Raw genomic sequence first — 71,833 nt, 5'->3', positions numbered from 1 at the left:
ATGTGGAAGAAGGTGCTTTGCTCAGACGAGATCAAAATTTAACTTTTAGGCCGTGCTGTGTGGCTGAGAACTAACACTGAACATAACTCTGAACACATCATCCCCACTGTCAAATATGGTGGTGGCAGCATCATGCTCTGGGGGAGCTTCTCTTCAGCAGGGACAGGGAAGGTGGTCAGAGTTGATGAGAAGATGGATGGAGCCAAATACAGGAAAATCTTGGAAGAAGACCTGTTGAAGTCTGCAAAGACCTGAGACTGGGTCAGAGTTTCACTTTCCAGCAGGACAACGACCCTAAACATAAAACCAGGGCTACAATGGAATGGTTTAAAACAAAACTTATTCATGTGTTAGAATGGCCCAGTCAAAGTCCAGACCTAAACCCAATCGAGAATCTGTGGCAAGATCTGAAAACTGCTGTTCACAAACGCTCTCCATCTAATCTGACTAAGCTTGAGCTGTTTTGCAAAGAAGAATGGGCAAAAATTTCAGTCACTAGATGCAAAGCTGGTAGAGACACACCCTAAAAGACTTGCAGCTGGGATTGCAGCAAAAGGTAGTTCCACAAAGTACTGACTCAGGGGGGCTGAATACTTTTGCACAATGCCCTTTTCAGTTTTTTATTTGTAAAAAATGTTTTAAATCATGTATAATTTTCTTTCCACTTCACACTTGTATACTACTTTGTGTTGGTCTTTCACATATAATTCCAATAAAATATATTTATGATTGTTTTTTTGTAATGTGACAATATGTGGAAAAGTTCAAGGGGTATGAATACTTTTACAAGCCACTGTATACCTAAACATGCATTTCTTTTTCACCAACTCACAGATGAAGATTTAGGAAATTTGCAGCTAAAAGTGATTTACCTATGAAGGCGTACGGGCAGGACAGGACTGGTATAAGACTGGTTGACAGCCAATCACCTAGAACGGTGCAGAATGAATGATTCATTCTCAGATGATGAACAGGTCAACTTGATTGTGATATGATCACAAAACTCGCATTTTAATCGCATGAGAGACAACCACACCTTTAGACAAAAATCAGTGGTAGAGGAGAGAAAGAAATATGAAGTCCAGGTCACTATTAGATTTAAATGTAGTTGATTTTTAGTTTGATTTATGGCCAGGCCTGTTGGGTTTGTAACAGTTTTTAAAATGTGGATTAAGGAAGTCTGCTTCTTGAGCCTAAAATTACTACTATTGCCTGAGATCTACAAAACATGTTGCTGTGCAAAACAAGCGTGGGCTGTTGTTCCCTTTCATCACTGATGCAGCTTTCCAGGTGTCCTGGAGACGACTCAAGTTTCAGAATGTGTGCATCTAAGAGATGTTAGACATGTGTTTTTGTTTTCTTCATATTTCATTCAGAGATCAGCTTCTGGTATTGTTCTAATGGAAACAAAATCACTGTTTTATTGTTCTACTTGAAACATGAGCTCATTTTAAAATAGTAGAGAGGATTAGGTGAATTGTTTAAGTGTGCCATTGAGCCTTTTATAGTCAACACAATCCAGCCAGATTCCAAACAGTTGGCCTTATGTTTGACTCTATAATACTTTAACATACAGAGGAGTTTATGGTTGGCTCAGTAACAGTAAACAGCCCAGGTCCTGCTGAACAAGTTAAGATTATCAGCACATCTTCACCCTCAAGATGAAGGTGTTTGATATGCTCTGTTTGACTTATATCGAACACAATGCTCAGCCTTATCTTCAAACATCTCCACTTCCTACATAAAAAACATTGGTCCATAAGTATTGCCAGTTGTTTAAATTTGTAAATTTGTTGTTAATTTTCTATGCTGCAATGTGTTCTTTCAAAGGAGAAAGATCTCTCCAGGAACCTCATCAAAACAAGCCACCCTTGTTCTTCATTTTTATAATGTAAATGTAATCTGCTTGATATTTAAAATGCAATCTGGGGTCGGAAGTGTCAGAGAGGGACGGAGGGTCTTTATTTTTGTTTGCAGTTTAACAAAATGCTGCCAGTGACCTCAGGGTGAACCAGGATGGCATTCAGAGAACACTATGGAGGACTGCCAGCTGTTTTGAATGCTCATTTATATTCCTGAATTTATTTTTTTATTATTAGTATTGTTTATGTTTTATAGCCAATGGCAGGTCAGCTCTTTACAGCTGTGATCAATTTAAGGAGAAATCGTTCATACCAAGATAATAATAGGGACCACAGACCTAAAAAAAAATAGAAGCAGTTAGGAATAATTCACAGGATTATAGCATTTGGGCCTTTTGAGTCTTCGTGCTGTTGTCTTTCAAACTCTCCTCCTATGTCAGCACGCAGGAGGAAGTGATTAAAGTTTTGAGCCACTGGGTCTGTGGGAGTTGGTGTTCTGGACTGATGCAGCTCTGTAGCCATCTGTGCATAAAAGGTATTCTTGGTATGACTGTAGGAAATGTACTGGTTGGTACAAGTGCAGGAAAGAGTCAAAGTAGCTTTTTTTCATGGATCACCTCTGAGAACTGGAGTCACAGAGGAGCACAATGTAAAGATCTTGGTTTTATAAGGGGCTGATAAAATCCTAATTTATTCTGCCACACTCAAACACATACGTACATCTCACAAACTTCTTCTGACACAGCCCCTCCTTGTCATGGTGTGACATTTTGGACTTTGGTTTTGGTGTCTTGTGATGGTTTATTTTGTGTAGATGTTTCAATCATGTTTATTAGTTTATTTTCCTCCCTCTACCATCTCCTTGTGTGTATTGTGTTCCTCTGACTCTTAGTTCCTTTTGTTGTTGCTTCCTTATATTTTGTTTGTATTATTATTTTTATTATTATTACTATTATTATTATTCACCCTTGGATTCTTATTTAGAATCTCTGTGTTTAGTTATGGTTAGGTATTTGTTCTTATTGCAGCTTTAGTTATTGTTTATGTTTGGTTTGTTTATTTTGTAATTTAGATTCTTCTTATGGGCTCTTTGTTTATTTTATAGGTTATTGTTTTTGTTTCTATGTTTCCATCTAGTTTCTCTGTTTACTTTAGTTCATAGTTATTCTAGTTCTTTATTTCCTCCTCTGATTTATTCTCTTGCTAAGTTTGTGTTTTCTGTTTATTGTTTATTCCTTTCACTCTTCCTCAGCCTTTATATTTGTTTCACCTGTTCCTTTTGCTTCCCTGCCTCCTTGTCGCACCTGTTCTCAGTTCCCTTGATTACCTGTCTTTGTCTTTCCCCAATATATTAGTTGGTTTGGTGTCTGTGTTCGTGGGTGGTTTCTTGTGTTCGTCACATCTTGTTCTCGTCCTTGATTATGCTATGTTTTTGCATTACCTTGCTTTGGGAATCTTTTGCCACGCCTTGCCTCGGGAAACCTGCAGTGGTTTTTGTAAGCTCTGTATCTAGGCTCTGGTTCATTTCCTACAGTGTTTTTGCTACGTTTTTGGACCTTGTAAATAAATCTTTGAATTACAAAGATGATCCTGCCGAGCTCTTGTCTGCACTTTGGTCCGATCCTAAACCCCAACGTGACACTCATACTGATACAAATAAAAACGCCATGCATCTACAGTGCCTTGCTTAAATTTTCAGTACTTTTTCACATTTTGTCACATTACAAACTTCAATTCATTTTACTGGGATTTGATTATTAAATTATACAGTGTTAAATTTTCATTCATTCATCTTCTATACTGCTTTTTCCATAGTGGGTCACAGGGAGCTGGTGCCTATCTCCAGCAGTCTATGGGCGAGAGGCGGGTACATCCTGGACAGGTCGCCAGTCCATCACAGGGCAACACAGAGACATACAGGAGAAACAACCATGCACACACTCATTCACATCTAAGGGCAATTTAAAGAGACCAATTTACCTAACAGTCATGTTTTTGGACTTTGGGAGGAAGCTGGAGAACCAGGAGAGAACATGCAAACTCCATACAGATAGATCCCCAGCTGGGAATCAAACCCAGAACCTTCTTGCTGCAAGGCAACAGTGCTACCAACTGCGCCGCCATGCAGCCATTTAAAATTGTATTTCACTAATTAAATACTACAGGTGTGGTGTGCATTTGTGTTCAGCCCCTTCTGAGTCGATACTTACAGCCTTAGCAATTGCAGTCTATTGGGTGAATGCCTCTCCTAGCTTTGCATGTCTTGAGCTTCAATTCTTCACCCATTCTTCTTCAAAAAGTAGCTCCTGTTCAGTCTTATTGGATGCACAGCATCTGTAAACTTTACTTTATTAAGTCTTGCCAGAGAGTTTCAGTTGGATTTAGGTCTGGTCTTTGACTGAGTCATTCTAAAACATGAATATGCTTAAATCTAAACCATACCATTGTAGCTCTGGTTGTTTGTTTAGGGTAATTATCATGCTGTAAATGTGAACCTTCAACACAGTCTCAAGTATTTCGCATTTTTTCTTCTAGGATTGTCTTCTATTCAGCTCCATCCATCTTCCCTTCAACTTTGACCTTTCAAAATAAAGTATATTTTAAGGTTTCATGATATTTAAATTTCAAACTCTCTTAATTATAGGTAGTATAAGTACGTAAATGAAAATTAACATAACAGCGCAAATATATATATAAAACTTTATTCTCCCCAAAAATGTCATTCACAGATAAAATGCACAAATCTTTACTAATCCATGACAGCTTCTAAACTTGTTTTGACTGTTGTGGGTAGAGTGGTTAAATCTTGAAGAAAGACCGCCTGTGTAGAGGCTGCTTATCAGCTACAAAACAAGATGGAATCAATTGTTTCCCTTTTTCTGTTCTTGGTTTAGTTTGTGTTTACATTTGAAGTTTATTTTTCTGGGAAGTGCAGGGTTCTTTCCATGCACCCAAAGATAAACTGAATAACTACAGTTTTGTGGTATTTTCAAGTTCCATATTTATCTTGACATTTGACAAAATTTGACATAGCACTGACTTATCGCATCCTGTGGCTGATGCAGCAAATTAGCCCCAGAACACAACCAAGCCCCCTCCATGTTTCACTCTTGGTATGGTGTCTTTTACTTTGTATGCATCATTTGGGTCTGTGCACAAAAAACTGATGTGGCTTGCCAAACATTTCCCATTTTGTCTGCCAGAACCATTGTAGCTGGTTAAAACCAGGCATAAGCGAACTAAGCCACTGCTTAGGATCCCCAGGCCAACAGGGGACCCCCAAGAGCCTTTCAGTAGTTTACATCTCAGAACTTGTTTTATTATTACTAGTCTCATCCAGGTACAATCACCATACCTGACTAATGACAAATACCTGATTAATAACAAATAACTGTTTGCTTGTTCTCTCTCTGTGTTGATATGCCCTCTATATGCCGCAGTATCAATGTTACTGTCTATTACACTTGTGCATTCACTAAATTATGTATTGCATTTTATTGAGTACATTATGCTAATTTTATAGTGGGCTTTTATGGGACATGGAGAAAGGTCTTGCCCCATTTTTTCACTTTATTACATCACTGACTATGCAGTATATGAAAGTGCTCAATGAAATTTCATTGTTATGTTTATTATGACAATGATGATAAAGGATGCAATTGAATTGAATGTTAAAAATAGTGGGCCAACTTTTACATTATCTGCAATGTTTTGAAAGTAGACTGTTTTATATGGGTTAGCTATTGATTAATTTAAAGGAATTAATGCAGAATTTAATACATTTATGATTTAAATAAAGAGAAAATGTCACATTGTGTGGGTGTGAAGTAGTGTTGGCTGAACATTATTTAATAATAATAGAATCAGAACTAACAAGGAATTACAAGGAACACAGGACAAGGATAACAGGAAGAATAACCAGTGCATTGTAGGGGAGTGAAACGGGAGGACCCACCAGGGAGCAATGACAATAGGTGAGTTTAAATACTGAGGAATAAGTGGAGAAATGACGTAGAATGCAGGTGTAGGTAATCAGGAGAATGTGTGGATCAATTAGGACAGAAGGCAAACGCAGGGATTGGGAAGGGAGACAAATAAACATGCATAGGAATCAGCTGGGACTCAAAGAGATAATAAATCATGGGAAAAGGTAAACAAAGATGTAGCAGAATAAATGCTAATAATTGTCTTGGATCCCCAACAGGCAGATTTAAGACACTCTACAAATGTTCATGAAAACAAAAACCTGAACCAGAGGGGCAGATTGGACCTTGGCAAGGGGGCAAGAAACAAAAAACAAAACACTAGAGTTCTAGCAGGCGACCCAAAGGTATTTTCAGGGAGCCACAGAGTCCAAATTACTTGGACATTTGGAGGACCTTCGGAGAACCTTGTGAAGACTGGGACCCATTGAGTAGCTCTGAAGACAGGGATCAACAAAGGTGCTCTGGAGTCTGAAACCCACAGAGGAGCCCTGGAGTCTGGTCCACGGTATGCTGGAACCCTTGGGGGAGCTCTGGAGAACATTGGTGTAACCACTAGAAACCTCGGATTAACCTTGGAGAACAGCAGTGGAAGTGCTGAAACCCTCTGAGCAACCTTGGAGACTGACGGTGGAACAGCTGGAACCCTCGGAGGAGCACTGGAGAATGATGCTGAGGGCAACTGGAACCCTTGAAGGAGCACTGGAGAGTGGCTTACCAGCAGCTCACCGAGAGCAGCAAAAGGGGAGCGTGTGAATGTTTTGACTTCGCTGGCTGATCCAAAGTTGAGTACAATCTGAGGTATGTGTACCCATCTACCGTAAACCAGCCAAGTCAAGTTATGATCTGGTGTTTGTGCATCCAGCTTTCATATCACGGGGGTAATTAAGACAAGCTGTTTTAAACATTTCTCTCCGAGCTTCTGCAGAAAAGAATCTGAATCAGATATTTCCTCAGAAGAAACGGTCTCAAATCACATCGAATGACGCAGCCTTCCCTTCCACTGCCCTAAGAGAGGACAGCATGGGAACTGCCAGCATCGCATGCCTTCCTACATGCCAAGCAGAAGCTACCCCAAGCTGCTAGCAAGAGCAATCTCCTTTGTTCATCACCGCCATGCAACTCATCGCCTCATTAGACTTCCTGTCCTCCTGTTCTTCAGAACAGTTCAGGAGGTGGTGTCTGGGCAGAGCATATTAGTTTGGGATGAAACAATCTAAATTTCATTGTTTTGCTAAGTTGCTGCTAAGCTAATGCTAATAGTCATTGAGTTTGAGTGCTAATAAGCCTCTAAACCTTGAGGCCTAGTTTTATTGGTCTTGGGTTGTGCTGAAACTTATTACTAATTTTACTTTAATAAGTACTTTTAAATACAGATTGGCTGTAATATGCCACCAAAGTATGTGGAGCTAAAAGGGTTGCTAAATAAGAAAATTTTATCTTTGAAAACTGAGTTGTGACATCATCTCGTCTGTCTGTTTGTTCGACAACTAACTTTTTCTTAAATATTTATTTTTTGTAAATAATGATGTCTGTTTGAAGCAGCATTAAGAACTAACTGTCCAAAAAGTTATTGATTTCTAATTTGGTAAATAATAAACTTTCAAAATATTATTTTATTGAAATAATATTTTATTTAACCTTCTGGTTTGCATTGTGAACTGGTTGTTTGAACACATACATTTAGTTGTTCCTAATTAGTTAAAATTAATAATCATTCAATTATTTTATTGGTTAAGGTTTTCTTCTCTGTTTCTTATTTTAATAGTTCATTAGTTTTCCTTATTGTTTTATTTTTGCTTAGTGGTTTTAGTTGCGTGTTACTAGCCATGTTAAAGAGTTTGTTGACTGAAATATTTTAAGTTGGAGTTGGATTATTTTTGTTAAAAAATTTCTTATAGGACTTGCTGTTACTGGACGACAGCGCTCAAATTATCTCGATTGTTCTATACTGGGCTGGTATTCACAGGGCAATCCCTGACACACTGAAAGTTGTCTGGCTAATGATATGTTAGTCGGACTAAATATTTTAAATTCTAACAGTATAATGCACTTAATAATGTTTTTTGTGTCAATCATGTTGTTAATAATTGTTCATTATTAATTGAATTATTATTAGTTGCCAATAGCCAACCCAAACCTTTTCCTGCACAATGAAGATGCTGATTTAATTTTCTATTTGGCATTTTCCCACACTGCTCAAGGTACCGATACCTGGTCTACTGACCATGGTAGCACTGTGGTTGGCTGGCCATAGCAACCTGGCCTTACCTAAACCCCACAGATAATCTGATTATGAAGTATTGTCAAGAGAAAGATGAGAGGCATGCAGACAAGCTGAAGGTCCCTACTCAAGCAACTTGGGCTTCTTGAACACATCAGGAGAGCTACAGGCTGATATGTGCATATGTGTATACAACTATAGATACATATATATATATATATATATATACATATACATATATAAATATATATATATACATATACATATATATATATATATATATATATATATATATATATATATGTCATATGTACATATTTATCTTAAGTATTTTTATTTTGGTTTATTTTTGTACAGTGATTATCTTTTTGATGCTATAAAGCATTATATGAATACATATTGATTGATTAATCTTTTTGAATTGAATTACTGAAATAAATTAACTTTTAACTGACACTAATGAATTACCATGTTTCAAGTTTGGAATAGAGTATAGGCTGCAATTGCAAGATCGACAAGATGCAGCGCTGTATTAAAATACAAAAAGCCCTCATGAAACTATGCCCATCTGTTGCCAATGATTTATACAAAGGTTACACAAAAGAACTACAATAATCCAGAGGTTTCGTTCCACAGTGAGAATAATGTAGGCGTATTTGTTTTTAAAGCGCAGTCCTTTGACCCAGCTTCAACGAAAAAAATGGGGGATTCTGGATGATGAAAGTACTAAGCGCCTTCTTTCATCCAATGCAGTTTCTCACCTGTTTATGATAAATAGTGTGAGAAACTGCATAGGATGAAAGAAGGCGCTTAGTACTGTCATTTACAACCTATGGGCGGAGTGTCCGCACCTGTTGACACATTCAAACACTCCTTTTCCACCGTTCGAGGCGCACAAGCAGACAGTCTACCTGAGTCATGGCTGCAAAGGAGAAAGCCCTCGAGAACCAGGGAATGCAACTAGATAGCTCCAGTTCTCCCAGAACAGAGTGCAAAGATGCGGAGGAAGAGGAGGGGACCGTCCAGCTGGAGAAGCCGCCGTTTTCATACGTGGCTCTCATTGCCATGGCCATCAAGGAGAGCCAAGACAAGAGGGAAACACTGAGCGGGATTTATAAGTACATCATATCAAAGTTCCCCTACTATGAGAAGAACAAGAAAGGATGGCAGAACAGCATACGGCACAATTTGTCTCTTAATGAGTGTTTCATCAAGGTCCCGAGGGACAGCGGAGGGGACAGGAAGGGCAACTACTGGATGCTGGACCCGGCGTTTGAAGACATGTTCGAGAAAGGGAATTACCGGCGCCGGAGACGGGTGCGGGGACCCTACAGACCCTCCCGCCCGCCTCACCTGGCAGGAAACCCAGCGGAGTATCCAGAGTCGCTCTACCTTCAGCCGTATGTGAGCGGTTCCTGGGGGCTGCCCCAGCCAAGTGGGTACCGTGCACCACAGGTCGTCTTCGGTTCCGCCCACGTAGTGGCCACCAGCGGCTCCTACTGCCCGCCCCCACATTTCCACAACCCCGTGTACGGGGCCTACCAAAACCGCCACCCGCCTGTGCTGGTTCCGCACAACGGATACCCTTACGGAGGAGTGACCCAGCCGTTGAGCCCGGACGGAGGCACCGTCTCTGTGGCTTGCAGCTACCCACAGTTCACCACATACCAACGGCAAACTGAGGCGCCACTGGTTTATTTCCCTGACCAGTAAGGACTTTAGTTATTCTGACCAGTTCACAGACTCACGGTTGATGTTGTTCACCTTTTCTGGCTGTCAGTCGTTTATCAAGTTCTGATCAAGTTATCAAGTTTATACAAGTTGCTGTTTATTGTTGGATGGTTGAATTCATGATATCTCACTGTTTGAAATTTTATTAGCTCATGAATATTTGTAACATTTCTCTGTTTTGGGACCCATCGGCTATTCTCTCAAAGATTTATTTGAAGTCATTAAAAATTAAACCGACCAAGCCACCAGAACTGTTGACATGATCTAAATTTACAGTTCTGTTGGGTCCCCCCCCCTGTTGACTTCGGAAATTTGTTGTAGAGCTACGTGAGCCTAAATATTTTATGTCATATTTTTTTGCATTTACAAATGCTGAACACAGATTGTAAATGTTTCTATACGTTATTTATTAATTTCTTATTTTTATAATTCTTAAGCTGCTACATCAGTTAATAACACTAAGGCACAGACTCGTTTATATTCTGTTGTAAATGTTTCATTCTGTAAAAAACATGATGCTTGTTTAAATAAAAATATTTTTGCACAGGATACTGTCATTCATTGTCTCAGTCCCATCATTATTTATTTATACCTTAGCAAAAAAAAAAAAAAAAAAGAAAAAGGCCTAATTAAATAATGTATGCATGCATTCTGTATCTTAATTGGACTCGCTGGGAAGCATCTCTGATTTTAAAGAGCAAATGTTTTTAATGATGCGACTGTGAATATTTCCTCAAAGATTAAAAAAAAAAAAAAATACGGAAATAACTAAGGTTTTCTCTGAATTTCTGGAAAGTTATTGATTCAAAATTTTTCCACAGCAGGAATCTAAGAGGAAAGGGTTATTTAATTATGTACAACGTGTAATAAAATGTATCACAAAGGAGACATTTTTTTTTCACTTAACATTGGTGAACGGTTATGTTGCTTACATATGTACTGAAACAGACGTGGTTCAAATGTGCTAATTACTTTGAAAGTAAACAAGAATTGGGCAATGCAAGAGTACGTTTACTTTTATTGCGTTCGTTAATGTAAATAAGGTAAAGCAAATCATTTCCAGTAAGTTAGACACTTGAAGTTATACACCATTTACTAAAAAACGCAAGAACTACTTCTAGCATTTAGTTGATCGTTTTTTCTTTACATTTGAATTCTCATTTGCTATTAAATGCAGCGTTTAACAAGGCGAGGGATGTGTTTAATAAATATATAGATCTTGTACTGACATTATTTTTTTTAAATCGATAAAAATCCTGTGTTTTATTAAGTGGAACACGGGAGTAAAGCGAATAAACTGAACGGAACGCATCCGAGCGATTACGCACTTCCGCTTCCGTTACAGGGGCGTGAACAAAAGGAATTGCTTTACCGCGTGCGCCCTCGCGCCGTGTTTTGCTTCACAGTTTAAACACTACGATACAATTTTAGCTTAGAAATGGAGAAATTTAACATGCTGCTATTTGAATACCCACAATTAATGTACGGCGGAGTTGGAGCTACGGCGTTTGTAGCGGGCGGAGCGCTGATCTACAAAATTGCCACCAGGTAACCGCTCCGTCTTTTCCCCAACTAAACCGAACTGTCCTATGTTTGCTAGCACAGTTAGCAAAATGTTTTAAGTTGGGGGTTAGGTCTGATTTAGTTTGGAAGGAACTGTTGCAACCTATACAACACATAGTCCTTGGTCAGGTCAATATAAGTGCATTTTGTGTGTGAGTGTGTGTGTGTGTGTGTGTGGTTTTCTTTTTAGAAATTGTCTGCTAACATGCTAGCCTATGTGTTAATGATGCTAACAGCTGTACTAACTAATCGTAAACACTTTCATGAAGTTATCATTTCTCCATGTTTCTGTAATATGGTGCTGCCCAGTGCTGGAAGCGGTATAATAATGCATCGTCTAATTACCATAAATCTTTGGCACCTCCCTATTATAAACTCCTTTTGTGACAATTTCAACTGATGCTAATTCCCTATAAGTTTAATAAATGGCATTAAATCTCACAGATGCTGACAACAGTCAGTTTTTTGTTTGCTGAAAAAAAAAAACTTCAAGTAACCAGTTTGATCGTGTTATATGCTTTGATTGATGCCTAATTTTAAATAGAGATACACAGAGCAAGCTTTTTTAGGACCATACCAACCCATTTTGAGGTCTGAGCTGCCAGTTCTGATATTGACTGTTCATATTTTTTGTTTATTTTGGTCCAAGTAATGCAACATGTAAAAAAGGGGAAAAAAGTGCTACAGGTTTCTTGATCTAGGTGGAAGTTTTTAATTCCCCCAAATATAATAAATGAATTACAAGATTACCTCAGTTTATGGATTACAACATGTATCCTTCAGCTTTGTCTGATTTTTTTTTTATTAAACTAAAAACACTGCCTTACATGTTACGCTTGTATGTAATTATCAATTAAAAATGGTGAGAGTTCTTAGCTTTAATACATTAAATTACAAAACAATCTTAATTTCCAAAGTTTGACCTGCTGATTACCGATCAGAGATAACAAGAGAAGAATTGTTCCACTCCAGCTTCTGTCCAATTGATTGGTGCATGTCTAAGTTTAACTCTGTGATCTAAATAAGAGTGTCATCTACAGTTTCTTTAGCTTACTCGCCATGACTATTTTTTTCACAACTGTAAATTTTCCCAAATTGCTACATTTGTCTTTTTTTAAGCATGGGAGCCTTCTTTCAGCCAGCTGACCAGCACTGCACAGCAACAGGTGGAGAAACGTGTGTTACTCTATGCTCAGTCTAGAAGGGGAAAACTCCAGTTGTTCTGGCACTTTTCTCTGGCGCATCATTCAAGTTACTTGTATAACAAAAATTTAAACTTTTTTAAAACCTCGATATACTGTAATAACCTAGACTTACGAGTTTCTAACTCTTCCATACTTTCCACTTTTAACATGCTGCCCCTGGGGCTTAAAGTGGGGGACTGTGCATCAAAATGTTTGATAAACACTGGAATCAAATAAAACTCACTTCTTTATTGCAGGAAGAAGCCTGCTCATGCAAATGTAAACTGCTGGTTCTGCAATCAGAACACAGTAGTGCCTTATGGAAACAGGAACTGCTGGGATTGTCCCAACTGTGACCAATACAATGGCTTCCAAGAGGTACTTTCCAAACTGATTTTCATAGTAGTGGAGTCTTATTTTTTTGTCATCTTAAAACTGTTTTTATATAATTCCTCTGTTTCTGTTTATCTTTATAAGAATGGGGATTACAACAAACCCATCCCAGCTCAGTACATGGAGCATCTTAATCATGGCGTATCTGGAAGCCTTCCTTCATCTGAGACACCCGCGACTCTGCAGTGGGTTAACTGTCAAATGCTGCTGTGCAGGAAGTGCAATAATAATCAGACTGCAAAAATCAAGCAGTTGGCTTCATATGTTCCCAGGGATGATGTAAGCACTTTGTTTAAATTCAATTAAATCACAGAATGTTCAAGAGGGGCTGAATTACAAATCTGTTTCTCGTTTGCTCTTGTAGGACAAATATGACGAGGAAATTGAAGCCTACAAGCATCACCTGGAGCAGACGTATAAGTTATGCAGACCTTGTCAGGCAGCGGTGGAATATTACATAAAATATCAAAACCGTCAGCTTCGTACAAGGCTCCTAAACCATCCGCTGCGGTGCTCGCGAGAATTGGACTCAGGGTTTGTGAAGGTCAGTGCAACTAAAAGTCTAAATAGATTAATAAAGTCTGTAGTTAAATGAATGAATTTTAGCTTAAGAAAACATGACCGCAGCCAAGAGTATCACCACATTATCACAAGGGACACAATGAAAGATGTACTCCGACTGATTTTCTTTGCAGACAAAAGTAATTGAAGGCTTTTTTTTTTTTTTTTTTTTTGCCAAAATTTGTTTATCTCCCAGTGATGTGTTTGTTTGTTTTTCTTCAATGAAAGGTTTAAAATTAGATCCATGTTTTCTCTCCCACAGAGCTCCGATTCTCAGTCCTCACCCACAGGAGTCGTACTCTTACGGGCCCTTGCTTTCCTGATTTGTGCTTTCCTACTCGCTTCATTTGCCTATAAATTACCAGAACAGCCTCTCTCTCCAAATGGGCCACAGACCTCAAGCGGGGGCGTCATTCCTCCAAAGCCAGAGTCCAGCAACGAATCCACTGCCAACAACGACAGCACCACAGATTTGCCTGTGTGGCAGGGCCTGCTGGAGTTTATCCCAGATAAGGCTGTTGAAAATGCCAAGTTAGTCTGGCAGCATGGCAGGGACAACCAGCTGGCAATCGTGTCTGTGGGCCTCATGACTTGTCTTACAGCTATTTTCTTGGCGGGACCTATGCGGTAAGCGGCCACCACACCCCTGTTTTTTCAGAACAATATTTTAACTTACAATTTGCTACAAAAAAATCCACCTCTGTTCTTTTGAAAATACAGGTTGAGAAGAATTGATGCCATAGGCTCTGTCATGTGGTTTGTCGTCCTGTGCCTCTACCTGGCTGAGAGCTACTTGGCCAATACTCCGAGCTGGATGGACACAGTAAAGCTTGTTAACATCTCCCTCTGTTGCCTCGTCGGCCTCGCTGCTGCTGCTGCAACTCGCAAACCACCGGGTCAACGAAGAGCCAAATATCGAAGGTCAGAATCTGAGCAGTAATATTTGTTCACATTGTGTTTTGACTGTTGAGTCTAGAAGTGGTTTGTGTAACCGGATCAAATGTAGCCGTGGTCAGTTTTTCCTCAAATAAAAGCCTTTAACTGCCCTTTAATAGAAATATGACTTCTTTTTAAACTGATTGTGGTTGGAAGAAGTTGTCATATTTCCTTGGAATAACTAACTGGGCACCGTTTCAAATTCCAATCAGGATGGGTTAAATAGCAGCCCTTTTCGGCATAAGGTTGTGTTCAAACTTTAGTCCAGTGATAGGCTTTTTAAATCCCAGTAGTCCTTGAATTATGTGCAACTTGTTGTCCATGTTTTCCCTCCGAAAATCTCCCTGTTGGTGCAAAATTACAATGAGTCCTCTGCAGGATTCCTCTGTTCTAAGCTAAACTTTACTGTAAAAGAGACACATTTGTCATCATTTGCAGCAGCACAACAGACAGATCTTGGAACAAATAATACATTTAGCACCATCATAGGATAATGCGACACTGTCATGATTTCATTTTTATTTGAGGAAATCTGCTATTTTTTCATTTCTTTTATTTCACTGTCCATTTCTATTCTGTCCCCTGTTGTACTGTTGTGAGAATAACTGAATGTGACACGATGACATGCAAATAGTAATAGTACACTCTTTACATCAGTAGGGTATAATTATGTACAATAGATGAATGGTTTTTGCATAAAAGCCAAATCATCTGTAAGATGCAAGAAACAGATGAAGAGATCACCGTCAATCAACAATGTATACGATTTAGAAAATATTTATCATGTTTTTTCAAAGGTTGGACAAATATTTCTAGCATTCATCCTGTGAAAATAATCATTTTTTCTAGTTTATTACTGACCATAAAAATCATGATTTACTGAGGGATTGTAGTCACATTCCCATCTAGTATTAACTACTGTATGTTTCCATAGTACTAGAATCTCTGTGTTAAAGTGTGTTGAATGTACTAATTTATTTATTAACACTACCTAGATTTAATTGCATGAATTACTTATGTGTTAACTCGCAAAATGTGACTAAATCCTAGCCTAGTTTGCATAACGCATATTGTTACTTTTGCTGTTTCTAGACAGTTTTGGTGTAAAAAAAAAAAATGGCACACAGGTAGCTTTGGTTTGCTAATAATTGTTGAAAACTGCTTTTTTTGAAAATAAGAGCTGAGGAAATTGAGAACTTAGTGGGAACTTATTTGATGGAACTTTCAACTAACTGAATCCATACATTTTAGTTTTTAAAGTAAAGAAATACATTCAACTATATAGGCAGAATACTACGGTGACGATGCCTGATTCAGGCAAATCCTGTAACATTTTTGTTTTGTATAATAGCTCTGCGTAGCTAGGAGACCACTCAGTTATGTTACTGCAATATTTTACACCCCCAGCTTTATTTTTTAACGGTCAAAAATCTAAGTCTAGCCTTTTTTTTCTGCCAAATGGTGTCTTTAAGTGCTCGATTTTTGCCATTTGAGTATTTCAACATTTTTATGTCCTCTTTCTTTTTTTAAAAGGATCCTCAATCTTCACCTAGAAGCCTGTAATTATTGGAAAGCATTTGTTCTGTACAGTATTGTGCAAAACTTTTGAACACTGAAAGAAAACAAGTAACACTTGCGAAATGTGGGTAATAATTACCTGTAAACTGTAGAAAAGTAAAGCAGTGTTAAAATAACATGTTTCTTCTATCTTATTGTTACAGAGGGTTTTTTGTATTGCCTTCATGCGGCCTTAAATAGTCTGAAAAAGTATGGGATCCAGCTTCAGCAGTGTGAATTAATGAATTGTTGGGGAAAAAAGTTAGTAAAGCCCATCTAGGTGACTATTGGTTAACTCCAGTGTCCATGGTCTGATAAAAAGAAAAAAACTGATGGCATAATCTAGAAAAATAAAATCTGGAACGTATATTTTGAAAATTTGTATCGAGTCTGTCCTCACCTGTTTTACTTTTGGCTCTCAGAGCTGCTGCAACACCTCTGTTTCACATGGCCTTCCCATTGCTTTATATAACTGGAGACTGATTGCATTAAGTCGACAGGCTAGTAGTGATTGTAGCAATTAAATCATGGCTACACGCTCTTTCTACTGATCACCATTGTTCTTTGACTCAAAAACATCAAAAGTGCCTAAAATTTTGCACAATACTGTAGTGATGTATACATGTTTTACTTAGTCGTATCAATCTGATAGATGAAGACCTGTAAACTAAAAGGCTTGTTTAGGTATATTTTATAGCTTAAAACATTAGATGGTGCTCAGTAAACTCATTTTTTGTTCCCTTTTCCCTGAATTGATTTGAAATATATTTAAATATTTAAAGTGAATAAATAGGCCAATATTTACAAGATTTATGTAAACAAAAATAGCCTGCAAATTCTGAATAATGATTTCTAACAAAAAATACTACTTTGATGTAGTATTTGTACAACACTAAGAGTCCTTTAGTCATCATTCTGTTTTTGATGCATTAGAAATACTAACATTGCACGAACGTAACGCGTTATATCACACTACATTTGTTTTCCTTTTCTCCACTAAATGAAAATGAATAATTACCCATTGAAAATGTTTCACTAACTGTTCTTATCTTTGTTAAGAGTGGCATTAACTGTAGAGTTAGCAGGAGCTTTAGAGCATGACAGGCTGTAAATATTATTAGATTATGAAAAGATAGTTTGTTGTTTATTTCTAAAGATTTACCAACACTGTGTGTAATTTTCTATATTTATTGTTGTGAATTTACTTTCTGGAGCCCCAGATATGAAGTAGATCATTTGATGTATTTTTAGTGTACACTTAGTATTCTGACACTTTATGCCACATCTGTTGATTATGATATTTACATTGCAAACATATTTATACCCCTTTTATCTTTTTCCACATTTAGTCACATTACAACAACAAATATGGTATTTTATTTGGATTTCGTGTGATAGACCAACACTAAGCTGTCTACATTTGTGAAGAGGAAGAACAAATATGGACATTAGTAAATTCTGTTTACTCTGTTTACTAATGAGGTGCCTTCAGAAGGCAACTGGCTTTACTGGATTTCATTTAGGGGGTATCAAATGCCACATTTCCCAGATTTTTATTTCTAAAATTAGTTTTGAACTGTTTATTTATCTCCCTCCACTTCACAATTAGGTGTTACTGTGTTATGGTATAACATAGCATCCCGATGGAATAGGTTAAAGTTTGTGGTTGTAACAAGACCAAATGTGGAAAAAGTTCCAAGTGCATCTTACAGTCGTAAAAAACAAATGTTGAAGTCAAAACTTTTCATACAGTTGGTGTTTCAATACTACAGGACGATTTTGCCTTTTTCAAAACCCATCGGAAAAACCTAATTTGTTTCTCCAAATGCCAAATCCATACTTAAGTAACGGTAAATCTCACGCATTCGTTTATGTAAAAGTACAACTTGCCAAAGTTTTACATGTTGTTCCCAAAATTGGTTAAAAATATTTAGTCTGTATGTTTCCTATGCTGTGATATTCATAATACCTAGCCTCAGTATGTATCTTGCTGCATTTTAAACTTGAACGTCTGCATCAGTATAATAAGCTGTTTCAGTGTTAGATTTCGCTGCGTAAAGCATTAAACTATAAAAGCACTGTGTTTAAACCGTTACGATAATTTCTATATGTAAGCTTCTATTTATGAGAACAAAAAACACATTTTGTGGTGTTTAAATATTGATTGCTACTATTAACATCATAATGTTGATATATTTTACTGCTCTGTAAATACCTAAACGTTGCAGCGATTTGTGTGGGTGATCTGTGAGACGTTTCAAACATTATGTCTCAGTTTCTGATCTGTCGCAGCCATGGAATAGGGAGCTCCATCATTGTTGAGAGGTTTATTGGAATTTACACATGAAAACATTGTGTTATGGATACTTGCATAATCTTGATGTTTAGCTTTTTTGTGTGTATGACTGCTTTCTGTTGCTGGTTTCAATAAACAAAACAAAAAAACCCTGGCTTCTGGTCATTTTTAAATCTGCATGCCCCATTCGGGCTCATGTTTCTGACTCCACCTCTTTTCTCTGTGAATGTTGCACAACAAACAGCAACTGTATAATTCTTTGTCAACTTTTTGCTAAGATCAGATCTTTGTTTGTGTGTTTTTTCACGCCTTTTTTTTTCCTTGTAAAGCCAAAGCTGTATTTGTGTTTTGTTTTTCAGATGTATGTGTTTTATAGGCACTCGCAGTAATAATATACATGTATATACAATCTTGGTTTAGATTGCCAGCTGTAGTAATATACTGTTTACGGTAGTTGCATTTCATTGGAGTCAAAGTTTGTTCTCGTTTGTGTCAGACTAAATATTTTGTCAGTGTTGTAAAAAAAAAAAAAGTAATTTTTAATGTTAAATCCAGCATTGCTGCACCTGTAGTTTTCCACACTGATACTTGGTGCTGCACAGAATATTCTCTCAGTAACAGAACAGTTTGGTTCCGATCTTGTTTTGAGCTAGTAGACCATTACGTTGCCTTTGTGTTACAGATACCTTGCAGGCAGCTCTGCAGTCCCACCCTTCAGCAGCCAGCTTCCTCCCTTTCACCCTCCCGACGGGGCAGACCCCTTCATCCTCACCCCGCCCCCCTACATTTCTGAGCTAATCAGCCGCCAGCACGGTCCTCGCGAGCGCAAAGCTTCCCCCTCCACTCTGCCTGGACGCCTCAGTAGAGCCCTCTGCCTCGGAACAGTCCCCTCCCTCACAAGGACAGGTAACGCTGAAATTTACATTTTTATAAAAATAATTTTCTTATTTTGGTAAGCTTTTTCAGAAGCTTTTGTGTTCTAAATATGGTTAACTTTTAGGTTAACATGCTAAATATGGTTATATAGTTATATTTTGTACAGATTCAAATTCACATGGAACTGATAAGTTATTTAATTTAAAGTTAGTAGTTTTCTGTTCCATTTGCATAAAAATTTAAAGAAAAGTAAATAGATTGTTCAAAAATGTCCAGTTTTAATGTTTTGAAGACATTTGTAACGCTTTGAAACAAAACAAAATGCTGCATTTTAAGATGACACTAAAACTACAAAAAAAAGCTTAAAGTGAAAAAAAAATGTCTCAAACTAATGCTTTTTTTTAAACTTCTGTAATTATTATAGTTATGTGATATTTCAGTAGAGGGCTCATCTATATTATGCACATCAGTTAAGGCTGCATTTCAAGTTAAAATCTGAAAATATGAGTCAGTCTCGTCTAAGATGGACAAACAAGTTACAAGTTTAATAAAACCTTGTTTATTTAGCACAATAAAATATGCAAAGAAGTCAATAAGAAACAACAAAGTGAAGGAAGGAGCTCAAAAAGCTGCCAAAATGTAATGCACACAAATAAATCTGAACAAATAGCCTTAAAAATAGATTGTTTAAAATTTTCATTATTATGCTTTTACACATATTTTGATGTGTAAATGAAATATATTTGTATTTCTTGGCTAAAGGAAGGACTTCAGGTTTTTTTCCCCCAGACGTAGTGTATTTTGTTTGTCTCATTTTCAGGTTCAGGTTACCTGTTTAGTGGTAGTAGACCTGCCTCACAGTACAAAGACTCAACATCATCAGGTACCAAAATTAGTTGAATGGTCATGTTGTTTCTCGGATACCATTGTACTGAACGAGTATTTTCACCTGTTTTGTTTTTGGGTTTTTTTCTAGATTACTTCTCTTTGAAATCTGGGAGCCGGCCATCATCCCCTGGTCCATCTCCTACACCTTCATTGGCTGGGTCGTTTACATCCAGTTCTGGTTCAGCCAGACAGCGCCGTCCCCTCATTAGTCCTGCCCGTCTCAACATCACTGGCCAAAAGCTCCGCCTTTTTTCCTGCGAATCACATCCAAAGCTTGTTTCTCCACCTGTGTCTTCATTTCCTTTCTACGTAGAGCCGACGCCTTCGATTTACAGTGGCTGTTTCTCACGAGACATATCTCCTTTCCAAAGTCAAAATGGTGAGCGTCTAAGGTTGACCTGGACAAAGTAGTGTTTGTTGTAGGATGTGTGTAGCACCACTAGATGGCAGTGTACAACATTGTCAAGCCTGAGTGTCTCTGTAACCTTTAAGGTTTGTTACATGATTGAGATGCTTCAGATTGTGGCTTTGAGAAATTTGATGTGATTGCTTTGCAGATTTGAGTTCCTTAATAAAAAATGGAAGTGTGATAGAGGAGGAAAAACGAAGCAGCTCCTCAGGGTCCTCAGCTTGCCAGGTTGGCACAACAACACAAAGTCCTGAGAGCTTCACTGCTCCAAAAGGTAGGCAGCTCATTTGTAAGAAGGGGAGACGGTAAGACATTCAGTTATTAGATTTGGATTCATAATTGTTGCTGAAATATTTTATCATGCCATAGACTAAGCCATGTTATTGGTCATTAAGGGGCATATTTCATTATGTTATTGCCAGGCTACAGGTGTCGACAATGGTTTTTCCGGCTCTCTGTCAGTACAGAACACCTGCCGTCCATGGATCACATTAAATTAAATAACTGCTCTTCGTAAGCTTTATCCTCGCATGGATTTACCCTCCAAAAAGGCTGAAACAGTGACTCCTTTTTTGTCAGTGTGTCATCCAACTAATGTTAAAGTCAGAGTTTGACTGCTTCTGTAATCTGATTATAAATCAGTATTTTAACTTTTCCACCCAAAATGTGCATCTTTAAGGGATTTTGCAGGATCAAAGGACACGATTTAAGAAAATTATACCTATATGGGTATGGTATGCTTGAGACCAACTGTTTGATGACACCTGTGCACATAATACCAGTCCGAATTTGAGCAGAATTTACAATGTCTTCCTAAATGATGCCAGCGTTTTAGATTTTTGAATAATACGTTTTGTGACAACCTGCCATATATCATTGCGGCAAATTACAGGCAGACTGGGCTTGCCATAGAGTGCTTTTAAATTCCTGGGTAGGGTGCCAGTATGTTAGGTCAGATGCCGTTTCTCCTGATTTTCTCCTCAACACTGTAGAAATCATTATTAAAATCTTCCTTGTATAGCTTACAATTGTCCTTGTATTTTGCAGTAAAGCCTGATTTTGGTGATGGGTACATAATATCATTCTAATGCAACTTTTGGCTGTTCAGTCATCTGACTTGTACACTGTTTCAACTTTTAACATGAAAATTAATGTAACTATCGCGAACCTGAACATTATTAAAAGTTTCAGAAATCATGAAATATGTCCTTTAAAGTGCATGCATCCACTTAGTTTATGTGAAACACTGGCAATATTTTCTGAAGCATTACTATACTGACAGCTGTTCAGTCTTATGCCCCACCATCCAAAACACGTAACTGCATCCTTTATTATTGTGATCTGTACTTATTTACACAACTCCCATCATCTTAAGAAGCTAGTTTTATGGTAAATGTGAGCACAACAAATGTTAAATATTTTTAACGTTTTTAACTTCAATCTAAAAGAGGCCTGTATCCATTTTATTAAAAAATGTAAACGCTGAAAACAAGCAGAAAAGATAATGTTGCATAATTAAGATGTTTTTTGTTCCCCTTCAGGTTTTGTGAAACATTTCATCTATCCATCGCTTTTGTTGACAAGCCTAACGGCCAACCTGTTGTTCGGCTGCTTCTATCTCTACCATCGCTGGGGGTGAAGCCTCGGCGAGTCCGCTGCTTGTTTTCTCATGAACTCAACAGAGACTGACCCTCTGGACTTTTTATATCCGCGTGGTTTCTGATAATCAGCTGTGTCAGGAAAACCTCCACCTTCTGGTCGTCGCTGTTTTCTGGGTCTTTAATTAAAAATCCACTGATTTCAGCAGACTTTCCATTAGAGACGGACCTCCTATATTGTTTAGATTACAGTAAGAAAACATGAATATAGCTGGTTTAAAAGGGGCCAGTCCTTCACTCATGGTTGACTGTGTGTCAGAACCCACATTATGAAATGTGCACTAGGTGTACCCTTGAGCTGATGCTGATTGGGCACTGAGGGTCACATGTAACCTGCTGGCCCTGGTTGTAATCAGTGTGTTTCTGTCATTAGCAGAAAACCTTTTCTGGTTCTCAGTCAAAATGAGGGGCTTGCTTGGTTCCTAAAACAAGATACAATTTTGAGTTTTGAAATGTAAAGATAACTGGTGTTGGCGTATATTGTTATGTATGTTCAGCTGCAAAATGATTCACTGGTGCTCTGTTGTTTCCCTGTTTAGAGTTCATCTAATGTAAAGGTCACATTCATTCTCTACTCAAAAGGTTCTCCTAAACCAAACCATCTGTGTTATATATTTGTTTTACTAGCTTTAGTATAAGCTAATTTTACGAGACTTCTCGTATAATGTCTGGAAGTTGGAAATGTTTTTTCACTGTTTTTCTGAGTCATTTAGTTCTTTGACTCGGGGGGGTTAAGTGTGTAACACGCGGTGTTTGGTTTCTCTTAGTGTGAATGGTAATTTATAAAAACATGTAAGTTACACTTGTGAAATGTGGACTTTTAGTTATTTTCTGTGAAGGTATCGCAGTTAAGTTTTTCTTAGAAATTGTATTGTAATTTGAATTTTTTTTAATTCATAGTTGTTTTCTTCACATTGGCACAGATCAATTGAAAAAAACAACACAAAAAATGCTACTGTAGGGTGTCTGAAAGACTGTTTAACGGCAGTGTAGGAAACTCTTTGGACTGTACACTGAACGTACCTATGCCTATATATACTTGAGTATAACATGCCTGTGTTTAAAATCATGTTGTGTGTTTGAATGGAAATTATCTTTTTACTCCAACAAGATTAACCTCAGAGACAAACCTCATTTTCATTGCTTTCAAAATGAACTTTTTCTTATTGGAAAATGACTACAATATACATTTTTATTTTTCTGGAGTTTCAAATCCCCAGTAGCATTAAATCAGAAACTGTCCCTTGATGATGAGATGAAGTTATCTTTATATTATTTACATCATTTGTTTGAAGGTTTGTGTTTCTGCTGTTAAGCTGAGTGTGTTATTGTTTGGTATAATAACTTCATCTGTATCTGATTTCTTTTTGTTGTTTTTTTAATAAATGTATTTTTTCTAACTCATTTTGTGTTTTACTTCTACTTCCTGTCAAGATGAACTTTAGTTTTCAGAGGAAAGTTTTAGGACCAACAGATTTTGCTGGTTCAGGGTTTGATATTTTTGCCAGGTGTTTCTAAAATGTGAAAAATTTGAATAATGAACGTTTCTTAATTTTTAAAGACATTCATTGAGAAATGCATCAAGGTTATTCAAATGTGTTTTTTTATGGCTCTAATATGCCCTGCTATACTGGAAATCTGCTTCTGGGCCAAACCCAGACTTGTATTGACCCATTTCTGCTTTATTGGTGCTTTTTGAGGTTTGACCACAGTTTCTCATTGGGGGAACATCCCATCAATGGATGCAAAGTTTCAATGTTTTAAACTCTGAGAAACTTACACTACCGGTCAAAAGTTTTAGAACGCCTTTCTCATTTAATGGGTTTCTTTATGTTTATGACTATTTACTTTGTACGTAGATTCTCACTGAAGGCATCGAAACTTAATGAACACGTAATTATGTAGCCAACAAAAAATTGTAAAAGCTTTAATTATATTTTAGATTCCTTAAAGTAGCTTCCCTTTGCTGTGATGACAGAAATACAAACTTTTGGCCGTCTCTCAGTGAACCTCTGGGTTCTTTATTCATGGAAGTGTTTTGAGGCTTCCTCACCCACACTTTCTTTCATTGTTTTCAAGATGCTTGACTGTATGTATGACCGTATCATGGTGTCCTTCACCTGATTCCAGTTTTCCCAAATGGCCTTTAAGGGAGGAAAACTTTACCCCAGACTCCTGCTGTCCAATCTTGGTATTTCTTGCAGAATGTCAGTCTGCCCATCATGTTTTCTTCTGAAAAAACTCCCTTGTTGCCCCTCTTGACAACAGGTCAAGAGCAAGCTCAGGACATTAACTACAGGTCCTTCTCAAAATATTAGCATATTGTGATAAAGTTCATTATTTTCCATAATGTCATGATGAAAATTTAACATTCATATATTTTAGATTCATTGCACACTAACTGAAATATTTCAGGTCTTTTATTGTCTTAATACGGATGATTTTGGCATACAGCTCATGAAAACCCAAAATTCCTATCTCATAAAATTAGCATATCATTAAAAGGGTCTCTAAACGAGCTATGAACCTAATCATCTGAATCAACGAGTTAACTCTAAACACCTGCAAAAGATTCCTGAGGCCTTTAAAACTCCCAGCCTGGTTCATCACTCAAAACCCCAATCATGGGTAAGACTGCTGTCCAGAAGGCCACTATTGACACCCTCAAGCAAGAGGGCAAGACACAGAAAGAAATTTCTGAACGAATAGGCTGTTCCCAGAGTGCTGTATCAAGGCACCTCAGTGGGAAGTCTGTGGGAAGGAAAATGTGTGGCAGAAAACGCTGCACAACGAGAAGAGGTGACCGGACCCTGAGGAAGATTGTGGAGAAGGGCCGATTCCAGACCTTGGGGGACCTGCGGAAGCAGTGGACTGAGTCTGGAGTAGAAACATCCAGAGCCACCGTGCACAGGCGTGTGCAGGAAATGGGCTACAGGTGCCGCATTCCCCAGGTCAAGCCACTTTTGAACCAGAAACAGCGGCAGAAGCGCCTGACCTGGGCTACAGAGAAGCAGCACTGGACTGTTGCTCAGTGGTCCAAAGTACTTTTTTGGGATGAAAGCAAATTCTGCATGTCATTCAGAAATCAAGGTGCCAGAGTCTGGAGGAAGACTGGGGAGAAGGAAATGCCAAAATGCCAGAGGTCCAGTGTCAAGTACCCACAGTCAGTGATGGTCTGGGGTGCCGTGTCAGCTGCTGGTGTTGGTCCACTGTGTTTTATCAAGGGCAGGGTCAATGCAGCTAGCTATCAGGAGATTTTGGAGCACTTCATGCTTCCATCTGCTGAAAAGCTTTATGGAGATGAAGATTTCATTTTTCAGCACGACCTGGCACCTGCTCACAGTGTCAAAACCACTGGTAAATGGTTTACTGACCATGGTATCACTGTGCTCAATTGGCCTGCCAACTCTCCAGACCTGAACCCCATAGAGAATCTGTGGGATATTGTGAAGAGAACGTTGAGAGACTCAAGACCCAACACTCTGGATGAGCTAAAGGCCGCTATCGAAGCATCCTGGGCCTCCATAAGACCTCAGCAGTGCCACAGGCTGATTGCCTCCATGCCACGCCGCATTGAAGCAGTCATTTCTGCAAAAGGATTCCCAACCAAGTATTGAGTGCATAACTGTACATGATTATTTGAAGGTTGATGTTTTTTGTATTAAAAACACTTTTCTTTTATTGGTCGAATGAAATATGCTAATTTTGTGAGATAGGAATTTTGGGTTTTCATGAGCTGTATGCCAAAATCATCCGTATTAAGACAATAAAAGACCTGAAATATTTCAGTTAGTGTGCAATGAATCTAAAATATATGAATGTTAAATTTTCATCATGACATTATGGAAAATAATTAACTTTATCACAATATGCTAATATTTTTAGAAGGACCTGTATAAGATCATTGATATGATGCTAACAGGTCATTCTGTGACATTGCTAAAACTGAAAACTGTTTTCTTTTGTAATAGTTTAGATGGACTTTCATTAGCTTTTCAATCATTTTGATTTTTTACAATGGCTCCTCATAGGAAGCTCAATGCAAACAGCCACCATCACATCTAAAGAAGTGAAGTTTGAGAGAAGTAAGAATTCTGCCATTCTTTAAAATGTCTTAAGTCGCCCTCTTGTGGCTGTAGAAGCCCATTCCACCTGCATTCATTACAGCTTGTGTTTAACAGGATCTTTTTCCATTTAGTAGCATCTCATTTTTTCAGCTTAATACCCAAACAGTGTTTCTGCTGACACTGAAGCCTCAGGGAAGGTTGGACTGAGTTGCTGCCAGACCATTAAACAGTTGTGGCAGCAGCTTGAAAACACCAGTGCAAAAAAGAAATATATATAAACAGAACAGACTAAAGGTTTGGACACACCTTCTCATTCAAAGAGTTTTCTTTATTTTCATGACTATGAATATTGTAGCTTCACACTGAAGGCATCAAAACTATGAATTAACACATGTGGAATTATATACTGAACAAAAAAGTGTGAAACAACTGAAAATATGTCTTATATTCTAGGTCCTTCAAAGTAGCCACCTTTTGCTTTGATTACTGCTCCGCACACTCTTGGTATTCTGTTGATGAGCTTCAAGAGGTAGTCACCTGAAATGGTTTTCACTTCACAGGTGCGCCCTGTCAGGTTTAATAAGTGGGATTTCAAGTCTTATAAATGGGGGTTGGGACCATCAGTTGTGTTGTGCAGGAGGTGGATACAGTACACAACTGATAGTCCTACTGAATATACTGTTAGAATTTGTATTATGGCAGGAAAAAAGCAGCTAAGTAAAGAAAAACAAGTGGCCATCATTACTTTAAGAAATGAAGGTCAGTCAGCCTGAACAATTGGGAAAACTTTGAAAGTGTCCCCAAGTGCAGTCGCAAAAACCATCAAGCTCTACAAAGAAACTGGCTCACATGAGGACCGCCCCAGGAAAGGAAGACCAAGAGTCACCTCTGCTGCGGACGATAAGTTCATCCGAGTCACCAGCCTCAGAAATCGCAGGTTAACAGCAGCTCAGATTAGAGAACAGGTCAATGCCACACAGAGTTCTAGCAGCAGAAACATCTCTAGAACAATTGTTAAGAGGAGACTGTGTGAATCAGGCCTTCATGGTAAAATAGCTGCTAGGAAACCACTGCTGAGGACAGGCAACAAGCAGAAGAGACTTGTTTGGGCTAAAGAACACAAGGAATGGAGATTAGACCAGTGGAAATCTGTGCTTTGGTCTGATGAGTCCAAGTTTGAGATCTTTGGTTCCAACCACCGTGTCTTTGTGCGGCGCAGAAGAGGTGAACGGATGGACTCTACATGCCTGGTTCCCACCATGAAGCATGGAGGAGGAGGTGTGATGGTGTGGGGGTGCTTTGCTGGTGACACTGTTGGGGATTTATTCAGAATTGAAGGCATACTGAACCAGCATGGCTACCACAGCATCTTGCAGCGGCATGCTATTCCATCTGGTTTGCGTTTAGTTGGACCATCATTTATGTTTCAACAGGACAATGACCCCAAACACACCTCCAGGCTGTGTAAGGGCTATTTGACCAAGACGGAGAGTGATGGGGTGCTGCGCCAGATGACCTGGCCTCCACAGTCACCGGACCTGAACCCAATCAAGATGATTTGGGGTAAGCTTGACCGCAGAGTGAAGGCAAAAGGGCCAACAAGTGCTAAGCATCTCTGGGAACTCCTTCAAGACTGTTGGAAAACCATTTCAGGTGACTACCTCTTGAAGCTCATCAACAGAATACCAAGAGTGTGTGGAGCAGTAATCAAAGCAGAAGGTGGCTACTTTGAAGAACCTAGAATATAAGACATATTTTCAGTTGTTTCACACTTTTTTGTCCAGTATATAATTCCACATGTGTTAATTCATAGTTTTGATGCCTTCAGTGTGAAGCTACAATATTCATAGTCATGAAAATAGAGAAAACTCTTTGAATGAGAAGGTGTGTCCAAACATTTGCTCTGTACCATATATCACACTTTTTAGATAGCTATGTCACATGGTCTTGCTGGCTGCTTTGTACACTCATTTGTTTTTTTCTTTTAGGCCTAAAGTAGGAGTGAAGTACATGTTTTTGCTTCCCGTTTTACTTGTTTGATTTGGGCCACCTTCTCTGTAACTCTCAGAATAACTTTTTCTCGGAACTACTCTTATTTAACCTTTCTTAACGACTGCCCTCAAAAGAGGAAGCACGAGCCTTAAAGGTGCATGATTCCACTAAGCTGCCGCAGAGCAAAGGAAGGTGATTTAAGAAATCTAGAAAACAATTGAGGTTTGGAAAAGTTTAAGCAATTTGTACTATTCATATTGTCTATAAGGGGTATGTAGTGATTTAATGGTTCTATAGCTGTGTTCACAGCTGTGTGAGGTGATGTCATTCTCTGGGCTGCACCACACCATCTTATACTTGTCACAAAGAAGGCTAGGCTGGTATGTAGCATGTTAAAACTAATTTTAACGTGAAACAATGACAAAATACAAAATGCTCTTCATTAAATTATGATTTCATTTATTAAGGGAAAAAGCTATATACAGATCACCCTGGCCCCATGTGAAAGAGTCATTCATAGGAGAACTTGCTGGTGTGCTTCAGAGCATTTTAGAAATAGTTGCGTAACCTTTTTCAAACTGATGTCAGTTTCTTTGTTTCTCATCTGTTCTTGAGTTTTTTTTAGAACAGGGCATGATTTGAGATCTTTTAGCCTACTTCATGTTGTCATACAGGTTCTATTAAAGTGATTTATTGGGCCATTATATCCATTAAATATAATTTTTATTGTTTCAACACCATTCATTTCCCTGCTCTAGGGTGAACCCCCTTTCGGTCGTCTGCTGCCTCTAAAAGATTTTTGTTCAGGATTGCCCTGTATTAAGCTCCATTTTCACAGCATGATGCTGCCACTGCCATGCTTCATTATGAGGATGGTGCATTCAGGGCTATGTGGAGTGTTTGTGTTTTGCATTCAGGTCAAAAGGTTCAGTTTAGGGCTCATCAAATCAGAGCACCCTTTTCCACATCTGCTACTACTACACATACGGTACTGTGCGAAAGTTTTAGGCAGGTGTGTAAAAATGCTGTAGACAAATAATGCTTCAAAAATGCAAGTGTTAATCATTTATTTTCATCAATCAACAAAGCGCAGTGAATGAACAAAAGAAAAATCTAAAATCAATATTTGGTGTGACCACCTTCGCCTTCAAAACAGCATCAGTTCTTTTATGTACACTTGCAGGAACTCGGCTGGTAGGTTCTTCCAAACATCTTGGAGAACTAACCAAAGATCTTCTGTGAATGTAGGCTTTCTCAAATCCTTCTGTCTCTTCGTGTCCAGACACACTCCATGATGTTGAGATCAGGGCTCTGTAGGGGCCAAACCATCGTTTTCAGTAAGTTTTGTTCTTCTTTACGCTGAAGATAGTTCTTAATGACTTTGGCTCTGTTTGGGTTCGCTCATTTGCATTTTGGACATTGATAAAAAATAAAACAAGCATTCATATTTCTGAAAGCATTCTATGTTTACAGCATTTTTCACACCTGCCTAAAACTTTTGCACAGTACTGTAGCTTGTGACAAACTGCAAACAGGATTTCTTATGGCTTTCTTTTAACAACAGGCTTCTTTACGCCTCGCTTTCATAAATACCTGGTTATTTTGTCCTTTTAGCACATTGTCCAAACTGGGACATGTATCTCTGCAGCTCCTCCAAAGCTACCACGGGCCTCTCAGCAGCTTCTCTGATTAATGCTCTCCTTGCCCAGGCTGTCATTTGATTGGCTGGCAATGTCTTGTTAAATTTGCACTTGTGCCATACTCTTTCCATTTTGGATGATGGATTAAAAAGTGGTCTGTCAGATATTCAAACTGGGGATATTGTACACTGGCCAAAAAACAGTCGCCACCAAAAAAAAAAAGTCACACACTCTAATATTTTGTTGGACCACCTTTAGCTTTGATTACGGCACGCATTTGATGTGGCATTGTTTTGGTAAGATTCTACAATATCACAAGATTTATTTCCACCCAGTGTTGCATTAATTTTTCACCAAGATCTTGCATTGATGATGGTAGAGTCTGACCGCTGCGCAAATCCTTCTTGGATTCACGGATTCTCAATGGGGTTAAGGTCTGGACTCTGTGGTGGTCAATCCATGTGTGAGAATGATGTCTCATGCTCCCTGAACTACTCTTTCACAATTCGAGCCCGATGAATCCTGGCATTGTCATCTTGGAATACGCCCGTGCCATCAGTGAAGAAAAAATCCATTGATGGAATAACCTGGTCATTCACTATATTCAGGTAGTCAGCTGACCTCATTCTTTGAACACATACTGTTGCTGAACCCAGACCTGACCACCTGCAGCAACCCCATATTATAGCACTGCCCCACAGGCTGGTACAGTAGGCACTAGGCATGATGGGTGCATCACTTCACCTGCCTCTCTTCTTACCCTGATGCTCCCATCACTCTGGAACAGGGTAAATCTGGACTTATCAGACCATATGACCTTCTTCCATTGCTCCAGAGTACAATCTTTATGCTCTCTGCAAATTGAAGCCTTTTTTTCCAGTTAGCCTCACTGATTAGTGGTTTTCTTGAGGCTACACAGCTGTTCAGTCCCAATTCCCTGAGTTCTCGTTGCATTGTGTGTGTGGAAATGCTCTTACTTTCACTATTAAACATAGCCTGCAGTTCTACTGTTGTTTCTCTTTGATTTGATTTCACCAAAGGTTTAAGTGATCGCTGATCACGATCATTCAGTATTTTTGTCACATTTCTTCCTCGAAGATGATGGGTCCTCACTATCCTTCCAGTTTTTAATAATGCGTTGGGCAATTCTTCACCTAATTTTGGTATTTTCTGCAATCTCCTTAAATGTTTTTTCTGCTTGATGCATGCCAATGGTTTGACCCTTCTGAAACAGACTGACATCTTTTCCACGACCACGGGATGTGTCTTTCAACATGGTTATTTAAGAAATGAGAAGCAACTCAATGCACCAGTTGGGGTTAAATAACTTGTAGCCAGCTGAAACTTAATCACCCATTGCAGTAATTATGCAATGGGAGGCTCCTACCTATTTGCTTAGTTAAATCCAGGTGGCGACTTTGTTTTTGGCCAGGCAGTGTATTTTAACATAATCCTGCTTTAAACTTCTCCTCAGCGTTTTTCCTGACCTGTCAGCTGTGTTCCTTGGTCTTCATGATGCTGTTTGTTCACTCATGTTCTCTAACAAACCTCTGAGACTTTTTCAGAACGGCTGAATTTATACTGAGATTAAATCACACTCAGGCCGACATTTGGTGGCAAGTGCCTTCAGGATTTTATTTAAGTTTATCAGAGTAAGAGGACTGAATTCAGATGCACACTACATATTAGCATTGTATCGTATTTCCTTTACTTCCCAATTATAAACTATACATTTTCCCTTCAAAATCTACATAAGCAAATTTGGAAATGTTTCAGAGCTGTGGATATTTTTGCAAAACACTGTATGAGCACTAAAAAACATTTTTAACACAACCAACTTATTCATATGTTTTGTGTGTATATTTTTTATATCTAAAATTGCTTTAATTAATCCCACTCTGGTTTTGTTGCTAAAGGAATATACATGCATATCTATATCTATGTTTTGAAATTCACATCCGGGAAGTAAAAGACCTTCTCACGGCTTCACCACAGAGCTGTGGGTAGCTTAGCTGATAGACAGTAAACAGGTCAACCTCCGAAACATCACATGGTCACATCCAAACTGTTATTATTGGTTTGTTCATTGTGTGAGCTGATCTCTGGTAGAAAGTGTTGCTGTCTGATTGCTCTCGAGTATCACGGTAAATGCTGTGTGTTGAGGCTACAGCCTCCAGAAGTTTAAATCAAGCTGCTAGTGCACATTTGCACGAACAAACAGAGATGTTTCCTCTAACCCTTGTATGGTGTTCGGGTCTGTGGGACCCATTTTCATTATTTACTGAAGGAAAATTATTTGTTTCCACTCATATCACGATTTTAATTAAGTGTTTGATTGTGAGGCATTAAAAATCCCAAAATGCAACGGGTCCACCAGGTCCAGAAACATTGGCTGAGTAAAAACAATATGAACACCATACAAGGGTTAAATAAAGCTAAATTGAGCGATATGTGAGGAACAGCTTGACTAAAGTGTCAGCTGTGCACCATGTTAATGACAGAGCTGTTGGTTTGTTTTTGTTTGCTTGTTTTTCTCCAGGCTTGCAGTCGAAAACAGTTTACCGACACTGAAGGGGGAAAGGTTTTGAAGCATATTCATGCTTTCAGTCTGCCGACCTGGCCGAAAAGTTTCTCTTCTGCTCAGTCGCTTCCTGTTTTTTTTGTTTCTTGTTTTCACCAGCTGGTCTGAATTGAACTCACAAGTTCATGTTGCATTTTTTCCCCCGCAACACTTGATAAGATCTTCTAAAGCAGGTCTTATGTTCACTGAGGAGCAGCCTCCATGAAATACAACGGCAAATAAAAAAGGGCTTTTGAGAAGAGGTAGACGACAGAGATTCGGAACCAAACTGAATGATTACAACCGGCCAAAAAAAACGTACTGTTTGTGTGAGCTCTTGATTTGATATAATATGTTTCAGTGCGATTTGGTCTGTTAAATTCAGTGTAAAAATAAGCCAATAGGGTACAGAGAGCTGTAATGTCACGCTGCTGACAGTGGCCCCTACGTTTCCTCTTTGTTACAGTACAGTTGTAGCTACTACTGTGGTTTATGTTGCACTTCCATGAACTCACTGTTTACCCTGCAGCAGAGCTGAAATGTAACTGACTGTATTGTTCTTACAAGGAAGAAGGAAGGCAGAAAGGGAGATTCCCATAACGTTTATTTGAAGAGAAGGTTTCTTACCTTGAAATGCATGGTTCAAATGCATTTATTTATTTATGTTTAGATTTGAGAAGTAGTCTTAAAGCCATGAATTCATTCAAAGAAATCCTTAAGCTTTGACTTAAGATTTGAGTTAATTACAGGACACCAGTAAATCCTGTTCAAAGCTTGGACTTCAAGGACTTGATGTTCCACAGAATGTGCTTCAGTCCCTTAGTTTAGACCCACCTAACACCCGCAGGTAGAATTGCCAACATGCTAGATATGATAGAATGATAGAAAATCATGTGACAGCAAAATTAAATATTTAATTTTGTTTTTTATTATATATAGATTACCTCTTCACAAACTCTGCATTTTGGTGAGAAGAGAGTTGGTCTACGTTCCTACCCTCACCTATGGCCATGAACTTTGGGTCATGACCGAAAGAACAAGATCCCGGATACAAGCGGCTGAAATGAGCTTCCTCCGTAGGGTGGCCAGGCACTCCCTTAGAGATAGAGTGAGGAGCTCGGAGTAGAGCTGCTGCTCCTCCACCTCATCGTGAGGAGTCAGGTGAGGTATCTTCAGCATCTGTTTCAAATTACTCTTGGCACGTCCTACCAGGAGGAGGCTCAGGATGGCTCAGGACACGTTGGAGGGTCTATGTCTCTCGGCTGGACCGGGAATGCTTCTGGCTTCCCCCAGAGGAGCTGGAGGAGGTGTCTGGGTAGAGGGAAGTCTGGGCATCCCTGATGAGACTGCTGCCCCCGTGACCCGGTCCCGGATAAGCAGCAGACGAGGAAACTAAAAATAGATTCCTTTCTATACAAATGTTTACGTTGAGCAGGACACACTTGGAAACATTTTTTTAAAGAAAATCACAGACTGTATCTATTTATTTGTTACAATTGCAGTCATTATTTACTTTTGGAGAATTATCTACCATAAGATAGGGACTACTCATAACCTTTCAGCACTTCAAAACCCACTTCAAAGACATCTGAAGTATCCCTTTAAGATGTATTTAATAAAAAAATAAAAATCATAACTTAGATGCAGGAGTTAGTGAATATTGTACAGTTTTGCTCAAATATATTCAGAACTAAAAGAATAACATAATAGCACATACTATAATGTTGGTATTTTCACCACTATTAAATGAAAAAAAAAATTCTGATTAATCTGACATATTTATAAAAACAAACTGAACTGCATCTCTGGTGACGCTGAGAGAGCATCTTGTCAGTTCAAACCAGGTGCAGCTCGGCTCTTTAATAACACTAAATAAAACGTGTGTGTTGTTTGTGTCCAACTGTCAGGATGGAACAATTATGTTAAAATGTTGTCACATCAAAACAGAGAGTCTTTTCCCGCACCTCGACGTTATTACCTCATCTGAAATAAGGATGAATTTGGTTCAAGCTATGTGACCTATGAGCTTTCTGATACTGCAAAGGTTTTTTGGAAATTACAAAGATTTATTTGTAAGTCTAAATGTAGATCCCTTTTAGACCAGGAAGTTGTTTGGTCAAAACTTTAATGAAAAAATACATGGTCTCATTTAGCTCCATAAATAACTCAGATCTAAGACATTCTAAAACATGGCAATGTGCTGAAAGAACAACCCACTCAGATCATTCATGAGGCCAACATTTTACAAAAAATATATACATTTTGCATGATGAAACTATCCATAACTCAAGTGGCATATTTTTATAGCTCCACCTGGTTCAAATTCGGTAAAGAAAAAAAAAAAAACTTATATTAAACACGTTTGCTATCAGATTACAGTTATTGAACAAAATAGTCAACAGATTAATCGTTTATCAAAATGATTGTCAGTTGCAGCCCTAGATTTTTTTATTTTATTTTTGTCAGACCCAAATTTCAAGTTCCTTCACAACAACTTATCAAATTAAAACTCCTAAAATTCTAATACGGAGGTTGGTTTTGATGTGGGGCACCCATGATGGCCGGCGGCCCCATCTTGCCCCCCTTTTTAATTCTAGAAGCGCCTCCTAAAAGAGTACAGGAAAAAAAAAAAAAAGTTAAACCCTGCCTACTGCTTCTTTAAACACTACTACTCGTTTACTGATGCTAAACTGACGGAGCTTATCTTCAAGTGTAACCTCTGAGATGGAGGAGGAGGAGGGGGCGGAGGAGGCGTTTCTGCACCGTCTCTTTGCGGACGGTCCCTTGGCCCCTGCGCAGCGCAGCAGCGTCATCGCATGAATGACAGCGCGTCGCATCGAGGCTGGGAGACACTTCACCGCCGCCTCGCAGGAGCTGCTGGAGCCGCGCAGGGCGCTCAACAATCCGGCCGAGCAGGTGGATTTCTGAGCCTCAGCAGACTCATCGGACAGCGGGATGCTCCAGCCTCCATGTTCGCCGCGGTGAGACCATGAGGAGATGACCGGGCTGTGGCGCTGACAGGCAAGTGTGTGCGCCAACAGGTTGGCAAAGCTTTTCGCCATCATGTCAACTAGATGCGAGTTGTTGAGCGTTTCAATGTCAGCTTTTCCCCTTCTTGTTTTATACAATATTTTCCAGCTACCAGCGCAAGAAATATATTCATGTTCGAGGATAGGTGAAATACAGACGCGTTTTTATAGGCCAGCCCTGATCTGCGGAGAAAGCAGCGCTCACAGCACACGTTTCCTCTTAGTAAAATCAACATGGTAATTTTAGTTGAAGGCAAACCGTCAAACTTCGCTCAGTGGGTTTTTTTGGGAAGCAGATTTCAAAACTGTACTTTATGGTTTCATTCGGTTGAAGAGAAGTGTCTTTGTTTCGTGTCCTCTCATTATTTGACCCTTGAGCATTTCTGTTTGTTAAAACACAGACTCTGATGCAGTTAATAAACATGTTGGCCAGTGGCCTCAAACTGGATTATTTTACCCAAGCTCCACTAGAAAGTAGGCTGTTTTAAAATGAACCTGATCAGAATAAGCAGACTACAGAGTCAGACCCCTTTACTCTCATCTTTCATATCATTCATTGATTTTACACATGATCTACATGGTTAGTAAAGATATGTTATTCGTGGACCTATATTAACCCCAGCCAGGCTCTTCCTCTGACTGGGCTTGTGTTCCGGCCAGCAGCAGGGGAGCTGACGGTAAATGAGAGGCCATCACCATGCCCCCGGGGAAGTATGGGACGCAGGAGGAGTGGGAGAAGGAGGGGGACCGGGAGATCTTCATGGATTTTCTGCTGCCTACCGGGATCTTCCTGAAATTCCCAGTGTCTCGAAACGACACCATCAGAAACATCAAGAAAGTACGTTCCCTCTCTTCTTTATGTTCACTTTTTAAAAAGAATCTTGCTGTAAAACATAATTTCTGTTGTAATCACACATTGTTCATGTATCATAAGATAGCCCTGTATTATTGGTAGGCTTAAATTGATTGGCTGCAGGCATGCTCTGTGGCTCAGATGACCACAGCTGCAAATAACTGTTGTCACTCACAATGCATTCTTTGAAAATAAGTCGCCGACTTGAGATGTCCTTCAAACTTTAAACTAATAAAAATAAGTCTCGGTTCAAGCAGTGCTTACTGGTTTTCCTTCAGCGATTAGAGAGGGGGCTGCAGGAATGCTTTCAGAGCGAACATGGCCGGCTCACAGATCTGCTGTGAGGCGCGAGTGTGCCAACCGTTCTGCCACTTCATGCTGTTTGATTCAGCTGCGTTGGGTAATGATTCTCTTGGAAGCCAGGTAGATTAAAAAGAGTTTTCACAAAAGTACCAGAGTAGCTTTAGTTGACAGTTTTGTCATGCCCTGGAATAACTTTGGATGTGTTTTAGCATATTTCTCCAAGTGTTACTGGTTTCTGCAGAGAAAGTTCTGAGTTTTATGTGTTTTATTTTTTCATGCCAGATGGTTTGGAAAAACGCCAGTCGCGAGCCCTTGTTCTGTGGACTGGGCGATCCTGACCTGTACGTCTTCACCTGCATCAACCAGACGGCAGAGCGGGAGGAGCTGGAGGAAGAGTCGAGGCGGATCAGCGACGTGCGGCCTTTCATGTGTGTTCTGAGGCTGGTGGCGAGGGAGGGGGACCGGGGCGAGAAGCTCACCAATGCCCAGATCAGTCTGCTCATCGGCAAAGGTGAGCTGCATCCATCACCAATAGGCTGCTTGTAGGAAGGCTTTTCCATTGGTGTTTGGGACTTTTGAAGTGAGGCTCTGTTAAAAGGGAATTAACGGGCAAAATCTTACCTGAACTAGATAACTATCTACATTTAATATATTGGTCCATTCTCTTTGAACCTGGAAGTCGTATTTTCTGAGTTCTTGGTTGGAAATGGAACAAGAACCGCGTCTGAAGCTGAAATTCTGACTGGGGAAGTTTTAGGTTGCAGAGCAGTCCTGGGTTTAGTGGCCAATATGGCTGCTGCATGTATAAAAGGTTGTGAAAGGTAAAGATAGTATCTATTTATTAGCCCTTCTAACAGTTTGAATCACATTAAACCAGTGGCACAGACAGTGCTCTACAATCTCTACTGTTTGAACCTCGTTTTAAAAACACCAAACTGTCCCTTTAAAGCCTTGGATGTTTTGCACATTGCTGCATTTGGGAAGAAAAACAGAATTATTGGTCCCGTCTTTAAAACAAACTTCTTCTGCTTGTTTCTAGGGAAAATAAGAACCTCAAAAAGTGCTTTAGCAGAGATGCACGAATAAGATGAAGCAGTAGTTAAGAAAATACATTGTTATCTGAGTTTTTAAAGCAGTTTTTACACATTTTTCAAGTAGAAATAATAAACTCGTTACATAAAGCAGCTCTGTACTTCATAAGTGAAGGTTGACTCCTTTCAAAAGGATTCAGCGATGGGTTTGTAATGGTCTAATCCCATGCCTAAAGCATTTTATTTTACAAATGGTCAGGTCTGCACGAGTTTGAAGCCCAGAAGAACCACGAGGTGAATGAGTTTCGAACCAAGATGCGCACGTTTTGCGAAGAGAAGTCCCAGGAGCGGCACAATTTGCCGTGGCAGCGGTGGATGGAGTACAGCTTCCCGTGTGAGCTGGAGCCATGCAGCTCTCCGGCGGCCGGCGGGAGCTCAAAGTCGAAGCACGTCAAGAAGCTCTTCATCAACGTCAAGTTTGAGTCGAGCGATGTGAGTTGTTCTGCTTTATTACTGGGTTATGAGTCAAACAGTCGACTTGTTGATCTCACAAAGAGTGTAGCAGCTTTGATTGGAAAAACACTGGTTCCATCTTGAGTAGTTTTATTGTGGAGGTTGATTTTAAGCAGCAATAAGAAACTTTGGAAATCCCCCTCCCACTGCATTAACCCAACCTTCAAAACATCTCTTAAAAAACAAGTTCAATGGCTAGTTTCTTTGAAGGTGCCACTTAAATTTGTCATATTTTATTCATGGCTCTTGCAGGAAAGCTTCATGCTGCAGCAGGACTCTCAGGATCTCCCTGTGGCTCTGATGAAGAGCGCTCTTAAAAAGAAGGCCACAGTCTTCCGCTCGGTACGGCAGGAACCCGAGGACTACACCCTGCAGGTCAACGGAAGGTGGGAGTTCATTTATGGGAACCACCCGCTGTGCCAGTTCAAGGTGAGCCACTGCAGAAAAACACATCTACCCAATGTCATTTAGCTTTTTACACACGTGTGTGCAACAAGACATCCAATGTCATGCAAAAATTACATTCACTCATCCAACCAAAGGCAACATTAACATATGAATTTATTTATATGTAATATGATGCAATTTCTGACAATTTGAAAGCTTGAGACCTTTAAAAAATGAGTCCTGTCATCATGAGCAATCCCTTTAAGCTTTTTGGAAAACAGAAATAGTAAGGATCTTTAAACACGAGGTCTTTAGCAGTCAGGAAATGTGGATTTCATCTGACAGATGCATAATTTTTAGGTTGTTTGAGAGTGAATTTAACAATGTATTTGCAGCACCAAGGATTTTACAGAAGGAAATACAATCTAAATGAACACAGTATTCGGTAGTAAAATGTTCCAGCTCCTAGCGTGATTGAAACTCTGTAAAGAAATGTCAGCCTTGACCCTGAGAGCTCAGTCAGATCCCAAACTGTATGGTGCTAAAAATCGCTTTTATTTCACCAACTCATATTTCACTTTCTGTTTATGTAAAATGTCAGAGGTTTAGAACAGAGATGCACCAATCAGTCGGCAGGCTAACGGAATCAACCGAATTTTTCTTTGTCAGCTCTTATTGGTGAAAATTACGTATTCTTTTCTGATCTTTAAAATACATCAGAGACGGTGAGAAGTCTCACTGTTTTCTGTCTAAAAACAACCAACAGCAGTTACCGTTATGCTCTCTTTTTTAAGTTTATTGAAAATTGGAAAAAGGCTAGATACATATGCTTTAATGTATAAATGGAAAATAATCTTTTTAATTTACCTTCCACTGGATTGAAAACTATTACCTCTATCAGAAAACCTGCCGCTGCACATTTTTTCTCTTTTATCTGTCCATAGAAAAATAATCAGAATCAGCAGGTCAGAGCTGAAAAACTAACCTAAAAATCGGTATTTGCCAGGAAAAGCTTGTTCGGTGCATCTCCAGCTTTATACCGTAACAGACTGTGATAGCTGTCTTCCCGATCTGGTCCTGTTTCAAGTTACAAAACTTTAAAATACATTTTATTAATGTTTTTAATACTTAAAGCCTAACCTCTGCTGTTTGCTCAGCTTGGCAGATGCTGCATGTCAAGTTTTCATAGCTTTCAGTTATCATTTTGTAAAGAACTACCTAATCTTAAGGGGCTATTTTTAGATTTCGTAGCTATCATTTTCCATTAATCAGCTTTAATGTAAGAATTTACCATTAAAAGATAAGTGATCCCATCAACGGTACAAAACGATATTGATTTTTAATGGTGTGGCAGTCAGATAACTGCATGGGGATGAAACACCACCCATTCAGCTGCTGCTGAAGCTCCTCTAACCCTTCCTTAACTTGTGTGTATTTGAAAAGTCTACCAAATGTTATGAGATGCTATTCAGTGTCCAAAACTATTATTATACAATTCAGGCCTGACCTGCCAAGCCCAGACAACCATGGTATAGACAATGTGAATAAAGCAGAAGCTAAACCATAAACTCCTAATGTTTTAAAGCAAACATAATTCCATCATAGGGGTTTTTTTTTTTTTCTGTTTTCATTATTTCGATTGCCTTGCAATCCCAAACAGTTTTTTTTAAATTTCTCTGCCCTGTTTAGTCTTGTCGTTATGTTTTGGCTGTGTGAATAACCTCTCCTGTGTTATATTTAGAGATGAACCAATTAGATGTTTTCCAGCCAACAACCGATTTCATATTTTCTTTCAGGTCTGATCTGCTGGTTCAGATTTTAACTGATTCAATTGTTTCTCCTACAGACTATTAATTTAAAAAAAAGAGTAAAAAACAGGTTAGAGCTAGAAGTTTTGTACCGACAAAAAAAAGAAAGAAATTACAAGATACTTCACAGGGCGAATGAAAAATAAGCCATGTTCAATCAGAATGTTGTGGGTTCAATACCAGCTTCCCTCCATGCCACATGTCAGCGCCCCCTTGGCCAGGGCACTTGACCCCAAGCTGCCTATTGATCTGTGCACCTGGGTGAAACTAACTGTAAAAACACTTTCATGTGTCATTATGACTAGAAAAGTGCTTAATAAGTTCAGTCTGTTTTACAGTGATATGTCCTTGAAATGACCCTATTTCATTAACCTAACAAAATGTACATTAGAGTCTATGCTGTTGGTTGATGGTTTATACACTGAAACCATGTATAACACGTGGGAATCTTTAGTTTCAAGACATTAAATGAAAAGGGAGGATAATATCTAAATTGTAAGTATTTGACCAAACAATGAACAGAGAATTGACTACTTCCAACTTCTGGCTGGTCTAGTTTTATTGTAATTTTTGCTTTTAAAAGATTCGTAGATGGGTTCATCTCTACTCCTGAGCTGTCTTTTCTTTCCCTCCCTTTTTTTGTCCTTTACTCTTGAATTTTGCTGTGAAACAAACTCACCAAATGCCCATCTGGTAGCTTGTCTGGCATGTCTTAAACAAATACAGCATAGTTTTCTTTTTTTGCTTTTGCATTAAGCTTTTTTTTTTTTTTAGCAAGTACACAGATCAATTTTAGCTGACTGTCTTTTTGGTGAGGGGGATTATTAAAGAGACAGGAACAGAAAAGTGAACATTTTTGCTCTGCAGCAATGTGCTTAGTTAAGAAATTATGTGTTTGGTGAACATTCAATGTTTTCATTAAATCTCTGAAATAATATAGGTATTAACATTCGTTTCTCTCAATTTCATCTAACAGTTAAGGTTACTTCCATTATTCTTCATATGGATGCTCATGCTAGGACTACTTATTGTTCACTAGAAACTATCCTGGTAGAGTTTTGACTTTTAGTGTCTGGGTTTACTATCACTTTGAAGCACAGTTTCCCGAATCTGATATTTTTGTAGTTTTCTGCATTTGTTCCTACGCTTTCGAGCCTTCTGGACCTGCTGCAGAAAGGCGCTTTGCACAGATGTCACAGTAATTTCTCCAACAGACTCTCTTTCTCATCTCTTTCTCTTTTCATGAAGAAATATCTTGGAGGAGCTGCCAGTAGCTTCCCGTCATGCATGCCTTTCGACTGCAAAGATTCAAAGCAAATTCATAAATGCTTGATGCAGATTTTGAGCTGTGTCGCTTTAAATAAAAAAAAAAAAGATATGCAGTCTGGGTTTCACTTAAAACTATTACATCAAGGAAAAAACAACTGAAAGTGTGTTTATTCACTCACCTGAATGCTACGTGTTAGTTTAGATCTGTGCAGGTGGTCAGACAAAAAGTCACATCAGTGGCAACTGTCACATCAGAAGCGAGTCGAGATTTTTGGTGGCAGGAGTCTCCCCTGTTGATTTTGAAACCCCAGCAACCTGCTGGAGTGACTCATATCTGTCCGGCAGGCCTGCTGAGAGGAACTGCTTCCATCCACGCATAATGAGATTTTCACTGCATTAACTTACAGCAAATGAACAGCTTCAGGAGTTTAACCAGTGCTATCAGAACGCTGGGAAATATCTGTGGCTGAGCTGAACGATGGCTTTACCAGTAAGCAAAATGAAAAAACTCCTCTTGTTGTCTCTCTTGTTTGTTTCCCCAGTACATTTTCTTATGTTTAAGGAACAGTCAAAACCCCCAGCTTACCATGGTGCACCACTCCACCATCAGCAAATACCAGGAGGATCAGGGCAGAGTGTGCAGCCAGATGTACAAGACCCGCTCCCTATCCAGACCTCCTCCTCTGCCCCTGAAGAAGGTAAGGAGTCATCATCCCAGCAATGCTCTCTGTTTCCCATCAGTTAAACCTCAACCAGCTTGAGGAGCGTACCATGCTTCAAAACTGTTGTGCAATAATATGCAGATCAGAGGTAGCATCTCAATAAATAAAGTTTTCCAAGGGTCTTACCGCAAGACTCGGACTTTTCCAGTTTGTTGTTTTATGTCATTAAACAAAAGTTCAAAAAGAAGAAAAACACATTCTCGTTCATTTGCACTGAAAGTGAGTGAACAGATAAAAATGCTAAAAACTGAACATTTTTATTAAACAGAAGTTGAAAATTTTAGGTTTGAATTTGGAAGAAATTAACAGAGCGTTTTAATCATTTCAAGAGTTTTCACCAACCTAAGCCGAAAATCCAACATGGCTGCCTTGCACATACTTCTTAGTGAATGTTGCATTAAAAAGAGTTTATTTGCACCTCTGACAATATATCTCATAAAACCCTTTGCACACACTTTAGGAAACTCACACATTTTCCCAATCATAGTTATCTTAGTCATAGTCATCATATCATAGTTAGTTTGATGGCTGAACATAATAATTAGCAAAGCCCACTGCTTTTTGAACTTGAACTGGAACATAGTTAAGTTACGTTTGCTGTCATTGTAAGATCCAAGTCCGAAAGAAAAAATAAATAATTGAACAAATAAAAGTGAATAGCTAATTAACATTTTTATTAATTTGCTGCCCACGACTGATTGGGGGATACCTCAGATTATTTAGAAAATGAGATTTCAAGTTTTTAGTCATAATTTGGTGTAGGGGACATTCGAGATTTTACATCATCTCCAGCCCTAAAAACCAAGAAGGCTGCCTTCCATATTTAAAACTTAGTGTTAGCTACAGTAAAAATGCTTTATTTGCTTATCAGACGAGTTGTATATCATTAAATCAGTCACAGTGCCATTCAACCTCCTTTAATGAGCAAGTTGTAACAGTAAAAAATAGTCTACATTGTCAGCTCGTATTGCTAATCATAGTTAGCCTCATGAATCTGGATATTAGTAAGCAAATCCCACTGTTTTCTAAACTTTCATTTGCTCTTTGTTCACTGTCGCCAACCTCATCACAGTTAGCATGTTTATATCAGAAATGCTCACGTCATTTTTTCCAAGCCAGGTCTCAAGTCTTTTGTCCCAAGTCACAAGTCAGAGTCAACTTAAATAAAAAAATTTTCATAAACTCCATGACATCTACTGCAGCTCTGACCCTACTTAGGCCTAAGTTATTACACAAACATTTGATAATTATCTTTAAATATTTCAATATTTATTAACATTTATCTTCTAACCATTTAACATTTAATTTACCATCCAATCATCTGTCAGTCAGTCAGTCATTTCTTTGCTCCATAGTTGGTTGTGAGGAAACTGGTGCCACCAGCAGTCTAAGGGCAAGAGACGGGGTACACCCTGGTCGCCAGTCCATCGCAGGGCAATCCATCATCTGCTAAAGGATCATTTATATATTTTTTTAAATTGATCAAATATAATAGTTATCCCTTTAGGAATATAAATAGGCATTTAAACTACTAGAAATAGGTTTAAACCTGTTAATGTTAAATTTCTACAATAATCGAAGTGAACAAACTGCATTTTTGTCTTTGTAATGACAAAGTTAACACCTGTTTATCCCTATGTTCATATTGTCCACTCCTTTGTTTTATATTGCACTAAATAAAGTTAAAACATTTGTTCTCAAAACCACATAGTAAAGATGTTTAAACACAGTAAAGCAGCGCATCACCTCTCAGAGCAATCAGTAGCTCACATAGTGCCTTCCCTTCACTTTTATACATGTTAACAGTGATGGCTGATGATAAAAAAATTTTATGGTGGCGCACAAGAGGTCGGGGATTACAACACAACGAGAAACTGTATTTTTCTCCAGCAAAAGCCTCATGAAATTATTATTTTGTAAATAAATGACAGAATCTTCTTTCACTGCCGCCATTCTCTTCTGTTTTGTCGTTGTTGTCGGAGTCGTCTGTTTGTCTCAGTATGTTTGAGTAACTTTCATGCCCGCTCGTCTAAGCTGCCAGGGGTGTGACTTGTATTGACAGGTATCATGAATTAATCAGATTAGATGAGGAATAACACAAAAAGCAACCCAAGGAGAATCTTTAAGAAAGCCATTAGAGACCAGCATGAAGTCACATGGAAGCCAAAGGTTTAGGAACATACATACACACTCATTTGGCCGGCGCCCCTTGCTATTGAAACCTATGTATTCAGGCCTACACAAAAAACTAAATAAACCCAAAATGGAATGGGAATGCTGAAAAATTAAAAGTGAGGCACATGTTATGTGCAAACAAGTGTGATAATTACTGTTTATTGGGTCTATAGTTTTTTTAGTCCTGCAGTTTTGATTAGGGCAGCACCCTGTCGCAAGCCGCCACTGCATGTTAATAAGACTTTAGTCCTAAGCCAGGAGTCAAGTCTCAGGTCTTTATGGCACAAGTCTGAAGTGTTTTATTTTTTGCTACATAAGTATTACTTGAGAAGAGTCTCGAGTCACAATATCAGGGTTATATTCACCTTGTAAAAAAATAATAAAAGTTTCTTCTAAATAAAAGTTAAACTAAAGGCAGCCCAAGCATCACCAGCGGTACATGTGCCACAGTTTGAAAAGCATTTTACTGCAGCAATAGATAGCTAACTTTGATTTGGTGAAATTAAATAAAAGCAATGGATTCTTTTTTCTAAATTAACTAATATAAATTAACTTAACCATCTGTTTGTAGAGCTTTTTTTTTCTCTTTTTTTGACAGTTTAAAGTTCCATTGGTTTTGCCTACTTTTTTTGTTTGCCTACTTTTGAAAGAGTAAGTTGTGCATTTTTTTTTTAAACATGTTGCCAAACAAGAAGCTGCGCCAAGAGGTTCACAACTTAGATTTCACCGAAAGCAATGAATACAAATTTATTTTGAGGTTAGAAAAAAAGGAATAATTTTTCCTTATTTTTTTCCTCTCCCACAGCAGAACACCTCCTCCCTCTGGTCCATTAATGAGCCCTTCTACATTCACCTCCTGCAAGGCAGCAGAGTCAACGCAGACGAGGGAATGAAGGTCGGTGTGGTTTCGCATAGGTTTTCTCTCACTTTGCTGCTCAATGAAATGCGGCACTCGCCTGTTTACCAATATCTCAATTTCAGTTGTAGGAACAATCAGGTTGACAGAAGTGGGTGGGGGGGTTGGGGTGGGGTGGGGTCACATGTCCAACCGCACGTTTCCCATAATTCATCAAGTCTGTTGGTTAAAGCTTCAAAACAGGAAGTGGGGAGGGCCTATCTGGCTTTTTATGTCTCACTCTGAGGCCTAGATTCTAAGAAAAAAGGCGGGCTTCGTGCTCTTTCCCCTTTCTCTTGCTCTCAGATGCGCTTCTGTTTTCAGTTGTTCGTTGCATGCATTTTGTTACCCTTTGCATTTTGCTCCCTGACCTCATCAGTATGTTTGGCAGCTGCAAATATATTGTCCTCTTATGTTTTGTAATGCTACTCAATGACAAAGTGTGTGTCTGTTTAGCAGGGTTATTGTCAAGAGTGAGATTCATGACTCATGCCTGAGTTGCCATGTCACCTTACTTTGGATCCATGCTGCAGCTGGCATTATTTTTTTTTATAAATATTGACTTAAACTGTCCTAATTTAGGAAAAACACAGAGGTTTAATGTTTGCTTGGTATTTAAATTATGATTCTTCTATGCTTTTGTCATGCTTCCTTGACTCACTTTGAGAGTCACATCAACCTGTTTACATTGAGTGTAGACCCTTTGACTCATAACTTGAGTGACACAGGAAGCTCTGAATCATCTATCGCCAATTCTCTGAATCTTCCAAAAACAATCACCCTCACGCAACTGCTAAACGCTTCAGCGTCCAAACCACAAGTGGAGGACTTGTTCTAATCACCCCATCATGTGTAAATGTGTGTGTGTGTGTGTGTGTGTGTGTGTGTTCTTGTACTTGTTGCTGAGTGAGAACCATTTTTTGTATTTTTATCGCAAAGTGAGGACATTTTGACAAAGTGAGGACATTTTCCTGGTCCTCACTTTTTCAAATTTCGTTCTTGGGACAGGGGTTAAGTTTAGGACTAGGGTATGAATTGAGCTATTGTTAGGGTTAGGGTTAGGTATTAACTGGTTAGGGTTAGTGTTAGGGTCAGGGTTAGTCACTAAAAATCAAGGAAAATGAATGGAAGTCAATGGAAGTAACCGAAAAGTCCTCATAAAGATAGTAAAACACAGATGTGTGTGTGTTTGCTCCAATGCAGCTCGTGGTCCAGGCCGGCCTTTTCCATGGCAGCGAGCTCCTCTGTAAGATGATGACAAGCTCGGAGGTCACGGTTTGCTCCGAGCCGCTGTGGGACCAGAGGCTGGAGTTTGACATAAACGTGTCTGACCTGCCCCGCATGAGCCGCCTGTGCTTTGCGCTGTATGCTGTCATCGAGAAGGCCAAGAAACCCCGGGGCACTAAAAAGAAGAACAAGAAAGCGGTAAGCAGGGGGGATTGTGACTGAGCAGGCTGATGCCTGGTCTAGTGGGTGTAAATTAGTCAGCAGGTACAAAAAGCTCTGTCTCCCCTGCTGTGTTTAGTGCAAATTGTCGGTGTGTGCTCTGTGGGTGTGTTTTGCTGCTGCGTCTGGTTGTGCAAGTGTGCTCAGTGGCAAGGCTGCGGTTAGCATTTCATCCGCTTTAGCTCTTTTATCTGCACATTAGTCCAAGGAAGGAAGGAATTCTAAATACATACTCACAGTTGACACACACACTTAAGAAGTTTTGCTTTTTATTTATTGCTAACGTTAGAGGTTGCACTGGGTAGCCTAAAACATTACAAAGCATATCATCTGATTCTGTAAGTTAATTTTTGTTCCAAACTCAAAATTCTAAGATAACGAGAAACAAATCAAGATGTGTGTATAATTAATTATTGGTTGATTTTCAGTTTTGAATCATTGGAGTCAGTGAAGTTTTTTTGGCTTATGTACAATTTATGTCATGGTTTAATTGTTTATACTTTGGATTAATTTATTTTATCTAGTTTATTTCAGATTTTAGCCAAGGAAAACCTTTCCAACATACTCTATAGCATCCACAATCAACATGAACATCAAATAATATACAGGGCTTTGCATACGTCTTCATACTCTCTAAACGTTTCACATTTTACAATCAAAAACCTTAGTATTGGGATTTTTTGTGATAGACCAACATAAAGCAGTGTATAATGGTGAAGTAGAAGGACATGATCTATGCATTTTAAAATGTTTTTGTCAATAAAGTTGTACAACTCTACATTGTATTTGTATTTTAGCCCATTTTCCTTTTGGAAAATTGCTCCACCCAGTCAGATTGGCCAAAAAGCTTCAGTGGAACATTGAGTTTCTTGTCTTGCCACAGATTTTTAATTGGATTTGAGTCTGGACTTTGACTAGACCAATTTTCTTCGAACTAAACCACCCCATTGAAGCTATGGCTGTTTGTTTAGTGTTGTTATCCTGTTGGAAAGTGAATCATTTTCCCAGTCTGAACTGTACGGTCTCAAAGGTTCTCTTCCCGGATTTACCTGTATTGAGCTCTATCCATCTTCCCATTAACTCTGACCAGCTTCGCTGTCCATTAGAGAAGAATCCCCAAAGCAGGATGCTGCCACCACCATGCTTCACTATGGGGATGCTGTGTTGTGGTTGATGTCAAGTGATATTTTCCGTCCAAACAGCGCGTTTTGCATGTATGCCACAAAGTTAAACTTTGGTGTCATCTGACCAGAGCACCTACTGCTCCATGTTTGCTGGGTCCCCTATATGGCATGAGGCAAACTGCAAACATTGTAAGGTTGTGGTTTTGGGAGTGGACCCCAGAATGCAGACGAGCAGCAAGCAGCATAGCGTGGTGAGTAAAAGATTTAATAATCAAAAAGATACATACTGACAGGCAGGTAGGTGGTTGCAGATGCAGGCATGGATGAACAGAGGAACTGACAATGTTTCCACGAGGAATGAACAACAAGGCAGTGAATATAAAGAATATGGTGCAGGTGAAAACCGGAAGACTGATTGCTTAGTGGAGGTGGACTGAATGAAGGTGATTACTGGTTGACAGATGCAGGGAGTAAAAACAAAACGTGACAGGGGCAAAACAGAAATCCAATGACACAAATTAATTGGGAGAAACGATAACATACAGAACATAAACTAGAAAACAATAATCAGAAACTAAGACACAACCAGGAAAATAATAAACAGAAGCAGGATCCAAAAACTGGAATAAATAATAAATAAAACCCAAACAAAAACCCAAACACCCTCAAATCATGACAAACATGGCTTTTTATGACTTGCTTTCTTCTAGCCTCTCTTCCAGGAGGGCAACGTTTATCCCTGCTTATACAGGTCCTTCTCAAAATATTAGCATATTGTGATAAAGTTCATTATTTTCCATAATTTCATGATGAAAATTTAACATTCATATATTTTAGATTCATTGCACACTAACTGAAATATTTCAGGTATTTTATTGTCTTAATACGGATGATTTTGGCATACAGCTCATGAAAACCCAAAATTCCTATCTCACAAAATTAGCATATCATTAAAAGGGTCTCTAAACGAGCTATGAACCTAATCATCTGAATCAACGAGTTAACTCTAAACACCTGCAAAAGATTACTGAGGCCTTTAAAACTCCCAGCCTGGTTCATCACTCAAAACCCCAATCATGGGTAAGACTGCCGACCTGACTGCTGTCCAGAAGGCCACTATTGACACCCTCAAGCAAGAGGGTAAGACACAGAAAGAAATTTCTGAACGAATAGGCTGTTCCCAGAGTGTTGTATCAAGGCACCTCAGTGGGAAGTCTGTGGGAAGGAAAAAGTGTGGCAGAAAACGCTGCACAACGAGAAGAGGTGACCGGACCCTGAGGAAGATTGTGGAGAAGGGCCGATTCCAGACCTTGGGGGACCTGCGGAAGCAGTGGACTGAGTCTGGAGTAGAAACATCCAGAGCCGCCGTTACAGGCGTGTGCAGGAAATGGGCTACAGATGCCGCATTCCCCAGGTCAAGCCACTTTTGAACCAGAAACAGCGGCAGAAGCGCCTGACCTGGGCTACAGAGAAGCAGCACTGGACTGTTGCTCAGTGGTCCAAAGTACTTTTTTCGGGTGAAAGCAAATTCTGCATGTCATTCGGAAATCAAGGTGCCAGAGTCTGGAGGAAGACTGGGGAGAAGGAAATGCCAAAATGCCAGAAGTCCAGTGTCAAGTACCCACAGTCAGTGATGGTCTGGGGTGCCGTGTCAGCTGCTGGTGTTGGTCCACTGTGTTTTATCAAGGGCAGGGTCAATGCAGCTAGCTATCAGGAGATTTTGGAGCACTTCATGCTTCCATCTGCTGAAAAGCTTTATGGAGATGAAGATTTCATTTTTCAGCACGACCTGGCACCTGCTCACAGTGCCAAAACCACTGGTAAATGGTTTACTGACCATGGTATCACTGTGCTCAATTGGCCTGCCAACTCTCCTGACCTGAACCCCATAGAGAATCTGTGGGATATTGTGAAGAGAACGTTGAGAGACTCAAGACCCAACACTCTGGATGAGCTAAAGGTCGCTATCGAAGCATCCTGGGCCTCCATAAGACCTCAGCAGAGCCACAGGCTGATTGCCTCTATGCCACGCCGCATTGAAGCAGTCATTTCTGCAAAAGGATTCCCGACCAAGTATTGAGTGCATAACTGTACATGATTATTTGAAGGTTGACGTTTTTTGTATTAAAAACACTTTTCTTTTATTGGTCAGATGAAATATGCTAATTTTGTGAGATAGGAATTTTGGGTTTTCATGAGCTGTATGCCACAATCATCCATATTAAGATAATAAAAGACCTGAAATATTTCAGTTAGTGTGCAATGAATCTAAAATATATGAATGTTAAATTTTTATCATGACATTATGGAAAATAATTAACTTTATCACAATATGCTAATATTTTGAGAAGGACCTGTATATTTACTAATTAGGTGAGTTCTGAGGTCAAATGGTTGCAATGAATTTTATTTAGGGGTATAAGAATAAAGGGGAGCCGAATCCAAGTGAACACAGCATTATTTGTGAAACATAAAACTTATTTTGTTTGAAAATTGCTTTATTCTTGCCACTGTAATAAAAAGGCACAACTAATAGTTGTCCTTTGAAAAGATTCTCCCTCCTCAGAGGGGCATCTCTGCACCTCCTCTGGAGTTACCATGAAGCTCTTAGTTTTCATTTTAAACAAATTCATTCCTTTTTGTTCTACTTCACAACTATGTGCTATTTTGTGTTGGTCTATCACAGGAAATTCAGATAAAATACATTGAGGGTTGCGGTGGTAACAAGAAAAAGTTCAAAAGGGATAAAAGCTTATCAAAGCACTGTTTGCAACAAACTTATTATGAAGCTCTGTTTGCAAATAATTATCAAATATAAGCTGCTATTCAAAAATAAGGAGAAACGTAAAAAATAGTTGAAAGGTTTTTTTTATGTTAAAGACAGTGTCATCAGCAAAAAGAGAGATGAAGTGTATAATAAAATTGATTAAATATGTTGTATATATATGATTGGAGAGCATAAAAAGTTATCTGTAATTAACACAAGGTAATTACTTGCTAGATAATTTAATCAGCAAGTTATAAATGCATGATAAATTGATTGAATATATATTGGAATTTACCCACTGCTCAAAATGCTTTTTACATTACACATCACATTCACCTGTCTGCAAACGTTCACACATTCATGCGCAGTATTGTTAGACAACGTGCCTTGCCCAAGGACACTACAACTTGTCTTTGGGATTGAACTCAGAACGTTTCAATTGCCAAACCACTATTTTAAAACGTCTGATGTAGAATGATGTAAAAAAGCTTAATTCAGTTCAAATTTATGACTCAGAAAATCAGAGAGTAAACTTGGATTATTTGAAATCCCCTCACAGAAATAGTACCATCATGAAGTGCCGGCACATGGAGTTGTTTAATTGAAGAGGGAGCACACTTCCTGGAAGTAGTCGTCTGACAACTCCAGTGGCATGAAAAGGGATTACAAATGTTGATATATATTGCTCCAAAAAACTGACTTCCTGCCTGAAGAACTCTAACCTTCTTGTTATTTTATGAACCAGCCCCTCTTAATTATTATTTCAAAGAGTGAAGGATTTTCTCCTCTGTAAGGTGATATTTTCAACCCTATTCTGTGTGAAAGGCAAAGTAGCTCCTCACACTCACTCAGCAAACAACAAATTCCCCCTTTTCTGCACCTGTGATCTGAGCATCTTTTGTTATGACAGTGCTGCAGCAGCTGTGGGCAACGTGTTTGGGTGCACCGTCCTGAACATGCTGCCCAGGTGTGATTCAAGGGCATTGAGCCCACTTCTGCTTTTGTAGCCACTTCTCTCTTCTGGTGCTCGGAAGAGAAGTCCTGCAGCCAGACAGCAGAGCAGCAGACGGAAGTTGGGCTATTTTAGCTTGTCTTGTTTGTGCCTTTGTTGTTATCTGTGTGCATCTTCACTCAGATATATTTGTGTTGTTTTGAAAATGGTGAAGTAATGAAAGTTGTTTTTTCTACTGCCTGCCAGGAGCTTAGTTCCTTTTTTTCAACCCAACAGAAATAATAACAAGAACATTTTTTTGATAAGGCTGCAAATGTTTTTTGTTTATGATTAAGAACATGCTTTTAGGTTTTAATTGTCTTTAAATAAAATAAAGCCTGTTCTTTATGAGACAAACATGGATTAACACAGTGCTATCAAAGAGTATTCAGTTGCTGACAAATGTCTTCTGTTTGCTTTTTACTGTCAGTTTGTCAGACAAATTTTAATATCAAAGATGACATAACTTAACGCTAAATCGGTGTTCAACTGATTATTATTTTTTTTACTATTATAGGGATATAAGCTATCCAAAGCAACTTGGCTCTATTTGAAAAAGTAATTGCTCCCTAAATCCGATAACTGGTTGGCACCCTTGGCAGCCGCAACTGCTATTAGCTGTTTTGTATGAGATGCAATGAGTTTTAAATCACTGTGGAGGAATTTTTGCCCACTTTTCTGTGCAGAATTGTTTTAATTCAGTCACATTGGAGGATTTTCCTGCATGAATGTTCCAGTTAATATCATAGCATGTAAATCAGATAAGTCCGGACTTTAATTAGGTCTTAATTTAGTTTATATAGCCATTCAAAGGTAAACTTGCTAAATGACATAAATGTGCTTGAGCTTATAGTCAAAAACTGAGGGGCAGAGATTCTGCTTCAGGACTTTCTGCCAGACACCAGAATTCATCGTTCAGTTAATTACAGCAAATTCGTCCGGGTCCTGAAGCAGCAAAGCAGAGGCAGATCATCAAACATCCCACTTCCACAAAGTTCCGCTTTATCCTCATCAGTATGCAGAATATTTTCCTAAACATCTTGGGCATCATCAAGATGTTTTTTGGCAAATGTTAGACAGCCTTTGTTTTCTCTTCTGAACTCTCACATGGAAGGCCTGTTTGCCCAGCCTCTTTCTAGTGTTGAATCGTGAACACGTAAGTGAGGCCTGCAGTACTTTTGATGTTGTTCTGGGTTCTGTAGTGACCTCCTGGATGAGTCATCAATGTTCTCCTGGAGTGATTTTGGTAGACCAGACACTCCTGGAAAGGTTCCGCTATTCCATGTTTTCTTTATTTGTGAATAATGGCTCTGATAGTGATTCACTGGGGTCCCTAACATTTCTTTCTTTAGATGGAGGCATTATGTGTTGCTTTTTGAGATATTTTTTCCTGCTTTTTTCCTACTGTTGTCAAAAAGGTTCAGTTTAAATTATTTCCTGAATATACGGGTCAGGCAGTAATTGGACTTGATGTGGTTCATGAAATTCAACTAAGCTTTCCAAAAATGTTGTTAGTCACATTCAAGTGATGATTTAACAAGGGGGGCATTTACGGTTTAACATGGTGCCAGATAGATTGGATAGATTTCCCTTAATATACAAAAACATCTTTTTACAACTCAGGTTTTCTGTTTCTGTTATAGTTTATGAAAAGGAGTTCTTCTGAACATTACCTGAAAAGGTTTTAAACATGTTTTACATTAAGTCGAAAGCCATTGCAAAAATAATTTCAGCGACTATGTTTTGACTAAAAATTGTGGTTAGTTTAACGCTGAAATCCAACCACCACTGTCACTTTCTGTGCGTTTCCAGGACTGCCCGATTGCATGGGTGAACACCATGGTGTTCGACTACAAGGACCAGCTAAAGACTGGGGAGTTCCTCTTATCCATGTGGCCATCTGTACCTGGTACATCCTGCCTAATCTCACATTTCAATCTCTAAAAACCGCTTGACGTGTTCACAGCATCTTTCACAAACAACTGGGGGCAAATAACGCCATCGGAAATACCCAGAGTGGCAAGTGCTCCAAACTAAACCCCCATGTCTTCACACATGTTCTGGGGCTGGTAATGCAAAAAAGTATTTTTAGCTATTGACAGACCTGCTGTTTTTAAGGTTCAGAGGCATATCTGTAAAGTAATATTTATTCTCTTGTTTATACACTATTTTTATGTTCAGTCTGAAGAAGCAAAATGTGTAATATTTAATGTACAATTTGTTTCACCACAGATGACAAAAATGACCTATTGAACCCAATGGGAACAGTCGAGAAGAACCCCAACGTGGACAGCGCTGCTGGGCTCCTGATTCGCTTCCCGAACATCCGGCCCCACCCGCTCTATTATCCTCCTCTTGACAAGGTACTATCCTGAATGTAAATGGGCAGAATTATTACTGTATTTATTATTATGGCCCACAACATATTTTCTTGTTGGAGCTGTCACTTCATGTTTATATCCAAGGATAACAGGAAATAGTAGATAACAAATTCAAAGTTCCTTGATCCTCTGAACATGTCTGAAGTATAAATGAATAGTTTTTTAAGAAATTATTATTTCTTAACATGAGGTTTTTGTCCTGAATATATGGACTCAAATAAATGTGAGATTTTACACATGTGAGATGTGTGAGATTATACAATTGTAATAATAAAAGAAAAATGTAATTTGTTAGCTTTTTACAAGTTTATATGGGTACCAATAACTGTGAAGATTATTGGTACACATGTGGTATTTAGCTATAAAACTTAATTTATGTCGATTAGTTGCTCAATTAAATTTTTCTTGGCTCTGACTGGTTTCAGATTATTGATCCAGAAAGGAACGGCGATACTGTTTTTCCCTCTAAAGATGAGGTAAGATAGAACAATCATAAAAGATTTCTGGAACTAGAGCACTGTTAAAATTAAATTAAATTAAACTAAATGTGTCTTTCTAAACAAAGATTTTCATTAATGATTTATGTTATTTGTCTTTTCGCAGTACTTGAAACTAAAAGAAATCATGGACAATAAAAATTACACCGACTTTTTTGAGCATGAGAAAGAGCTCCTGTGGAAGCTGCGCATGGAGGTCCGTGACTATTTCCCCGAGAGCCTATCCAAGCTGCTCCTCATCACTAAGTGGAACAAACATGAGGACGTGGTTCAGGTAGGAAGATATTTTGATTCGTTTTTTCGTTTTAATTTTTGGTCTTTAGACCCAACTCATGCATAATTTACACATATTCCACGCTCTGCAGAACTTGAAATAGCATGTTCTCATAGCTTTCATTTTATTTAACTTTTTTTTAACCTTTAGTTTCAAATTGTGAGGAACTTATCCATACTCCATACTCCGCCTTACTTGAAGCCAGATGTTCTCTTGTCTTTTCCATTTTGAAGAGCAGCCAAATGTTGGACTTTCTATCTTCTTTTTTCATATAATTTGTGGCAGTAGTGGCCTCTATTTTTTATTTATTTTTCAAAGTAGGCAGACAGGAAGTGGGGTGGTGAGAGGGGGAAGACCCAGCATAGCTGCCCAAGGTTGGGACTCGAACCCGGGACTGCTGCACCGAGGACTAAGGCCTCCATATAAGGGGTCCACTTTCTATCGCTGCGGCATGCACATTGACCCTTCTTTTTTTTTTGTCTTTTGACTTAACTTATGTGTAGCTTAAGCATATTCCACACTAATTGAAATGGGATGCTCTCTTGTCTTTTCCAATTTGAGGAGTACTAAGAAAAATTGGCCTTTTTTCCATATACAGGTCCTTCTCAAAATATTAGCATATTGTGATAAAGTTAATTATTTTCCATATTGTCATGATGAAAATTTAACATTCATATATTTTAGATTCATTGCACACTAACTGAAATATTTCAGGTCTTTTATTGTCTTAATACGGATGATTTTGGCATACAGCTCATGAAAACCCCAAATTCCTATCTCACAAAATTAGCATATCATTAAAAGGGTCTCTAAACGAGCTATAAACCTAATCATCTGAATCAACAAGTTAACTCTAAACACCTGCAAAAGATTCCTGAGGCCTTTAAAACTCCCAGCCTGGTTCATCACTCAAAACCCCAATCATGGGTAAGACTGCCGACCTGACTGCTGTCCAGAAGGCCACTATTGACACCCTCAAGCAAGAGGGTAAGACACAGAAAGACATTTCTGAACGAATAGGCTGTTCCCAGAGTGCTGTATCAAGGCACCTCAGTGGGAAGTCTGTGGGAAGGAAAAAGTGTGGCAGAAAACACTGCACAACGAGAAGAGGTGACCAGACCCTGAGGAAGATTGTGGAGAAGGGCCGATTCCAGACCTTGGGGGACCTGCGGAAGCAGTGGACTGAGTCTGGAGTAGAAACATCCAGAACCACCGTGCACAGGCGTGTGCAGGAAATGGGCTACAGGTGCCGCATTCCCCAGGTCAAGCCACTTTTGAACCAGAAACAGCGGCAGAAGCGCCTGACCTGGGCTACAGAGAAGCAGCACTGGACTGTTGCTCAGTGGTTCAAAGTACTTTTTTTGGATGAAAGCAAATTCTGCATGTCATTCGGAAATCAAGGTGCCAGAGTCTGGAGGAAGACTGGGGAGAAGGAAATGCCAAAATGCCAGAAGTCCAGTGTCAAGTACCCACAGTCAGTGATGGTCTGGGGTGCCGTGTCAGCTGCTGGTGTTGGTCCACTGTGTTTTATCAAGGGCAGGGTCATTCAGCTAGCTATCAGGAGATTTTGGAGCACTTCATGCTTCCATCTGCTGAAAAGCTTTATGGAGATAAAGATTTCATTTTTCAGCACGACCTGGCACCTGCTCACAGTGTCAAAACCACTGGTAAATGGTTTACTGACCATGGTATTACTGTGCTCAATTGGCCTGCCAACTCTCCAGACCTGAACCCCATAGAGAATCTGGGGGATATTGTGAAGAGAACGTTGAGAGACTCAAGACCCAACACTCTGGATGAGCTAAAGGCCGTTATCGAAGCATCCTGGGCCTCCATAAGACCTCAGCAGTGCCACAGGCTGATTGCCTCCATGCCACGCCGCATTGAAGCAGTCATTTCTGCCAAAGGATTCCCGACCAAGTATTGAGTGCATAACTGTACATGATTATTTGAAGGTTGACGTTTTTTGTATTAAAATCACTTTTCTTTTATTGGTCGGATGAAATATGCTAATTTTGTGAGATAGGAATTTTGGGTTTTCATGAGCTGTATGCCACAATCATCCGTATTAAGACAATAAAAGACCTGAAATATTTCAGTTAGTGTGCAATGAATCTAAAATACATGAATGTAAAATTTTCATCATTACATTATGGAAAATAATGAACTTTATCACAATATGCTAATATTTTGAGAAGGACCTGTATGTGCTTTTGTCTTTAAACTCATGAGTATCCTAAACATATTTCATGCTTTGCAGTAATTTGTGTGGTTGTACCTGGAAGTGAGCTTTGAAATTTTTTTTTACACCCTTACCATCCTGCCCACTGTGCGTGGCGGCATGATAAACCTCTCTTACAGGTTTGGTTTTCACAGGTACAGTTGTTTTAACATACTGTAACTAGTAAACAATAAAATCTATAAATAATGACAAATAATAATAGTAATAGAAATATGGGGCAAGACTTGCCAGTATTATTAATAATGAACTTTGGATATGGTGTTTATGTAGAACTAACAGAAAGGCTATTTACACTACCTCTGTAAGTAGAGGTGTTTAAAGTATCGAGTTTACGAATAAGGCATCTACCTACCAACTTTAAGATGTAACATTTCAGGTTTTCCAAAACCAAACTTGAAATTTGTCCAGTTTTCGAAAGCAGGGCTGTATCTACTGTATTTATTTAAACATAGGACAAATTAAAGCAGAGATGCAGCTATCAAACAGTCAGAGATTGGAATCGGCCAATTTTACCTCGATCTGCTCTGATCAGTCAAATACTAAAATGTTAGATTTTCTTTGCTACCTATTAAATGCATCAAAACTATGAAGTCCACTATAGTCAGTCCATAAAACATCAACCAATTGCATGTACTTTGATGCACTGTTTGTTAAATTGTATTAATAAAAATTAATTAGTGACGTATGCTATGACACATAAATCAGGATTATCTTGCAAATACTTGATTTTCTGTAGGAATCCAGACTGCAACATCTATCGAGGAACCTGTGGAACATTTGTTTTCTTTTTGTCTTTCACGGTCAAAAATCAGCAGATCAGGTCCTAAAGAAAACCGGAAATCAATATTGAGCAGGAAATGCCTGATTGGTGTATCTTTATTTTAAAGTTTGTTTCTAAAATACATTCATGGCCAGTTCATTAACAAATTCATAGTACAGGTCCTTCTCAAAATATTAGCATATTGTGATAAAGTTCATTATTTTCCATAATGTAATGATGAAAATTTAACATTCATATATTTTAGATTCATTGCACACTAACTGAAATATTTCAGGTCTTTTATTGTCTTAATACGGATGATTTTGGCATACAGCTCATGAAAACCCAAAATTCCTATCTCACAAAATTAGCATATAATTAAAAGGGTCTCTAAACGAGCTATGAACCTAATCATCTGAATCAACGAGTTAACTCTAAACACCTGCAAAAGATTCCTGAGGCCTTTAAAACTCCCAGCCTGGTTCATCACTCAAAACCCCAATCATGGGTAAGACTGCCGACCTGACTGCTGTCCAGAAGGCCACTATTGACACCCTCAAACAAGAGAGTAAGACACAGAAAGAAATTTCTGAACGAATAGGCTGTTCCCAGAGTGCTGTATCAAGGCACCTCAGTGGGAAGTCTGTGGGAAGGAAAAAGTGTGGCAGAAAACGCTGCACAACGAGAAGAGGTGACCGGACCCTGAGGAAGATTGTGGAGAAGGGCCGATTCCAGACCTTGGGGGACCTGTGGAAGCAGTGGACTGAGTCTGGAGTAGAAACATCCAGAGCCACCGTGCACAGGCGTGTGCATGAAATGGGCTACAGGTGCCGCATTCCCCAGGTCAAGCCACTTTTGAACCAGAAACAGCGGCAGAAGTGCCTGACCTGGGCTACAGAGAAGCAGCACTAGACTGTTGCTCAGTGGTCCAAAGTACTTTTTTCGGATGAAAGCAAATTCTGCATGTCATTCGGAAATCAAGGTGCCAGAGTCTGGAGGAAGACTGGGGAGAAGGAAATGCCAAAATGCCAGAAGTCCAGTGTCAAGTATCCACAGTCAGTGATGGTCTGGGGTGTCAGTTGCTGGTGTTGGTCCACTGTGTTTTATCAAGGGCAGGGTCAATGCAGCTAGCTATCAGGAGATTTTGGAGCACTTCATGCTTCCATCTGCTGAAAAGCTTTATGGAGATGAAGATTTCATTTTTCAGCACGACCTGGCACCTGCTCACAGTGCCAAAACCACTGGTAAATGGTTTACTGACCATGGTATCACTGTGCTCAATTGGCCTGCCAACTCTCCTGACCTGAACCCCATAGAGAATCTGTGGGATATTGTGAAGAGAACGTTGAGAGACTCAAGACCCAACACTCTGGATGAGCTAAAGGCCGCTATCGAAGCATCCTGGGCCTCCATAAGACCTCAGCAGTGCCACAGGCTGATTGCCTCCATGCCACGCCGCATTGAAGCAGTCATATCTGCAAAAGGATTCCCGACCAAGTATTGAGTGCATAACAGTACATGATTATTTGAAGGTTGACGTTTTTTGTATCAAAAACACTTTTCTTTTATTGGTCGGATGAAATATGCTAATTTTGTGAGATAGGAATTTTGGGTTTTCATGAGCTGTATGCCACAATCATCCGTATTAAGACAATAAAAGACCTGAAATATTTCAGTTAGTGTGCAATGAATCTAAAATACATGAATGTAAAATTTTCATCATGACATTATGGAAAATAATGAACTTCATCACAATATGCTAATATTTTGAGAAGGACCTGTATATGCGTCATTTCCCTCCATCTTATCTAACCAGTGGATTTTCATCAAATTGCTGCACATTCAGCTTTTTCGTTTTTCTGTTTAAGAAGCTCTTCAGACCTCTTAAAGTTCTTGGTCTTACTTTTACCATTTATTTTTTAGGAGCGTTAAAAGGGGATTAACAAATGTTTGTTAAAACCTTTACTATGAAATTGAGCTTTCTTTTACGAGTAAATTCTCAAAAAAACAAAAATATTTTTTAAGACACTTTTACAACTCAGTGTTACTTGTACCTGCAAGTTTCACAAATCACACCTGACCTTTAAATTTCGGATCTTATTCATACATGTATACTGAATTGAAATAAAAAATATTTTATTTGTGAAGTCAGTATGTTTTTGTAAATGGAATACAATAGAAAAAATAAATAATTTTGACACAGAAATAAGTGAAATTGGTGCTTTCCAAAATGCAGAGGGAAAGAAGTTCTCAATAACATTAAAAATTGTTGTCTTGTACTTGATAGGTGGTGAGTTTACTAAAACACTGGCCTGATCTTCCGGCCATCCACGCCTTGGAGCTCTTGGACTACAGCTTTCCTGACCCAGCAGTGCGGTCCTTCACTATCAGATGCCTCAAGAAGCTCAGGTACTTAGAAAGTTTGTCCCCTAGCAGAAAACAGCCTTGATTATGCATATTTTTGTATGTCAGCACTAATCAAACTTGTTTTTCTTCTACAGTGATGATGAACTGTTGCAGTATCTGATCCAGCTGGTTCAGGTCCTAAAGTATGAGTCCTACCTGGACTGTGATCTCACCACCTTCCTGCTGGAGAGGGCATTGTCCAACAGGAGGATAGGACACTTTCTGTTTTGGCATCTTAAGTGAGATGCAGTCTAATCTAATACTAGTATCTAAAATAAACCCCACAAGATCAAGTGGGGCACTTTGCGTTTTCTTGACATTTTTGTATTTATTGTAGATCGGAGATTAACGTGGCCTCCGTGAGTTTGCGTTTTGGTCTGATTCTGGAAGCTTACTGCAGGGGAAACATCCACCACATCAAACTTTTATCCAAACAGGTAATGGCCTTTTTATTTAGTCAAATGTTAAGATCCCATAAACAATATATTTGCTGTTCTAAAACCCAACTCGTGCCACCTAGAACGAGGCTTTGGGTAAAATGAAGGCTCTGAGCGACATCGTCAAGAGCGGCTCCCAGAAAATGACAGTGGACGACCTGAAGCTGTGCATCAGACAGGAGTCATACATGGAGGCGCTGTCGGACCTGTTGTCGCCGCTCAACCCCAGCGTCATCCTGTTTGAGATCTGGTTAGCATTACATGCACATAAGAACAGTGGCCCTTTGCCCTCTGAAATTAAAGTTTGGGTTTTTTTAAACCACCAAATACAACATTTATGCCTGATAAGCAATGCTTCCACCTAAAATCCTAAAATGTTTTTGTTTTATGAATAGTTTCTTGTTTTTGCCTTTTCTACACAGAATTTCTCACAATAAATAATAATCAACATTACATGTATATTATAGAAGATATCTTAAAATTTAGAGATAACATTTAAAAAATCTGCATTTTGTGAACCATGAGACCCATTTAAAAGGTGGCATGATTTGAATGAGTTTTATGCTTTCACAGCGCTGACAAGTGCAGATTTATGGACTCGAAGATGAAGCCGCTCTGGCTGATATACAAGAACCCCTTGGAACAAACGGACATGGTGGGCATCATCTTCAAAAGTGGAGACGGTGAGAAACGAGACAATCAGAAATTCCCCTCACACATGAAAACTCCAACCTTGGTAACATCGTAAAGTAAAATCTAATTTTAGCTTAGCAAAAGGTGAAAAACAAAGGTCTAATATGGTAGGTCTGACCTTAGAATATTCTGACAAATTGTAATACCCTCTCAAAAAAAATACATGCACATTTTATAACATTACAACCAAAAGCCACAAAGTATTTCAGTGGGATTTTATGTGATAAACCAACACAAAGCAGCACATACTTGCAAACCAGAAAGAAAGTGATACATGGTTTTTATTAAACAAGAATTTTTTTAAGTAAAATCTAAAAAGATGTGGCATGCATTTAGATTTGGCCTCACTTACAGTAATACACCTAAATAAATCCAGTGCAACATACTGCCTTCAGAAGTTAACCCATACTCATACTCGTACTCGTCGTCTTCCGCTTTATCTGGGACGGGGTCGTGGGGGCAGCAGACTCAGCAGAGACACCAGACGTCCCTCTCCCCAGACACCTCCTCCAGCTCCTATGGGGGGAGCCCAAGGCGTTCCCAGGCCAGCCAAGAGACATAGTCCCCTGCGCCTCCTCCCGATGGAAATGCCTGGAACCCTTCCCGAGGGAGGCGTCCAGGAGGCATCCGATATAGATGCCCGAGCCACCTCTACTGGCTCCTCTCAATGTGAAGGAGCTGCAGCTCTACTCTGAGCTCCTCACCCTATCTCTAAAGGAGTGCCAGGCCACCCTACAGAGGAAGTTCATTTCAGACGCTTGTATCCGGGATCTCGTTCTTTCGGTCATGACCCAAAGTTCATGGCCATAGGTGAGGGTAGGAACGTAGACCGACCGGTAAATCGCTTTTCGGCTCAGCTCTCTCTTCATCACAGTGGACCGGCACAGCGCCCCCATTACTGTGGCAGCCGCACCGATCCGTCTGTCGATCTTCCGCTCCATTCTTCCCTCACTTGTGAACAAGACCCCGAGATACTTAAACTCCTCCACTTGAAGCAGGAACTCCCCTCCAACCTGAAGAGGACAAGCCACCTTTTTCCGGTCGAGAACCATGGCCTCGGACTTGGAGGAGCTGATCCTCATCCCAGCTGCTTCACACTTGGCTGCGAACCGCCCCAGTGCATGCTGTAGATCTTGGCTAGAGGGGGCCAGCAGGACCACGTCATCTGCAGATGTTAACTCATCATCTAGAAATAGAAATAGTATGACACATCTCTCAACCTAACAAGACATGGTTTTACACCTAATACTGACAGGCTGGTTAACGAGAGCATTAATCCGTGAAACAAGTCGAGTTACACGGGGTAACCCAGAAGGAGCTGCAGAGATCCGCAGCTCAGGTGGGAGAATCTGACAAAAGAACAATTTTAAGTCGTGCACTCCACAAATCTGGCCTTTGTAAAAGAGTACCAGAAAAACGTCATTGGTGAAAGACACCAAACACATAGAAGAAAACCAACACTCACATAATCCTGTTGCACTGTCCTCATGGTAACACATGGTGATGGCAGCATCATGCTGTGGGGATGCTTGCTTCTTCAGGGACAAGGAAGCTGGTCAGAGTTAATGGGGGGAAGTAAATCTGCTAGAGGTTACAAAAAACTTGAGAATCAAGCAAGCAGACGTTTATCTTCCAGCAGGACAAAGACCCTAAGAATATATTTAGAGCTACAACGGATTTAGTATGTGTTATATCAACGCATATTAAATTGAATATGTGGCAAAACTTAAAATTTCTTCAAAGATGCTCTACATCCAGCTTGACTGAGCTGCTTTGCAAAGGAGAATGGGAAAAATACATCCACAAGATGTATAAAGCTGGAAGAGAAAACTCAAAATAACTTATTTGCAACAACTAGTGGTTGTCCAAGTATGAGATTAAATTACAAACAGGCAGACAATTTATTAATTATGTTACTTGAAGTAATTGTTTGCACTTCATTTTATTCAGGGGCATTAGAGTTCATTGCAAACTCATGTCCCATTTTGTTATGTTATTTGTAAAAAGGTTTTTTAACTGTGTGTCCCTTCCATTTCACTTCACAGTTGGTCAACTCCAAAAAATGTTTGTTTAAAATATGACAAAATCTGTAGCAGGGTAAGGGGTATGAGTACTTTTTGGATGCACTGTAAATTGTTTAATAAAATTTGATCATTTCAATTTTTTTCATTCGTTTCTTTCAGATCTCCGGCAGGACATGTTGACCCTGCAGATGATCCGTCTCATGGAGAATCTGTGGAAGAAAGAAGGCCTGGATCTCAGGTGCGATCTGCATTTCTTGCTGTGCTTGATGCTTTTAAAACAAGATGAGTGTAAACTTAATTCTGCTGATACCACCCTGGCCTCTCAGGATGATCCCATACGGCTGCCTGTCCACTGGGAACAAAACGGGACTCATTGAGATTGTGAAGAACTCCGACACGATTGCCAACATCCAGAGGAACAGCAGCAACAGTGCGGCCACTGCTGCCTTCAACAAGGACGCCTTGCTCAACTGGCTTAAATCTAAGAATCCAGGGTGAGTAGAATCAACATTAACCTTATAGTAATGGCCTGAATGTTATTTTAAACCATGTAGATACATTATTAATCTATGTGGAAATTTCCTTGTATTCCAAAAACTTACCACTGGGTGCATTATGTCTGCACCAAAGGACTATTTCAGCTTCTTAAAGGCCGTACCAGATCAGTGGAGTTTGTTTATTCCACACATGCAGATTTTCTACCAACAAATGGCCCCAGTTCCACACAGGGACATCCCCAGTGCTCCCAGGACGGCTCCCCCATATGCTCCGAGCTGTAGTGTGTTCACCTTTGAAAAAATGATTCAAATCTGAAGGAGGCAGGCAGGATGTTATTTCTTACTTTATGTGTTACAGGTTTACGGGTTAAATTTAGCTGAAACCTAAAAATAATTATGTGTTTACTTATGTTTATTATTTATTAATAATTTAATTTAACACAAAATGGCAGAAATACAATTTACTGTGGGCAGCCTTACTGCTGAATGTGTGAAAAGTTCCCAGACTGTCACCATCGCACGGGATGTTTGACACAATGATCAGTAAGATCAACTCTAATACACTTTATTGTCTTCATGATGAATTCATGTTCATGGTATACAATTTGCTACAGTACTGAAAAAGTAGATTATCTTAAACTTGAAAGGAAACCAATGCATCAAAACTGGAAAAGCGGAAAAAGTTACTGTAAAAGTCCTAAAATGGATCAAAACTCCAAGTTAATTAAAAACGATTAAATCTTTTAGCATTAAAGCACAGAAACCAACGTGTTGCTACACCAGGGAGTTTCCTTATTGCTGACAGTGGAAAAAAGAATATGTAAATTTTTAGCTCGGCTTATTTAGTCCGATTACTGACAATTTGAAACTGCTGGTCTGAATTAGTGTGCCTCCCCCTTCTAAAAAACAGGCTCCTAAAGGCTGATTTCTGCTGAGTGGACCTCTGTGGTTGTCCTCTGGTGACACCAAAATATCTGATGCAAATTCAGTGGACTGCAGATTAGGATTGGATTAGGCTCAATAACCGCAGCTTTATTTGTATATTCTTCTCACCATACCTGTTCGGGGTGGTTTGGACTAACGTTTTGAAAGAGGGGGAGCCCGCTGTCATCCAGGGGGGATAGTTTTGCACCGCAGGAACCATCACTGATCACAATTCCCACTTTACTCTTACATGGTATTTTTAGCTCCTGCTTGAGGGTCAATAGAAGTATAATTTGGATTTGTCCAGTCTTTAGCAAAAATAATTTGGTCGAACATCACCATGTCTTTTTGAAATGCTTTCATGCTGCTAGCGTAAAGAGTTTCTCACATTTCTTAAAATGGGACAAAGGGAAGTTGAAGTTTTATTTAGAGTCTGTACAAAGTAAGAAATACAACACGATCAAAAACACATTAATCAGCAAAAATATGAAAATAATAGCAATGAGTCATGTAGTGGATTGAAATATTTATGATGCAGGCCTAAAATAATCTTTTTAGCCATCTTTTAAATTTTACAGTTTTTGCCTGTATTGATCCTATTGGCATGAGATTTCCAAACATTAATAGTTTGGACCAAAGTTTAAAAAAACGTCACCTCACTTCTTATCTCACCTTCACAGTTTAAATGTTACTTGAACACACATAGGATCTTCAACCCAAATACAGTAGGTCCCAATTAGCGGCCATTCAAACAATGTTTTTATAGAAATACTTTAGGTAATCCATCACATAAGTCCATACTTGTGACTGCATTTTCCATCTGCAATTTGATATTTTTCTAGTGTTAATGAAATTACATATCGAGCCACTCATTAGCAGCAAAGCTAATCTAGGGGTCTAAATTAAGCCCTTTTGCTGTATTTCTGTGCATTAATATGCTTGCAACACACCACAAACACCTCAAACATTAAATTCTGTGCTCCAAATATTATGTTTTGTGTTTTTCTTAATAAAAATAGTAGGTGCTATTATGACACAAAATTTGAAAAATGTAAAAAAAAAGTCTATTTTCTTAAAAACTTTTGAGTTCTATTTAGGACTGAAGCTGAACAAAGACCTGAGCTTTAAAAGTGAAAATAAATGAAATTATTTTTATTACACTTGTTTTGCAGAGACCGATTTGCTTTCCGAGGGTCCTTAGTGGGAGGTTTTCTGGGGGAAGCCCTTAGGGTTAATAGTGACTGCAGAACTAAAGTTTCTATACTCTGATCATCATTAAAACTCCTCAGGATGATAAGTTTTCACCAGTCTTCAGCTCTGGGCCTAAGCAAATGATAAACAGCGTTTTGAACCATATAACACAGTTTTGTTTATGCATTAATTTAGAACTTGTAGAGTATAAAACCCATTGTATATTTCCTTCTAAGGTTTAATCTACTCAGGCATATTTGGCAGACTTCTCTTTTATTCTCTGCGGCAGGGGTGTTGAATTGGACCAAGTTCTGTATGTTTTAGATGTGTCCCTGCGCCCAGCAAAGCTCAGTTCAGCAGAGGGAGGACATTGACCCATTCATTCCAAACAGCAGGACAGTCTCTAAAACATGCAGGACACTGGCTGTCAAAGACCTGAATACCTGATAGGACTCCTTCTGTTATTCTCAACACACAGCAAAAACATAGCTCCTGGTGTGGCCCACCCTCTTCTTTTGATTAGTGTTGTGATTTTAATCAACATGGCCACACAGAACTCTGACTGTTGGCCTGCGGTGGCACAACCCTGTGACGGTGCAAAGGCAAACCAAAGCAGACAAGGTTCTCATGGCTGCCCTGTTGAGGAACCTTTCAGTTCTTAAAACCCTTAGTAAGGTGTTCATTTTTACAGTAGGTGGGTTTACATTGATGCTGTGTGGTCTATGCTGCTGTTTTTCTGAGCTGTATTTTAATGCTGCAGCAGGATGGGACAAAGTGTGCAAGCAACTCCTGAAGCAATAAAGGAAAGTAGATTTTTATTTGGTGCCAGACCATCTGAAGGTCTCATATTCTCTAAAATCTACTTGAAGAAAGAGGACTGTGGGATGAAATGAAAAGAGGATTGGTACGTCACTTAGCAGCATGGGTGCAGCAGACTGCACGACTGAACAGAAAGGTAATTAGCTTGAAATCCTGCAGAGCCTGAAGCGGAGCGGGGAAAATTAGTAAAAGCTTAATGCAGCGGACTCCATGCTCGTCTAGACTGAAAGGATGTGACGGTCAATCATTAAGCTGCCACAGGATCTACTCTGTGAATATTTCATACAGTATGCAACAGCAGGAAAGGCTGCCTCAAGGCTTCCTGCGTAGTTGTAAATCATGATCAGGAAAAGTGGTGATATGCTGTAAGAATAAAACCCAATCATGCTTTGCTTCCTTGTTTCTCTGACTTTGTTTCACCAGGGACAAACTTGATCAAGCCATAGAGGAGTTTACTCTCTCCTGTGCTGGCTACTGTGTAGCTACTTACGTGCTGGGGATAGGAGATCGCCACAACGACAACATCATGATCAGGGAAACTGGACAGGTTGGGTTTAACACCTTTTCAATTATGATTCGATGATGATGATGAATAATTTTGGCCTGATAAGAAGTTTATACACAATCTCCAAGTAAACTAAATAGTAGTTATTTTACTCCTAAAGGTAAGAAAAGGAACAAAGTTCATTCTAGCTTCAACATTTTATATTTCACTAGAAATTCACTAGAGTTCTGCATAAAATGCAGAACTCCTGGAAAGTTTTCATAGGGTCCTCCCACTGCAGCGTATTTAAGCACAGTAGTCACGCCCACTTTTTCCAATCACACAATAGTCGTATGACACGCCCAGAGGACGTGTCAAGAACTCCCAAACCAGGGCTGCAGGAACAAAATGACTTCCTTTTCTTGTTATAGGAGGGGAAACAAATTTATCAGTTTTCTAAAATATTTTTTGAATTCTTTGAATTGCAAATCTTTCTAACAGAGACGTTAATCTTTGATATTCAGCTGTTTCACATTGATTTCGGACACTTCCTGGGAAACTTCAAACGGAAGCTTGGAATCAACAGGGAGCGTGTGCCTTTTATCTTGACGTATGACTTTGTCCATGTGATCCAACAAGGAAGGACGAACAACAGTGAGAAGTTTGAAAGGTACTATAATGCGTGACACATTTACAAATGGTTTTGGCTAATGTTAGAAGATACTTACAGCTGATGCCTGCTCTTGTATGTTCATTGTCAGGTTCAGGGAATACTGTGAGCGGGCCTACAAGATCCTGTGTCGAAACGGGACGCTGTTTGTCAACCTTTTCGCTATGATGAAGGCAGCAGGGCTGCCTGAGCTCACCTCCTCCAAAGATATTCAGTATTTAAAGGTACTAAACAGATCATTCAGCACAAGCTAGTATTAAGATTCAGAGCGAGTGATAACTTTCACTGAAGATATCACAATGCGTCTGGAGTGTTTGCTACTGAAAACTTCAGTCTTAGTCTTATGTGGCCTCTGGGTCGCGTCATTTTTAAATCCCAGAAAAACAAGATTTTAGGGCTGAAACAATTAATTAATTAATTGATTAATCTATTATTGAAACAATCGTCAATTCATTTAGTAATCGAATAATCTTTAACTGGAGTATAGAGACTCTAAAACATGCCATTTTGCTGAAAGAACAACCTACTCAGAGCAGTAATTTGGCCAAAAACTTATACATATATACATACATATATATATATACATTTTGCATTTAAGATGAAAAACCTTCTTTGTCTGTAAATGTGCTCAATCTAGAACTCCTTAAGTGGCGTAGTTTTAGCTTCACATGGTTCAAATTCTGTAAAAAATTATTTTAATAGATAACCGCGCATCTTATAATTATGTTAAAAATAATTTTTGGGTTGGATTTTTTTTCTCCACTAAATAAACAAAGTCAAACAAAAGATAGGATTTTTCTAAGATGTTCAATGTTAGATTATATTACTGGAGACAGCATGGGGGAAGAAACTGTCTCTGTGGTGGCTTATTTTTGCACAATAGCACTCTGTAGTCCAGACCTGAAGGGACAAGTCTGAACAGTTTGTGTCCAGGATGTGTGGGGTACGTGACACAAACTGTTTAGACTTTTTCAATGGAGTTTCCCTTTTATGACATACACAGCTGACTGACAGCACACAGTCACTAACATACACTAACTATCAAAGGTTTTAGACACACTTTCTCATTTACTGGTTTTCTTTATGTTTATGACTATTTACATTGTACGTAGATTCTTACTGAAGGCATCAAAACTATGAATAAAGTCATATGGAATTATGTAGCAAATGAAAAATTGTAAAGGAACTTTAAATATGTTTTATTTTAGATTCCTTAAAGTAGCCAGCCATTGCTGTGATGACTGAAATTTTAACCTTTGGTCATCTCTCAATGAACCTCTGGGAAGTTCTTTCAAGACTCGTTGGAAAACCAGGTGACCACCTCATGAAACTCATGGAGAGAACGCCAAGAGATCAAAGCAGTCATCCAAGCAAAGGGTGGTTATTTCAAAGAATCTAAAATATAAAAATGTTTAGAGTTATTTCACACTTTTTGTTTACTATATAATTCCATGTGTGCTCATTCACAGTTTCGATGCCTCTGGTGAGAATCTACAATGTAAATAGTCATGAAAATAAAGAAACCCTTTAAGTGAGAAAGTGTATCTAAAACTTTTGAACGTTGGTATATATGGGGCAGTGAAAGCTGCACCGTCTCTGCATGTGCACTAGTGCCACAAAAGTATATGAAAAAGGGGCTTTATAACGACAGGAAAAGCAGAGATGTGATTTTTTTTGTGTGTGCAGACGATCAAGATGTTTCCATTTTTTTTTTTGTTTTCAACAGGATTCCTTAGCTCTGGGCAAAACAGAGGATGAAGCACTGAAGAGTTTCAAAGTAAAGTTCAATGAAGCTTTGCGTGAGAGCTGGAAGACGAAAGTCAACTGGATGATGCACTCCTTGGCCAAAGATAACAGACCATGATGAGCACCTAACCTGTGAAATCTGCCAAAAATGATGACTTTTAACTTATACACAGAAAAAAGAAGAAAAGACCCAAATTTACTTGACATATGGCATTTAAACACAGACATCAGCAAATGTTTACATGGCAGTGGCTGAGAAACAACTAAACAGGCATCCAAAGACAATGAGTCATTTCAACACAGACATCCATTCCTGTTATCTTTATTTAATCTACAAATGAACTGTCTTTGCCAACACGGACCATAAATCTAATGTGGATTTAGTGGAAGTTGCTACTTGAAAACCATCTGCTCCTGCAAAGCCCATCACCGAAACAGAAAGTTCATCTCAGCGACTGCATAACTCAGCAGAGATGGAGCTGCAGACATCCTGTGGGGTGACTTTAGATAAAACTCTGTGGCCGAGGGAGACAGCACAGCAGCGGATGGTGATGCCACTCTCTCTCTCACTGTTTGAACTGCCTCTCTTCAACAGTGTTGTGTATTTTTATATTGTGCGTTATTTAATTAGATTGCTGTAGAGAAGTTGTAAAGTCATGATGTTTATTTTAAATTAATGTACTGCCCTCGTGTCATTTAGCCTTGAAGCTTAATGAGTGCCAGTACACATGAAGCATTGTGCATATTTAATGTAAGGCAAGAACTTTCTGATTTTTATTTTAATGAACACGCCAGAGGACAAGGGAGAATCATGCTATAGAGCCATTTTGCATTAAAGCTTTTAATGCCGTTGTTGATGTTTTTTTAGTCATAAGAAAATATTAGATTATGTTTAATGAGTGTGATGCAGGAGGCAGCAATGTATTGCTTTGCAGAAACCCTAAAAGCTAACCTTGCATCTGCCTACATACAACTCTAAACCTCACGATCTATTTGCTGTTAAGCATAAGAGTTGCTTTTGAGAAAAACACAGTCAGACTCATTGCTCACCTCATTTTTTTTTTCCTGCAAAACTAAGCAACTGATGTCTTAGCTCTAGTGTTCATCGTAATGGACCACCCTAAAGGTGTGGATCTTGTGAAAGTATGATGGATTTTATTTAAAATGCCTTAACTCAGCTTTTAAGGACACATGCCACTGGCAGACAAAGAAAACTCAAGATGCTATAAAGCAAAAATATCATATGAGGAAAGAAAATGCTGAGGTTTGGTACTTGAGACAACCTTTGGGCACAGAGAAGCCATTTACTCGTGGATTTGCTTCTCATACTGTGATTTTGGTCACAATGTTAATGAGGTCAGTGAGGATAATGTGCACTCAGAGTACTGTGTGTGTGTCTGTCTGGGTCTGTGTTGTGATATTTTGATATTTAATTTTTGCACTTCCATTGCAGTTCTTGCCAAATGTGTCAGGTAACATGAAAAAGATTTCATTCTTTTAGGATCAATCACTGTCATAATTTAACTGCATCACAAAGTTCTTTTTGTCAGTTTAAGGAAGACTGTGTACTGTGTGATTTCATTTGCAGGTTTTGTTTTATTACTTTACATGCTGTACATCCCACAGTTTGTCCTGAAAGAACTACTTGTTGTTTTTTTTTAAGACAAACATTGTTAAATAGTCTCTTCTTATTGTATAGGTCTCTGTGCAATGATGACAGGAAGAGGAGCAAGTGTAGCTGTAGATCTCACAGCACAGCGTTGTCAGTACCAATCATTTGTCCTTTAAAAGGGGCATCACTAAATACTGCTTCTTAAAGCAACACTGGTGAAAATCAATTGCTCTTTTTGCTAAATGTTAAGTATGACGCTGTTGCTTTTTAGGCTGATTGTAATTCTTAAATTGTTACAATATGTTACAGCTGCTTGAAGGACCAGGCCAGATCTTCAGTTGTGCAGCTAAAGCAGATAAATTATCCTTTGAACATACATTTTATGTTATGTTTTTGCATCTTGTTTTTTATGTTTGCCACACTTGCTGTAGGGAGTGAAACATAATACTGAATAAAACGTCTGCAACTACCAAGGCTTTTAAG

General features: G+C 39.0%; 3 protein-coding genes across 5 annotated transcripts; all 3 read left to right on the top strand.

Moving 5' to 3' along the window:
• The first annotated feature begins 8,927 nt into the window (after positions 1–8,927).
• Positions 8,928–10,357, top strand: foxl2l (forkhead box L2-like). The gene has a single exon (XM_047369286.1). It carries the CDS (start codon positions 8,988–8,990, stop codon positions 9,780–9,782), a length of 795 nt encoding a protein of 264 aa, XP_047225242.1. The 5' UTR covers positions 8,928–8,987; the 3' UTR covers positions 9,783–10,357.
• Positions 10,358–11,144: 787 nt separating this feature from the next.
• Positions 11,145–23,525, top strand: tmem201 (transmembrane protein 201). Of its 2 annotated transcripts, XM_047369261.1 has the most exons (11): positions 11,145–11,348; positions 12,805–12,925; positions 13,025–13,219; positions 13,305–13,484; positions 13,764–14,128; positions 14,222–14,422; positions 18,973–19,196; positions 19,987–20,049; positions 20,143–20,433; positions 20,612–20,737; positions 22,005–23,525. In XM_047369261.1, exons 1-11 carry the CDS (start codon positions 11,239–11,241, stop codon positions 22,100–22,102), a joined length of 1,974 nt encoding a protein of 657 aa, XP_047225217.1. In that variant the 5' UTR covers positions 11,145–11,238; the 3' UTR covers positions 22,103–23,525. The 2 variants fall into 2 exon arrangements, with proteins under 2 accessions (XP_047225217.1, XP_047225226.1); XM_047369270.1 differs by lacking the exon at positions 19,987–20,049.
• Positions 23,526–34,986: 11,461 nt separating this feature from the next.
• On the top strand, positions 34,987–71,155 carry pik3cd (phosphatidylinositol-4,5-bisphosphate 3-kinase, catalytic subunit delta). 2 transcript variants are annotated; one of them, XM_047377999.1, is made up of 23 exons: positions 34,987–35,401; positions 36,036–36,247; positions 36,848–37,076; positions 37,856–38,088; positions 38,362–38,538; positions 42,116–42,271; positions 45,276–45,365; positions 46,569–46,790; positions 53,506–53,602; positions 53,926–54,056; positions 54,500–54,550; positions 54,678–54,845; positions 60,135–60,256; positions 60,349–60,492; positions 60,591–60,690; positions 60,774–60,940; positions 61,264–61,373; positions 63,567–63,645; positions 63,734–63,901; positions 67,262–67,385; positions 67,847–67,992; positions 68,084–68,216; positions 69,719–71,155. In XM_047377999.1, exons 2-23 carry the CDS (start codon positions 36,107–36,109, stop codon positions 69,854–69,856), a joined length of 3,126 nt encoding a protein of 1,041 aa, XP_047233955.1. In that variant the 5' UTR covers positions 34,987–35,401; positions 36,036–36,106; the 3' UTR covers positions 69,857–71,155. The 2 variants fall into 2 exon arrangements, with proteins under 2 accessions (XP_047233955.1, XP_047233948.1); XM_047377992.1 differs by having other exon boundaries at positions 34,988–35,401; positions 36,073–36,247.
• Positions 71,156–71,833: the final 678 nt, after the last annotated feature.

The sequence above is a fragment of the Girardinichthys multiradiatus genome, chromosome 1 (genome assembly GCF_021462225.1).
Source record: "Girardinichthys multiradiatus isolate DD_20200921_A chromosome 1, DD_fGirMul_XY1, whole genome shotgun sequence".
NCBI classification, from domain to species: Eukaryota; Metazoa; Chordata; class Actinopteri; order Cyprinodontiformes; family Goodeidae; genus Girardinichthys; species Girardinichthys multiradiatus.
The sequence above is the reverse complement of the archived record's forward strand: the minus strand, read 5'-3'. Positions and strand labels throughout refer to the sequence as shown.

Bases quoted from the DNA above. Each gene is read 5' to 3' on its own strand.
- tmem201 (XM_047369261.1), top strand. From the start codon at position 11,239: ATGGAGAAATTTAACATGCTGCTATTTGAATACCCACAATTAATGTAC. The intron at 14,129-14,221 runs GTAAGCGGCCAC...TTGAAAATACAG, and splicing joins TTCTTGGCGGGACCTATGCG to GTTGAGAAGAATTGATGCCA. The intron at 14,423-18,972 runs GTCAGAATCTGA...TTTGTGTTACAG, and splicing joins CGAAGAGCCAAATATCGAAG to ATACCTTGCAGGCAGCTCTG.
- pik3cd (XM_047377999.1), top strand. From the start codon at position 36,107: ATGCCCCCGGGGAAGTATGGGACGCAGGAGGAGTGGGAGAAGGAGGGG. The intron at 53,603-53,925 runs GTACATCCTGCC...GTTTCACCACAG, and splicing joins CATGTGGCCATCTGTACCTG to ATGACAAAAATGACCTATTG. The intron at 54,846-60,134 runs GTAGGAAGATAT...TGTACTTGATAG, and splicing joins AACATGAGGACGTGGTTCAG to GTGGTGAGTTTACTAAAACA.
- foxl2l (XM_047369286.1), top strand. From the start codon at position 8,988: ATGGCTGCAAAGGAGAAAGCCCTCGAGAACCAGGGAATGCAACTAGAT.